The sequence below is a fragment of the Echiichthys vipera genome (genome assembly GCF_963691815.1).
Source record: "Echiichthys vipera genome assembly, chromosome: 1".
NCBI lineage: Eukaryota > Metazoa > Chordata > Actinopteri > Perciformes > Trachinidae > Echiichthys > Echiichthys vipera.
In genome coordinates this window covers 8047998-8120086 of record NC_139826.1, presented here as the reverse complement: position 1 = coordinate 8120086, position 72089 = coordinate 8047998, and the positions used below count along the sequence as shown (strand labels likewise).

General features: G+C 40.5%; 2 protein-coding genes across 3 annotated transcripts in view; both read right to left on the bottom strand.

Annotated features, from left to right (window-relative positions):
- Positions 1-13240, bottom strand: part of dpy19l3 (dpy-19 like C-mannosyltransferase 3) — a 79586-nt gene extending 66346 nt beyond the window's left edge. Inside the window, exons 1-3 of one of the 2 annotated variants that reach the window (XM_083916812.1) lie at positions 13178-13240; positions 12354-12481; positions 11186-11313 (exon numbers count right to left, since the gene is read on the bottom strand). In XM_083916812.1, the coding sequence (XP_083772938.1) occupies positions 11186-11313; positions 12354-12471 (246 nt within the window). In that variant the 5' untranslated portion in view covers positions 12472-12481; positions 13178-13240. Of the gene's footprint in view, positions 1-11185; positions 11314-12353; positions 12482-13086; positions 13155-13177 lie in introns of those variants that run through there. The other variant, XM_083916811.1, reaches the window with a different exon arrangement.
- A 26131-nt stretch (positions 13241-39371) lies between these two features.
- Positions 39372-63537, bottom strand: znf507 (zinc finger protein 507). Its single transcript, XM_083913482.1, has 7 exons — positions 63437-63537; positions 58524-60872; positions 56771-56888; positions 56470-56578; positions 47966-48070; positions 45972-46106; positions 39372-44281 (listed from the first exon to the last, which is right to left on the bottom strand). Exons 2-7 carry the CDS (start codon positions 60867-60869, stop codon positions 43786-43788), a joined length of 3309 nt encoding a protein of 1102 aa, XP_083769608.1. The 5' UTR covers positions 60870-60872; positions 63437-63537; the 3' UTR covers positions 39372-43785.
- Positions 63538-72089: the final 8552 nt, after the last annotated feature.

Below are 72089 nucleotides of genomic sequence, written 5' to 3'. Positions count from 1 at the left end.
TTCCCTCTACAACACAACGGATGAGGAAGCCACATGTTAGATTATTAAAACCAGGCCCTGTTCAACAAAGGCTTCTCCACAGACTGCCAAACACTCTTATACCATTAGTCATGTAGGGCCAGGTCAGACAGCAACAACCTCAAAGTACACACACCAAGCAGGCAGGACTCCCAAACTCACAAATTACTTTCCAGCATGTTTCACGCTCCTTTCCATTCTACTTGACCCTAACTTTCTTAAAGCCCGGGCCAGACTCCCTGCATGAGCAGTGTGTGACGAACTCGCTAAAAGTGCTGCAGCTCGCACGCCTGTGGTGTCCAGACAGACAGCGGTTCTGCTTTCTCCACTGACTTTGCCAATGATAATGACAATAAATAATCAAATGTTTCCTTTAATTTCATTATAAATGTCATTTACATTTGTTTTGGACAGAAAAAGTTAAGATTCTGAACAAAGAAACACTAGAGGGGTTTTAATCTGAAACTGAAAGTGTTGAGTTAAATATAAATATCTTCATTTTGTTTATGACTATGACATATTTTACACTGTTGTGATGTCAATATGATTGTAAAAGATAATTTACTGTCTGTTCCGTGCTTGTCGTGATGCTGTGAAAATAGGCGAGACTAGAGGGGCGATAATTTAATCATAATTGATAGAAATTAAGCTTCATGAACCGTTAGTTGTATTTGTTGAGCCCACTAGAAGGCACTCTTGGTTTAAAGAAAAAGGTCCAAGAAATGGCATCTGTATTCTTTCAACCAGGGCTGTAAACTAGCGGGCGCACTCGCCAAATGCGACTAAAATATTCCCCATGCGACTTAATTTTGAAGGGCTATATGCCACAGGGCGGGTAAATCTTTGTCCCGATGGTCGTGCTCGTGCAATAAATTATGTATGATATAGCAAAACAGTGTAGCAGCTATAAAATGATCAATTATGACGGTAACAAACATCGCTAAACCAGTGATTTGTTGTGTGCACACAACAAAACCGCTGATTTGTTGTGAGCCACGTCACCACTGTAGAAAATAGTTCCCCTCAGAAGCAACGTAGCGTACGTGTCACCGCTCTTTAAAAGTCTGCCACAGTGACTGTGATTCGAGCTAAGCAATGTGGCGGCACATTCCCAGTGTGGCTGAATCAAAGAGGAATAACACAGAGGAGATAGGTGGCTATGATGCTGTGGCACAAGAGCTCAGTCATGGTGGTGCAGAGAGGGTGTCTGAGAGGGGGTCTGCTGAAGACCGTGATGAGGATTTCTGATCAGAGATGCAGACTGGATCAGATCGGTCCCATCTGTAGTTCTGATAAGTCATTAATGAGTGTTTCCTTTGTCAAAGTTTTGCACAGATTTCAATTTACAATGTTTTGAAATTCAATTAATAATATTAAAATGTATTTCTAAATAACACTTCGGCCTCTTTTCTAAGCATGTCTTTCTATATAATACTGTTATCTCAATGAAACAAATGCATATGCAACAAAAAGATGCAATTTATTATTTGGCTATTTGTAAAAGATGAACCTGGCCAGTAGATTCTTTCAACCTTAGGTCATCTTGGCAGGTTAGCCAAGAAGTTAGTTTACAGCCCTGCTTTCAACCCTTTCTTGAATAGAGAGCGCCATCTAGTGGGCTCAGAAAATTAAGAAAGTGCTTCATGAAGCCTTTTTTGAACATCACTACAGATCAAGTATTAAGTACTGGTAATTAATGTTGATATGAATGTGTTACAACACATAATTATTCATTCATTCATCTTCAACCGCTTATCCCTGTCGGGATCACGGGGTGGCTGGAACCGATCCCAGCTGAGACGAACAAAGACAGACAACCATTCACACCTAAGGGCAATTTTTAGAGTCATCAATTAACCTAACACGTGCATGTCTTTGGATTGTGGGAGGAAACCGGAGAACCCGGAGAAAACCCACGCTGACACGGGGACAACATGCAAACTCCACACAGAAAGGCCCCCCAAGGCCGGGATGCGAACCTGGAACCTTCTTGCTGTGAGGCAACAGTGCTACTGCTACACTGCTACAATGTATTATTACTATTATTATACCAGGTCAACCGTGTGGATATGTTTGCAAGGACCACAGATGGCTGAAAGGGTTAAACCAATTCCAAAATTAATGTGTGTACAGATACACCATAACCTTAATATATCCCTTACACCAACCCTAAACCAGCCTAAAATGATCAGGTTAAATGCCGTTAAACCTGATTATCTGTTTAAAGAAAAAGAGGATTTGCTCTCATTTAATTATGTCTGTTTACCGTCCATCAGAAATAGTTTCTAAAGTCTGCATGGACCATTTAATGTAATGTCATGCAATACTTTTAATCATCAATCTTGTATATCAGTTAACATTTACTAAACTCTACTCCTTCGATGTGTATTATGTGTGGAATGAGAACTATTCACTTTTTAATCACAATATAAATTGCTCCTGCAGATTTATCCCTTAATGTAAGGTTGTTTTTTTCAAACTTTTCTTCTTTAGCTACCCGATTCATGTATTAAAAACAAAATAATTTCTTATTTTATCAACAATAACTCACAAAATTGACTATTTTCATTGATAGACTTTTTACACACATTTAGATGTCTGATTTATTTATTTGTCACACATTGTCTACTGTGACTTGACACCTACCGACTTATTCAGTTATTATAGTCACCTGCTTGTGCTCATTGCAACATTGTTTGCACTGCGCAAACAGCTCCATTGTTATGTTGTCGTTCATGCAATAGAGCGTCATACAGCTTTTGGAAGTCGTGGAACTTCTTTCATTTTCTCCAGCCAGGGCAACAAAAGCCAAGCCCTTTCCAGAAAAGTGCAAGGCTTGTGACATCTTCATTCATCTTCAAGTTGGAAATTGGCAAGGAAAACTACTTGTGTGTTTATAGCAGCAAAGTAGAGATAACCATATGAAGTTCCATAATCATTCCTAACTTCTGTTGGGACTGCTACTTGGAGGTGTCTTTACCGTTTTCACTCTCAGCGTTAATGTTGCAGAGCTAGCTACGTCGTTCTCTTGCTCAGGTTCTGTTTTATGAACTGATCAATAAATAGTACAAAAAGGAATTCCTCATTATCACAAGCCCCAGGTACATCTTCATTTTCAGTGCTGCTGTCATCATGTCAGAGTGAAATCATTCTCTCAGTATGGCTTTCAGTTTATCAGTGTATGTCAGAGATATTTGGACTTTGAAACATGATGGAATCAGGTAAGTATCCTGAGATAACTTTTGTTTTGAATTGGCACTGTAAATAAAATTGAATTGAATTGAATCAACATCGAGATATTGTGATATACAATTACATCACTCTGAATTGATAATAACAGGCAAATGCTTTATTTGAAAAAAAAGTTTAATTTCTCAGAAAATATTTTCTTAAATATTTTGAGCGAATATCATTTGAGGATAGCGGTTTTGTTTTTACATCACACTATTTGTGTGCATGCATGTAAACAAAATCGGTGTGTAGCTGGAATGTTTTTTCTTTCTTTCTGTAATTTCACTTGAAACTGTTCATTTCGCACCTAAGTTCTTGATAAAATAAGAAAATATAAATTTTCTTTTGTCAAGTTTTTAATTCACATAGGAGTATACAAAAATAGGCTTAACATATAAAAGTGTATTTATGAAATCACCAGAAAACATGCTGTATTGTGATATATGTTGAAATTGAGACATGACATGAACTATATCGAGATAGAAGATTTTGTCCCTAAGCCAGACTTTGCCTCTCTAGATGTTCTGTAGCCGACTCACAGCTCAGCCGCACTGCTCAAGCAGGCTGTGTGGCTGCTTCAACCCATCAACACGGGCGCTGAAAAAAAGAGATCTGGTGAGGCACACATGGCGGTCTGGCCCTGCTGTTGAGACAGCATGTGTGGAAGAGTGAAAGTGAGATCGAGTGAGAGTGGATCTTTGAGGAACTAGCTGAGGAAGCAACAGCATGAAGTTCAAGGTAAGGTCAGACCGCAGTGTCAAATGGCATAGCCACAACCGTCTGAACAATGCGTTAGCTGGACACTACATCTTTTCACATGTAAACAGCATTATCAGACTCAGCCGGCTCCGTGTAAACGTCTTAAGACAGAGGCGTTGATAGCATTAACAGAAGCACACAGACACACACACACACACACTTACACCTACATGTGCATGCAATGTGCGATGATGTCAGCCAGGAGCCGACTAATATGAGAACATTTCAGGGAAATGTTCCCCAGGCCTGTAAAGTGACTTGTATTTATTATGAACGAAATCATCTGTCTGCCTCTCCCCTTCACACACACACACGCACACACACACACCCACACACAAAGAGAAAACAGCATACGTCTACAAACCACAAACTCCATACGGAATCCTCTCAATTAACCAGATTTGCTGCTTTGTCTTTCTGTGACAGAAACTCACTAATGATCTTGTGCCTCTATGTGGGTCAAGATGCACTGAGCCTTGCATGAGAAACAGAGTCGTAGACTATGAAGGCTGTTTTGTTTTATTCCACGCTCTCCCTTCTTTCCTTCAAAAAAAGTAAAGACTATTCCGTTGTAACACTTCCACAAAATCGTAACCAATTTGTGCATATGAAACTCTGCTACGGACACTAGTTTGACTCACCACTTCTTGTAGACACAGAAAAGTTTCCACTAAACTGTGAAATTCAGACTTTGTGAGCAGATTCAGAGAAATCCAAAATCACCAGTTTTACATCTTTAGCCTGTCGATTAGGGTTGCATGATTTTTTTATTAATCTAATGATTTTTTTTATTACCTGATTAATATAACAATTTATTATTATTATTATTAGTAATATTTTATTCAATCATCTTTTCAAACACTTTTAAGACATCCCAACCCTTTCTTAGAACTGTAGAAACTGTATTCTTACTGGAGTAATATGCATAAGATAATCACTGGAAAATGTGATTTTGCATCAGTGTAGGACAGAGAAAATAATTGCAATAATTTGCAGAGTGCAATGTTAAACTGTTTTTGCACCCACCCTAAAGTAAACCGTAAATATAAAAACGGTTGAATAACAACGTTGGATGACTTATGATGTAACCTTACGTAATCATAACAACAGCAGTGCATGAATAACTTTTAGCATGGGGGCGATGAGGTAACATTTGGAAAATAAATGTTAAGTGATTACTAAAAAAAACTCTTAAAGTGTAATTCCAGCACAAAATCACCCCATGGTCTTTTGCGGCACTTATATACATCAAATAAGCCATTGAGACAGTTTTTCTTGTGTATGAACTATTAACGCAGAAATCCAGTAGAGTCACTAACAGCTGGACGTGGCTAACACTGATTAGCTCGGGGCAGTACGGTGAAGGCATTAACCACTAATACTGCTTAAAATAACACCAAACCTCTGCAGCATGAGAAGAGTCCTTACACATAAAACAAAGCACCAATGGGCTCCTTTCTTTTGGATTGACTTTGGTAATCGACCTGAATGGACTTTACTATGAGAGGAGCTGGTACCAGGGCCAGCTAGTAAGTCTATCAAAACTCTCTTTTAATAAACTCTGGGTTCACTAACTACGTTGTTGTTTGATTACTGTGTAGGGACTCTTATCATGCTACTGCAGAGGTTTGGTTTTATCATGAGCAGTATTAGTGGTTAAAAAAGCCGTTTTGTCCCGAACTGTCCCGAGCTAATCAGTGTTAGCCACATCCGGCTGTTAGGGACTCTACCGGATTTCTCTGTTAATAGTTGTTACAGGAAGAAAAACTGTCTTGATGGCTTATAATGTATATACGTGCCGAAAAAGACCATGGATGATTTTGCACTGGAATTACACTTTAAGCTTGTGTTGATGATCTCAGAGCTCATTAATGAGGAGGCTGTAGAGCTCTGGATAATCTTAATATAACATGCTTGCGTGTGGACAAATACTTCTCAGGTGCTGTCTTACTGTTGTCTTGGGGAAGTGCTTTGGAAGTGTTCCTTCATAGCAGCCATAGACTGTTGTGACAAGGCATTTCCAATTTGCAGACTTAACAAAGCACCACATTGTTGTGTCACCGTCTAAAATACTCCCACACTTAAAGCATGTAACTTTCTATAATAAAATATTTTTTTCTCATATTTGCTGAAACTGTCACTATATCCTGACAGCACAATGAGACAGTCGATCAGTGAAAAATTCATGTTAGATTCCGATTCACTGCTTCCAACAACCACTCACAGCCGAGCAGGCTCTGACACAGTGTCAGTGACTGCTGTGAACTAACAAACTGTGATCAAATATGAATAAAGATTCTGTTCCTCTATTGTCTAATTCTCACATATTGCCTACTGGCTCCACTTGGTCACAAATCTTCCTCCACCGTCACCCTGAGCATCAGCTTCTCCCCTCAGGCAGACGCTTCCAAGTTCCACGGTGGAGGCTTAACAGCTTTAAGAACGTCTTTGTCCTCCATCCATCAAAGCCCTAAATGGCAAACCGGACAGAGCCTAATCCCCGGAAGTCTACTTTTACCTAAAAGGGAGAGTTCAGCTTTTTTGATGTGTGGTTGTATGAGGTACTTCTCCATAGCCAGTGTATTACCAACAATAGATGATGGTCAGCATGCTGCCAGTTTGGAGAAGCAGACAGATTACTGTACCAACACAGAAGCAGCAACTGCAGCAAAACATACCTTAGTCAATTTAAAAAAAAAGGCCAAACTAAAAACATCAATATCAGCTTAAGTGCACGGTATATTTACAATGACACTACATTCTACTTGATTAACGTATTTCTATGCATAAGCAGTGTGTGCACTATATTACTCCACAGATCAGCTGTTTGAGTCTGACTTTCTAAAGTTCATGGAATAAACTGTAAACTATAATATGATGAAATGCTGTTCACAACGGAGTCAAGAGGATCCCTCTATGAGCTGGACTATACAGAAGAAGAACTTCTGCAGAGGGAGACTGAACAGCCGAAAGAGAGAGAAAGGAACAGGCTGTCAAGGTAAAGCTACCAAAAATATTCTAAATACACTAAAACTGAAATGGATTCTTTTTTTATAGGTGCCTTTTTTTGGGTGCCAAAATATGTTTAGCTGCTGCTACTTAAACAAGACCACAGATGTGATACCAGCTAAATTATATTTTAACACAACGGTAAAAGTACTAACTTCACAGAAAGTGAGTACTTCTCAAGGGAGGGAACTAGCTGATGTGAGCGTCTGTGCTCTTTCGGTACCTGAACAACTTCCATAAAGCCCACTTCGGTTAGCCGTCTGACCGGCCTTTTGTTGGCCCTGAGTCAGGAGCCTGGTAAATCCATTTAAGAGTACGTGCTAAGAAACTTTCAAAGTGGCTGCATTTTAAATTGAAACACAACTTATACTGCACATTGGGAGGCAGAGGGATTCCTCACCTGCACTTTCTTATGACAAATCCAACAAAAAAAAAAAAACAGCTCATACCAATAAACAGTAGTGATTTTGACCAGTCCATACATATAACAGAGGATTCATGTATGTGGCAAAAGGGCGAAAATGGTTTAGTCCATCCACCACGACTCAGCATGAGAATATGTCAGCTAATCCACTGGCCAGTGACTTGGTAATGTCTGCTTTCAAGAAAGTAAAGTATTTTACTACCTGAATACAGTAGGAGTTAGCTAGCTATTACTATATGTAAAACTAATATTTCTTAGCTTTAAGATTTTTTTGCGTTGTCTAATACCTCAGGGATACTTTAACAAACATACTCTAAGCAACCTTCATTTAACCATGGTAAAGTACAAATTCCATCCGGGACAATAAACTCTATCTTATCTTAACATTATATGAGACTTAACCAGGCCATACCAACTGACCTGCATTCCTTTTCTTAGTTGACTAAATCATCTACCACAACAAATGACTATTACTGCCCCGCTAAATTAGGCAAAAACAACAGATGCTAGATACACGTTGCCCCAGTTATGACTGCCAGAGCGATCTGTTCTGCCATGTCCACCAGATGGAAGTCTTTTATGCATATCTCAGTCTGAACCAGAGTGTTGGTGAATCTTTGGAAGGGGGATTTAAAAATGACATCATACCTGGCAGGGCACAGTGTTCTGTTGCTGTACAACACTGAACAGACTCTAAAAAAGGTCTGTGTTACCACCGGTAACACAGGACTTGATGTGGTTCATTTAATGGGCTTGAAAATCAATCCGCTGCAGCACACTGAAAAACAATCATCCCATTTCAGGATGACGTGTTCATGACATGTTTTTTACTGAGAACACTGGATGAGGGATGTGTCTGACTTATGTTGAAGCTACATTTCTTCTTGAGATAAGCAAAATGTACCTGCTTTTAAAATGTTAAAACCAGGAGACATTCTCCATTTGTAAATATCCACAGCTGTGATGTGGCTGATGAATCTCACACACGGATGTCACATCCTTAGATAACCTCCATATAAAAGTGTCAGATACATCAATCCAGAACTCTCTGGTGCTTCTTAACAAGTGCCTCATAAAAGACATAAAAGGGTCCATGTGTTTTCAACATTCCAAGATCTTCTTCCTGAGCTGGCACCAAGTATCCGTGCCAATAGTTGGTGTTAAATTGTTAGTGTGACATAGAGCCTGGATGTTTACAGTTCCTACTGTGGGGATTTTTAAACATGGAGTGTTTATTTTTGTCACAATATAATACGTTTTGTTATTACTCACTGTGTATGTTTAGAATTTACATAAAAATGATTTAGCATGCTTTCACATTATTATCAATTTAACACAGATATCATAACTAAAGGATGTTGCAGATAAGCTCCAGGTTCAAAGTGGGTGAAGTAAGATGAGAGGGGACCAGCCACAGAGTAGGGAAGGTTCTTTCTACAGGAACTGGCTGTTCATTGGAGGAAACGTGTGACCAGGGGGCGTTGAATTTAACTTGTGAACGAAGAAGAGCCAGTCTGGAAGTGATTGACATTCTAAAGCCTGAACCAGGGACTGCCACAGCAACATTTTGAACCAATCACAACAACCCAATGAACTTTATTGCTGTATAAATACTTTGTGAAGGGAGGGCTCTCTGTGCTCTTTCTGGCTCATTGGTTGCAGCAACAGCTTGGCTGAAAGCCAGGATGAATGCGATTTTTAACCCCAGAGAGACCCCTCGGCCAGGCAGAAAATTCTTTATCGTTTTTATAATACATTTTTAACTTCAAGAAGCAGTATGGCTTTCCTTGAGTAAGAACACAACACTTCTTAAACAGTGAGACATGGACATCAGTGGACAAAGGGTTTGGCACACAAGTCATCACATAATGATTCACCATAAAAATGTGTTAAGTGTTAACAGCAGCGCTAATTGTATTCCTTTCTGGTTCTGGTTCTCATATAAAGGGCAGATGAGGTTGTTTGGCACCAGAAACCATTTAAAAAGGATGTTGAAGAAGCAGGTTGATAAGCAGGAGTAGTCCAAAAAAAGTGACATTTATTAACAAACTGTTTACAGAAACAAAGGCTGGAAAAGGAATTTCAATAAAATTAAATTAAGCAAAAGAGTACCAAACAAAGGAAAATTGCAGCCTCACAGCAGGCCGCCAACACCCTACACCCCCCATCTTCTCAGCCTTCTCACCATCAACATCACAATCAGGGGTTCAGCATTTGTGTTTTTTATTATCATAAAGCTACTTGCCCCTATACAATTACTTGAGAGTTCCCCATCAGTACTGCACATTCTCGAGAGAAGAAAGTGAGCAGGAAGTGAGGTGGCTGACTCTTTAGCTACTTTGGGGCTCTTTTTTCATGGTACTACTAGAATGTCACAAAATACAATCGATGCAGTCCTGACATAAATTTGGACCGTCCAGAATTTATAAACATTGACAATGACAAAATTGATAAGATGATCAATCACAAAACTTTTTATTCAAATTCATCTGAAAATATAGATTAAAATAAAGAAAACATAGGGCCCCCAATAATCTAGAAACGACCCTGTTGGCTGGTGTGTCTAACGTTATCCTCAGCTCACTCACTGTAAATGAAAACGGCTGCTGACTTGTTAGCTCGAGTTAACTGTAACGTTAACTAGCAAGCTTACTGGCTGTGGTTGTCAGAGGCTCCAGGTTCAGGGTCTGGTCAACCATAGGACACCACTGCCATTCTACATCACTCAACACCAGCGGTGATAGGCGTCTGATTTTGCAGGTCTAGCTATGTGCTGTTGTCATTGGTTTAAGAAATGTGTGTGCCGTCCGAGCCCTCATCATCAGCTCTGGAAAAGCCAATGTGTTTGGTTCTTTTTTCTAACCACTCGCCCAATCAGAGGACTTCTGTGTAGTACAGCTGTGGTTGCTGCAATGGGCTTTTTTTTGCAGCAGACATTTGAGTTGTTTTAGTAGGAAAAGCTCAGGTATTACTAATGGCATTAATGTTGACAAAGAGGCACGGCAACTGTAGAACTTTCAAGCAGGTGTGATCATTGTTTATTTTAAAAGTTATTATTAAGAGTGATAAGGTGTTATGATTATGTTCTGGGGCTATTTGCGAAAATCAGTCTGTACATTCACCACCTTATTCCAAATGCAGGCATATTTTATGTTATATTTCATATATGCTATAATCATGCCAGGTCACGGGTTTGTTTTATTTTCCTTTCCTGGTCTCCAGACTGCGTGTCTGTGTATGCTTAATCAGTGTGCATACGGCTCGCCTTTAGGTTTCATTTTCATTGAATTGATGGTCAGGACAGGTACGCCTTGCCAGTGACTGACTATAAACTAGCATTGCTAGTAATTTAGATCAAGAATTAATATCCCAATTGTATAATCTCATTGGTTAATTCTGGGTTTTGTGCCTGTGTTTTTGTTGCAGGTTTACAACCTAACTAACCTACTTCCTATCTAACTCATTAATGTCACCAACCTGATAGGCTAGCGTAGCGGTAGCATTCAGGCTATCTAGTGTGTGGATGCTTATTGCGATGTGTGCGCAATAAAAGTTTGTAAAGTGACACGAGTTGTATCCGCCGTACTTGTCCTGAAACCCTTCCAGTGGGGACTTTGAGCTATAGCAGGTAGCTGAGTAAAGGACTGGACAGCAACCCGTATCCCCACTGGCTCTTCACTAGGAGCATCTACAAAATACGAAGGGGGACTTGAACTAGAGATTGTAACAGCGAAGGGCCTTTACCTTTATGTTGGAGAACCACAGATCGTTCTCATGTAGTGTGGCCATGTAGATACAGCACAGCAGGCCAAGACCAACAGACACAGACCAACCAACTGATGTCCAGATTATTGCTCCCCATGACCAATCACCTGCAGGTGACAATAATCATTGTTGTTGCTGTAAAGGCAGCCACCATTATATCATTAATATTTCCCATACAGTACTTAAACAGAGACACATAAACAAAACACAGGTGTAAATAATAAAATGAATAATGGCTCAATTCCATGCAGCAGCTTCAGTTTCAGGGTCCTGGTATTACAGGTGCCGGCTGAGGGTTATGCTTGAGCAGAACTATGTACTACTATGTTATTCACCAAGTCAGTGATTTAAATTGTTTATACCTGTCCTGAACGGTCACACTGGAGCGAAAAGACGGTGGTCATTAGAGGGGTGGAGACACAGTATTATTCAAATATGGGGCTAATAGCGTGCATTTTGTGACAGTCTCTCCTGGAGGAAAGTTGCACTTGGTAGTGACTGTGGTAAAGCATATTCATGATCGCTGCACTCAGCCCTGCCGCTGAATCGACATGACAACACCAGATGTTTTTTTTGTTGATACAAAGCACAAAGTGCCTCATATAATAAAAACAAAACAAAGAAACACCATGAAAACCCTCCTCAACCTCCCACCCCTACAAATATACACACAGAGATACCCAAATACATACACACTCATGCACATACACACCAACACACACAAAGAAACACACCCACTCACTAGCTGTCGCTGATGAGACATGGCTGGGCACCGAGATACAATCAAAATGGCATTCATTTTGAGAATTTACAAAAAAAAGCCTCAGTTTATTATTGATCAGTGACTACGTATAATCGTGTACAAATATGTAGGAGTGCAGGCTTTAACCAGCAGAGTTAAAAAAAATGTGAGATTTTATTAAAACCCAGCAGAGAGCTTCCCTTCCCATCTGCACCCACGGCAGGTCAGAGGTCACGGTCAGATAGACAGAACACTGGCCCTGGAGCTGGCTCAAGGACACTTTAGCAGAGCGGATGGGGCCAACGAAGCTCACCCCTCGGCCAAAGGGATCATAGGCTGTGCTGCTGATGCTGCACATAACCCCTGTGTATGTAAATCAGCTGGGTGGGAGGACGGCTCACTCACCGTGCAAGATCTTCTCTGGATGATTATCGGTGCAACAGTGGGACTGTTGGGACTGAAACTCGGCACCAAGGGGGGGCTCCTTCCCCTTACTGCCCTTCCTCTGACGTAGGGCCGTCATGTTGAAAACACTGCAAACAGACAGGGGAATTGTGTCTGATTACACACACACACACACACACACAAACGTGATAGATACCAAGTGAAGACACACACAAGCACGTATCCTCAACACACAAACAGCTCGTGCACTTGTGCAATCTGAGCCAAAGCAAACAACGAGCTGCACCACTGTTTGTTTCCCTTCACTGTCTGGAGCCTTTTATTCAGTCTGATAGATGGGGTGAACAGGCCTGCTTACGCATCGCGGCCACAATAACGTTAAATCGTCACATCGACACTGACAGCATCCAGCATCACCGGCAAACTACATTCATCCTACCGCATTTACGTCAGATGTAAACATAACAGTACATGTTCAAGTCCCTTATGAAACATCGGGAGGGATATTTGCAGTAATTCGGATAGTGAGGCACAGGATAACGTTAGCAGAAAGTACGAAAATGTAGATTTAAACTCCTCATGTGTAGCACACTTCTACATCGTTATTATAACGGCAATGAATGTGCACGTTGCACGGAGGCGCGCTCCCGTTATGGACGCCAGGTTTTCTTTCTGTCTTGACAGCAACAAAGAAGAATGCGATTTGCGCCAACGGTCCATGAACAAGCCTCACCCTCCTCTACGGTAGCGGCGGGTAGGATGGTCCGACAGCTCTCCTCCACCTCCCCCTCTCTCCCCCTCTTTCTCTCTGTCTCTCTATCTACCTCGTTCTTTCATTTTCCTCTCCTCTTTTTTTCCCTCCCGTTAGAATTCATCGGTCAGCTTCGTACCGCACTGGGTCTCTTTGAACCACGGGACAGTACCGGAACACAACAGAGCCCGCCTTCAAAATAAAAGCGTGAGACAATCGCTTGTTAAAAAAATAAATAAAAGGCGTGAGGTTTTTACATAGGGTTCTTTAAGCACACATCTGATGGAGGAGACAGAATAATACTGTATATCTGAATGTGTTAACCATGGATGTAGGTGTGAACCTCTATATGAGCAGGGACTAGAAGACATGGGAAAGGAGTGGAGTCTTATCTATGGCTTTGACATTACACGCGGTTCTGCTTGTGCCCTACATAGGAGTATATCTGGTAATGTGGTAGAAAAAGAAGGATAAGAGAACAATTAAAAAACGGAGGACAATCTAATAATCTAATATCTAATGGGATCACACAAGCTGTGATGCCAAACTGAGCCAGGGCATAAAGTTGTGAGGCCCTTTCAACTTTCTACCCCCCTACTTCCTGCCCCCTGGCTTGGATTACACCCATTTTCTAACTTGGCCTTTATTTTGATCTCAACTACACACCTGTAATGTTTCCTGACTGTATCTTGCATGGTTGCAGTGCTTTCACAGACAAATCTGTCTGCAGCCAAACAGACATGACACCTGGCAAAATACACAAAACCACCTCAGTGTTAGCTCCCTCTGTGCCATTATGACACTCATGCAGTCTCACAAGATGAAAACAATAGTAGCCTATTCATGTCGCCGCCGCTAGAGGCGATTCTAGAGTCTGTTGGGGCCTTAGGCAAAAATTCACAGTGGAACCCTCGAACCAGCATTCATCACCATTTTACGTTTGTTTAAACTGAATCATTAGATATTAACACAGCTAACAGCCATTTTTAGCATTCCTTAAGCAAAAGATGTGTCGGCGTCTGGTGTGTGAGCTGATCTGTACCATTAATCAACTGTTCGAAGCCAACCTGACTCACAAACTGCCTTATAATAGCACAGCTGTCAGTAGGGAGAAGAACAGACGGACTGATTTTGCAGCCAAATTTACATTTACAGAAATTACTATACCCCTCCGTTTTTAATAATAACATTGTACACACCAGATCGTTTTCAAAAAGGTTTTCCTTTACATGAACCCGCACAAAAAGGTCTACGCCATGAAGCGCCACCGGTTAATACAAGTGTGACTTTCCCCTTACAGCACCAGATTACATTAGAATATCTAGCAGTTGCACGTGGAAGTGTTTGAGGGACATGTTATGAAACAATAACTTGATTTGAAACACTTTAGTCTGGATCTCTTAGAGTCATTGATCAACTCGTCATACATATAGTCCAAATAGCAGATAGTTGTTGATAGTTTTTTTTTTTAAACGTCCTAATGCTCTCTGAAAGGACTTGTAGACCCGACAACATTTTTAAAATATTGTAATTTAAAGTGTGTTTGGTTCAAAGAAATGTTCTCTCTCTCTCTCTCTCTTAAAAGCATCCATAATGATCAGTAGCCATACAAACTGTACACACAGGAAGCCCACATGAAGCTCATTGAAGCAAATTTTCTGTCACGTAGGCCATCCACCTTGGCCGGATTTTTTAGAAGTGATCGTTTTGAGCAGTGGCAGTTCTACATGGAATTACTCCCTGAGTGAGACCCCCTCTGATGATGATTGATGATGGTGCACTTGGATGGACAAAAACAGACTGCAGCGTATCATCCGCTGTTCTGAAAAGTTGATCAGCTGCAACCTGCCGTACCTCCAGAACATGCATGCCTCCAGAACATTGAGGCGAGCAGAAAGGATGATGGCAGACCCCTCCCACCCTGGACAAAGACTCTTTGAAACACTCCCATTGGTATGCAAATGTTTTGCATACCAAAAAATGTATGTGGGCATAATTTTAGACCCTACAAAAATCGAGTTAAGGGCAGGAGAAGGAGGGTGCACGGCTAAAAAGAGCCATAGTGAAACACATCCAGCAAAGTAGGTCCCGTCTCCGTAGGGCCCAGCGCAAGGCTCTAGCAGCAACACAACTCTTCTGCTCAAATTTATTGTGCATTGTGTCCAATGGTTTTTCTATTATTTTTTGTTGTTTTTCATGTTGGGTCGAACCTGCAGCTGCTGTGTTGAGGACCTTCAGCCTACCAGCCAAGTCTAGGTGTGGAGGACGCCATCATCTTCCTGTTCAACCGTGCCTGCGCCCACCTGGACAGAGCGGGGACCACAGTGAGAATCTTGTTCATGGACTTCTCCAGTGCGTTCAACACCAATCCGGCCTGCTCTGCTGGGACGTAAGCTGACGGTGATGCAGGTGGACCCTCCCCTGGTTTCCTGGATTACGGATTACTTGACGGGTCGACCACAGTATGTCAGACTGCAGGACGGAGTGTCTGACACTGTGGTCAGCAGCACTGGAGCTCCACAGGGAACTGTTCTTTCCCCATTTCTGTTCACCCTGTACACCTCAGACTTTCAGCTCCACTCTGAGTCCTGCCACCTGCAGAAGTTTGCTGACGATTCTGCAATTGTTGGCTGTGTCAGTGAGGGGAAGGAGGAGGAGTGCAGGGGCGTTGTGGACTCCTTTGTCGACTGGTGTGCAGCTAATCACCTGATTCTAAACGCCACCAAGACTAAGGAGCTAGTGGTGGATTTCCACAGGAGTAAATCTGCCCCCACACCCATCTCCATCAACGGCGTGACTGTGGATGTTGTCCAGGATTACAAATATCTTGGAGTATACCTGGACAACAAACTGGACTTTTCCAAGAACACTGAGGCTGTTTACAAGAAGGGCCAGAGTCGTCTCTATTTCCTGAGGAGGCTCCGGTCATTCAATGTATGTAACACAATGCTGAGGATGTTCTACCAGTCAGTGGTAGCCAGTGCCATCTTCTTTGCTGTTGTGTGCTGGGGCAGCAGACGGAGGGCAGCAGACGCAAAGAGGATCAGTAAGATCATCAGGAAGGCTGGCTCTGTCCTGGGGGTCAAACTGGACTCTTTGGTGGCGGTGTCTGAGAGGCGGATGCTGTCTAAACTGCACAGCATCCTGGACAATAACTCTCACCCTCTCCACCAGCTGCTGACCTCCAGCAGAAGCACATTCAGCCATAGACTCATTCTCCCACGGTGTAATACTGAACGCCGGAGGAAGTCTTTTCTTCCGGCGGCCATCAAACTTTATAATTCATCTCCCCCAGTCAGGTAAGGAACAGTGGAGACACTGTATCCTGAAAATGTCACTTTGTCACTTTATTCAGTTGTACTGTCACTTAGTTTAGTAAGTAATGCTGCTATACCAGACTGTCACTTTATACCACCACTACATCACTTATTTGTGATACTGTAACTTACTGCTGCGACACTTTACACTGTCTCTTTATATCACCACTACATCACTATATTTATTTATTAATGGTACTGTAACTATCTGCTGATACACTTACTGTACTTTAGGACATGCTGCTTCATTTCACTATGGTTTACTGTAACTGACTTAAGTACGAAATGCTGCTACACTCCACTGTTCCATACTGTCACTTAGTTCTGTACGACATGCTGCTACATTTTTAACATTTTTAACACTTACAGTATAACTTATCGCTCCTTCTCACTTATCTAGTTTGTACTTATTTTATTCAATCTGCTGCTAAACTGCACAGCGCGTATTGTTGTATATTGTATATACCTACGCTTAACCACGACGTCTGTTGCACTCTGTCACACTTGGTTCATTGCTTGATTTATCTGACGTTAGCTTTATTTTGATTTGATTTATGTTTATGCTTATGGTTACTCTGATCCTTTTCCGCCTTTGTATCGAAACTGTTGCACAATAATTTATCTCGGGATAAATAAAGCTTCTTGAATCTTGAATCTTGAATCTTGAATTACATTAGGGGGTGCCTGTTCTAACCACTGAGCCACCGACCACCCCAGGAACTCAAAGATTTCTACATCCGATAAGTCCTCCCACATTCACGAGAACCAAAAAAAGGCGACGGCCTTTAGGGAGCAGCTTTTCATAGGAATGAATGGGCGCGATTTTTTCGTCCGTTTTCCATTCTTTTTTCAATGTCCATGATCAGAACGGGGATACGCTTCACTCTGTAGTGATGGCTTTCTTCTTCTTCTTCTTCTTCTGGATTTCAGGCAGACTAATGCCCTTAGAGATAGGGTGAGAAGTTCAGCCATCCGTGAGGAACTCGGAGTAGAGCCGCTGCTCCTTTGCGTTGAAAGAAGCCAGTTGAGGTGGTTCGGGCATCTAGTAAGGATGCCCCCTGGGCACCTTCCTAGGGAGGTGTTCCAGGCACGTCCAGCTGGGAGGAGGCCTCGGGGAAGACCAAGGACTAGGTGGAGAGATTATATCTCCACACTGGCCTGGGAACGCTTCGGGATCCCCCAGTTAGAGCTGGTTAATGTGGCCCGGGAAATGGAAGTTTTGGGTCCCCTGCTAAAGCTGCTGCCCCCACGACCCGACCTCGGATAAGTAGTTGAAGATGAGATGAGATGATGAGATAATGCCTACAGGCACATTGCTGCAATCTACAGGTTATAGTTATATCAAATTATTATATTATATCCATAGAAACAGTCCTGTTTCCTTCTTGACTACGACAGTTGACACAATGGCTGTTTTTCCAGTAAGTATTTTTTTCCTGTGGCCGACATTGACATTGACAGAAATGCAAAATTGCTTGTTTAAAATTCTAGGACGACCTCCTGGTCTAAGATTCAAGATATCTTTTTTTTTTTTTGGAAAAATAGTTTACTTATCCAAAAGATACTGAAAGATACTTTAGAAGGTAGAACCATTAACATGAAAATTTGGTGCGGTGTCTGCGATGCACCTGCAAAAGATCTTGTAAAAGACAACAAGCTGTATATGGGTTATCACAGCTGTGACAGCTGTGAGCAGAGCGGTGTATGGGAAGAAAGAATTAGATACCCTGAGGTGTATACAGCAAGAGGGATGAATGAAAACATTCCACCACAACCACTAATGAGGCTCCCACTGGGCATGGTACCCCATTTTACAATTGATTACATGCTCCAAGCCTGCTATGGAGTAAAAAAAAAAAAGCAAGTGTATTGTGTGGATAGAGGAAGACCGGAAGACACGCATGTTGGTTTGTTGGTTGGTCGGTCAAGTAAGATGAAGCATCAGGAAGTTGTCCGTAAGCGAGTCCTGCCTGCTTTGCTAGAAAACCCAGGAAGCTCAAGGATATTCATAGTAAAAGGCCACAGAACTACGCCAAGTTGCTGTGTACACAGGTAAGCCTTTGCTGAGGGAATACTGGAGGATGATCTATATATGCAGTTGAGTCTCTTCCACAGTCCACAACAACGGGAGCATAACATTTATGCTTAGGAGCTGATGGCCTACTTCATGTGTAGAATCAAGGAACTTTATGGCATTAAGTTCATAATATACATCATCCACTCACTGGTGCACTTGACATCTGAGGCCAGGAAATTTGAGAGCCTGGAAGCATGCAGTGTTTTTGTCTTCGAAAACTACATGCTGAAACACCTTGTGAGATCAGGGAAGCAGCCACTGTTTGCAGGTTGCAAAGGAGCCAAAGGAGATGAACCTCCACCAAAACCACAATAGGTGACAGTAGCACATGAGGCCACGCCCCCATACCGGTGAAAACAAACTGCCGGCTTTGACTGGCAGTAAATACAAATCCCGCCTAATCTGTCCTGATTTTGCCTATTTTATGTTAATTATGGAAAAAATCAAAGAGTTAGAGAATGTTTGTCCATACGGCTTACCGGAGGAGAAGTGGGTAAATGAGCCCACTCAGTGGCCAGAGGTGATTTATTCCTACCTCCTTGAATCACCAGGTAATGCAGATCTATGACAACGATCCCTTTCTCTATCGTTAATGTAATGGTTGTTTAGTTTATCTCTGTGAAACAAAACAAACAGCCAAGGCTTTGTCCACCTAAGGTGAAATGAGGGTGGAAATGTCTTTCTCTCTCTGACACACACACACACACTCACTGCATCTTTTTGACATCATTCTGTCAATGTTTTTCGAAATATTACTTGTATTTCCTCAAATGTAATCAAATTTATGAAACTGAGTACTCACTCCTGTTTTTCGTATTAGCGCCTATAGAACATTGAGGTCTTCTCCTTTATTTTCACCGGCCAGCGGGCGTGGCCTTGTACGTGACGCAGGGTTGCGGTCTTCTATAAAGTGCCAGGTAAAACAAACCCCAACCAATCCCAACCACACAACAGCTTCCTTGTCGATAGCAAATGCTGTGAGGTGATTGAGGAGACAAACATCAAAGAAGATTCAGTTCAGTTCAGTTCAGACTTTATTAGTCCCGGGAGAGCAATTCAGTTCAAGCAGTTCTGGCGTAGAGGAAAAAACACACAAACAACAACCATGACATAACAACCAGCAGCAGACAACAACAGGAGTACAATATGCAAAATCAGTACACATCCCCAGGGGGTTAAGACACTTAAATCACTGTCTCATATTTGTGTGGAGTGGCACAATTTAATAACAGAGACAAAGAATAAGAATAAATAGTAATTTACCATATAAATAAGTGGCATATTAAAAGAAAACACATGTCACAAAATTAAAAAGGGTGGCTGCCATTGTCCATGTTCAAGAGCCTAAATGCAGATGGGATAAAAAATTTGGCGTACCTATTTGTCCTCCTGATAGGTGCTATAAAACGACGGCCCGAAGGCATCGTCGTGAACTCAGAGGACAGGATGTGGCCATACTGGGGAATTATTCCCTTAGCTTCCTGGACCTCCTGCCTCTCCCACAAGGAACCCAAGTCCCTCTGCTGGACGCCAATTATTTTAGAACAGACCTTTGTGATGCTGTAGAGGCTGTTTTTGTCTCTTACAGACAGGCCTCCAAATCACCAGATAAAGGAAAGGTTAAAATGCTTTCGATAAAAGAATGATAAAACAAAATGGTGTTACAGACTTTAAAAGAGTTCAGCCTTCTTAGTAAGTGGATTCTCTGCTGGCTACGTTTGGCAATGGATTCAACATTTTTGTCATCCTTTCAACTGTGAATCAAGAACAGTGCCTAAAGAAGATTCCGGTTGTCCTCTGCTGCTTGCCAGGTATTTGAATCACCCATCTTTACAAGCCCTTGTGACTCCTGTGTTGCCGGATTCTTCAAGGCTCAATTAAACCAGCTGTGCTATTGATAGGGCCCACAGGTAGTCATTAGAGTGGGCCTCAGGGAAATTGAGTGCAGGGCTCAACTTATTTTACCATCCTTCCGGAAATGTCCAAAATCTAAGCCATCCTTATATAAATGTGGATGGTCCCAGATTTTAAATCTTTGTTTCTCTACCTTTGACAGGGGTAGATCCTTACAAAACATATCATGGTCAACGGGTAAATCTCAGGGGACAAAAGAGACTCTCCGATAAGGCCATTTTCTACCTGGTCAAACGGCCTCTTGAGCAACTCACTTGCAAATTAGGGGCGTTTTTGGCGAGATAGACCTGCCTCATTCAGCGTAGTCGACCATAGTGGAAGCTTTTCAGTTATGTCAGTCAGGCAATTTACAAACAGTCTGTTTATCATCTGGCCATTCAATTATAAGATTAAATGAAAAAAAATGAGAGAATGGATTATGATGAGGTTTATATGGTAGCTTCATCTAACAAACACTTATCTAATTATCTTCTCTGTGATAAAGATAGTGCAGCAAAGGGCCAGGGAATCCAGATGTTCAAGTTGAAGTTTACATTCTTAAATTGTTAAGTTGCACTAAAATCCATAGTCCAATGTCTTGCCAGTTTTTGATGTGAGCATGTGGGTCTGTGCTTGGTCAATAATGCCATCAGTCAATACACTTTCAGTGTTCCTCCGCAAGTCCAGTGACGTTAGCTTGGTGAGTTTTACAACAACTTAAATCTGAAGAAACTTTAGGTTTATATTTTACACTGTTTAGCGTTTTGGAAGGTCTATTTACACAGCTGGTTTGAATATTTTAAGAGTTAGTGAAGAAGGACAGTATTTGGCTGTGTTCTATTAATAAAAGAAAAGTAGTGCTAGTGGTTGTTGTGCAGGTTATGAATTGCTGCCACTGAAACAGCATTGAGAGGAAAAATCCCTTAGTTTTATGACGTTAAATGTAATTTCACATACTCGGTGGATTAAGAATTTATTTGGATTAACAAGAGTTGATGATTAATGGAACAGTAGAAAGACTAACTACTAACTTTGGTGAGCTTTAGTTAGTTTTCTGTCCAGCTAACAACCATTAGGATTAAGATTCCTTGTTAAAGATGATTTTACCATGAACCGAATTATCCAGAGGTATCCTCTAAAGTGAATTAAAATAAATAAGAAAGCAGTTTTACGTTAAGATAATGTTTAGCCTATGCTCTGTGGTTGGCCCTACAGGAGGCTTCTTGTTTTTAGGTCTAAAATCCTTCAGTGTTCATAGTTAATGTTTCTACCGTGAGCTGAATTATTCAAAGAGGTCTCCTCTCCAAAACAAATGGTAATTGAAATTGGTAAACACTAAATAAAGCAGTTTTACCTTAAAAATATGTGTTCTTTCCGGTGCGCTCTTCGGCGTGCACAGGACACCTGCAGTCCATCTGGACATGTTTTAATGTCAGTCGGGGCTTATGGAAACTGGTAGGGCCGAATTAGAAGCTGTTGTTCCACAGCTCTTTTAGTCAACTGCCAGTATTTCCAACGGGGTCATCCCTTTTCCCCAAAAGGGTCCAATGTTTCCCAGTCACATAAGCCTCTGCCTTCGCAGATTTAATTCAGCATTTTGTTAGGGCTAGGGGTTACAGTTAAAACAGGAACCTTTCTGTGAAAAGGGTCACATACAAAGTAGGGAACAAAGGACCTGGGGAACAAAGGTACGCTCCCGTTTCCAACAGCTCGATCTTGCTCATTTTTTTCCCCCCTCTTGCAGGCTGCATCTCCCAGAACCAGGACTGTCCAGACAAGTCAACCAGGGGTGAAAGTAAGCCGGTACTGGCTGGTACGGTGTACCACTAAAAGATATGGAGGGGGTGCGCCATACTGGAAATAAAAATATACTGTCTCTGAAAAAAAAGCACTTTCAACATGACAACACACATTGATTGATCTAAATGACAAAGTTCACCTATGTATACAGCACTGTTTAGAATCCATTTGGCCCACTTATGAGGATTTTTGGGTGTTTTCCTCTTTATCGGTAAAGTTGAATCTAACCACGGGGGCCGCCATCTTGCCATTCTGTTGACAAAAAGCAGCTACTTTATTGGTGTAGCACAATCACGTGTCAAGCTGTGCCACCACCTGTGGCCAAAATATTACATTCTGAAGAAATTAGTTCTGCATAAAACATAAAAGCATAATTGACTGGAATATCAGCGAGAAACTTTATTTTGGTAGCTTTGCGTGACTCGTTCTTTTTTATGAACTAGAGATTGTGTAGATATCAGACTGCGGGGCAGAAATGCTTATCTAAAAGACTTTTCGTGGTTCACGTTGCAGCCTAAGAGAGATATTCAAATAATCATTCAAATAGATCTATTTGATAATTCAATTCAATTCAATTTTATTTATAGTGTCAAATCATAACAAAAGTTATCTCAGGACACTTTACAGAGTAGGTAAAGACCACACTCAATGACTTATTTATGATTTACATAGACCCAACAATTCCTCTGTAGAGTACAGTGGCAACGAAAACCTTCCCTATAACAGGCAGGAACGTCAGACAGACCCAGCTCTGTGGAGGACGGCCATCTGTCTTGACCGGTTGGGGAGGAAGAAAAGGAGAGAGAAAAAGAGAAAAGACACACAGATGGACAGAGAGAGACAGACAGACACACTTCCAGAGATGCAAGCAAAGCCTAACAGTAACTATAATATTTATAGTAATGTGAATATAACGTATATGTTAAGGCAGTTAATACAACAGAATAGTAGAAACAAGCACAGCTAAGGTGACAGAATATGAAAATGATAATAATTATGGTGGCAAACATGATCAATGATGAGTAGTGGCAATAGCAGCTACGATACAGCTACAAATTTTATAGTTTATTAAACTACTGATAGTATATATAAGTAACAGTGACAATAGCAGCAGGAAGCGTCATGTAGGACCACGGCAGCAAGCACCACCACAATCAGCAGAGACCTGCGAGACGACAAAGCACAAACAGCTCCGGGGAAGAAGCCGAATCAGTAACATGCATTGATGGGACATGAATGATTCAGACAGAGAGGAGAGAAGCTCAGAGTATCAGGAAAAGTATTATCCCCCGGCAGACTAGGCCTATAGCAGCATAATTAAGCAGGATAAAGTCTCATCGTAAGCCCTAGCTGTAAGCTTTATCAAAAAGGAAAGTTTTAAGTTTACTTTTAAATAAGGGGACAGTGTCTGCCTCCCGAATAACATTTGGGAGTTTGTTCCACAGGAGAGGAGCTTGGTAGCTGAAGGCTCTGCCTCCCATTCTACTTTTGGAGACTCTAGGAACGACTAGTTGCCCTGCATTCTCAGAGCGCAGAGATCTAGTTGGGTGATACGGTACTATGAGCTCTTTAAGATACGAAGGAGCCTGACCAATAAGAGCTTTGTACGTAAGGAGAAGGATTTTAAATTCTATTCTAGATTTTACAGGTAGCCAGTGCAGAGAAGCTAATACAGGAGAAATATGTTCTCTTCTATTTGTTTTAGTTAGTACACGAGCTGCAGCATTTTGGACCAACTGGAGACTCTTAACAGACTTATTGGAGCAGCCTGATAATAAGGAATTGCAATAGTCCAGCCTAGAAGTAACAAATGCATGAACAAGTTTCTCTGCATCTTTCTGAGACACAATGTTCCTAATTTTTGCAATATTACGCAGGTGAAAATATGCAGTCATGCAGGACATATCCTGATCAAAAATAACACCCAGATTCCTTACTGTGGTGCTGGAGGACAACACAACATCATCCAGAGTAACAATGTCTTTAGCTATTGAATTTCGGAGGCCTTTGGGGCCAAGTACAATAATTTCAGTTTTGTCTGAGTTTAACATCAGGAAATTGCAGGTCATCCAGCTTTTTATTTCCTTAATGCACATTTGAAGTTTATCTAACTGATGGGTTTCTTCTGGTTTGATCGACAAATATAATTGTGTATCATCAGCATAACAATGAAAATTTATGGAGTGCTTCCTTATAATATTTCCTAAGGGAAGCATATATAAGGTGAAAAGAATCGGTCCAAGGACAGAACCCTGTGGGACTCCGTGACTAACTTAAGTGTGTATGGAGGATTTGTCATTAACATGTACAAACTGAGATCTATCTGATAAATATGACTTAAACCAGCTCAGTGCGGTTCCTTTAATGCCGATCAGATGCTCTAGTCTGTGTAGCAGGATGTGATGGTCAATAGTGTCGAAGGCAGCACTAAGATCTAGTAAGACAAGTACAGAGACAAGTCCTTTGTCTGAAGCTATTAGAAGGTCGTTAGTAATTTTCACCAGTGCTGTCTCAGTGCTATGATTTGCTCTAAATCCTGACTGGAAATCCTCAAATAACTCATTATTATGTAAAAAGTCACACAACTGATTGGCAACTAATTTCTCGAGGATCTTAGAGAGAAAAGGAAGGTTAGATATAGGTCTATAGTTGGCTAGTACCTCAGGATCAAGACTGGGCTTTTTAAGAAGAGGTTTAATTACAGCTACTTTAAAAGACATTGGTACATAACCTGCTGATAAAGACATGTTAATCATATCTAATACAGGAGTGCTAATTAAAGGTAACACTTCTTTAAGTAACCTAGTTGGAATAGAGTCTAGAAGACAAGTAGAAGGTTTTGATGCTGAAATAGTAGAGTTTAATTTGTTAAGGTCGACTGTAGAAAAGCAGTCCAAGAATATATCAGGTCGTACAGTTTGTAAGGTTCCTGGGTTTGATGAAAAAATAGTGCCAAGCGAGTTGATTTTGTCTCTAATAGTTATAATTTTGTCATTAAAGAAGGTCATGAAGTCGTTACTACTGAGGGTTATAGGAATACATGGCTCAATAGAGCTGTGGCTCTCTGTCAGCCTGGCTACAGTGCTAAAAAGTAATCTAGGATTGTTCTTATTCTCCTCTATTAAAGATGAGTAATAGGCTGCTCTGGCATTACAGAGGTCCTTCCTATAGGTTTTAAGACTTTCTTGCCAAACTAAGTGAGATTCCTCCAGTTTAGTGGAGCGCCATTTACTTTCCAACTTTCGCGATATTTGTTTTAATTCACGGGTTTGTGAGTTATACCACGGAGCTAACTTCCTCTGTTTTATTATCTTCTTTTTTAAAGGAGCAACAGAGTCAAGTGTTGTTCTTAGAGAGCCTGCAACACTTTCAACAAGGTGATCAATTTCAGAGAAACTAACGTTAGTGCAGGAGTCTTGAATATTAGGATGAGGCATTAAAGTAAATGCAGATGGAATCGCTTCCTTAAATTTAGTTATAGCACTATCAGATAAACATCTGGTGTAGACACTTTTACCCAGTGGTGAGTAGTCCTGTAATATGAATTCAAAAGTTATTAAATAATGGTCTGATAAAATAGGATTCTGTGGAAAGACTATTAAGTCATCAATTTCCACACCATAAACCAAAACAAGGTCGAGGGTGTGATTAAAACAGTGAGTAAGTTTATGTATACTCTGACTAAAACCAATCGAATCTAATAGAGAGATAAACGCGATACTGAGACTATTATTATCGCTGTCCACATGAATATTAAAATCACCTACAATTATTACTTTGTCGGATTTAAGGACTAAATTTGACAGAAACTCTGAGAATTCAGACAGAAATTCAGAGTACGGACCAGGAGCACGGTACACTATAACAAATATAATTGGCTGCACAGTTTTCCAGGTTGAATGTGAAAGACTAAGAACAAGACTTTCAAATGAATTATAATTTAGTTTAGGTTTAGGGTTTATTAATAGGCCTGAATTATAAATAGCTGCAACGCCTCCTCCTCGACCACTGCCTCGAGAAATATGAGTATTAATATGACTGGGAGGAGTGGATTCATTTAGGCTAACATATTCTTCGGGACGCAGCCAGGTTTCGGTCAGACAGAGTAAATCAATATGGTTGTCTGATATCAGATCGTTTACTAATACAGCTTTAGATGAGAGAGATCTAATCTATGATCGAATCTAATCTAAGTCCACATTTTATTTTCTGATATTGTTGCATTGTCGCAGATTTTGCGTTGATTTGTATCAAGTTTTTCTTTATAGCTCCTCTTCTGTTCATTTTTGATCTGTTTAATTTAAATGATCGTGGGGCAGACAGTGTTTGTATACTAAACTGAGCTGGAAAATGCTCCACAGGGAGCGCAGAGAGGTGTGTAAGACTGCCACTCTGCTTCCTGGGCACCTGCGATAAGGGCAGCGCAGAGAGGTGTATTAAACTGCGACTCTGCTTCCTGATCCCAACACTGGGTTGTCATGGTTTTAGACCGCTAACAACTGCGTCCAGGTTCTTAGATATGAGAGCAGCACCCTCCAAAGTAGGATGAATACCATCTCTCCTAATAAGACCAGGTTTTCCCCAGAAAGACTGCCAATTATCTACGAAGCCCACATTATTTACCGGGCACCATCCAGACAGCCAGCGACGGAATGATGACATGCGGCTATACATGTCATCGCAAGTCAAGTTGGGCAGGGGACCAGAGAAAATTACGGAGTCCGACATAGTTTTTGCATAAGAACACACCGACTCCACATTAATTTTAGTGACCTCCGATTGACGTAATCGGGTGTCATTACCGCCGACGTGAATAACAATCCTACCATATTTACGTTTATCCCTAGCCAGAAGTTTCAAATAGGATTCAATGTCGCCCGCTCTGGCCCCTGGGATGCATTTTACTATTGTCCCTGGTGTCACTAAGTTCACGTTTCTCAAAATGGAGCTGCCAATAACCAGTGTTGTTTCCTCAGCAGGCGTTTCACTGAGTGGAGAAAACTTGTTTGAAACGTGAACGTGCGGATGGTTAACCATGGGCTTCGATTTAGAACTATGCTTTCCTCTCACAGTCACCCAGGAGGACCCTGGCTGCTCAGGGATTGCCGGGGGAGGGCTAGCAGGAGCTAACGCTACACTATGTGGCTTCGCACCGGCTAAAGTTGTAGGTGGCTGGCTAGCTACTGTAGCGTAAGACTGAGCTTCCATGGTGCGGAGCCGTGCCTCTAACTCACTGAGCCTCGCCTCCAGCGCTACAAATACACTACACCTATTACACTTACCATTATCACTAAAGGAGGCAGAGGAGTAGCTAAACATACGACACTCCGAGCAAGAGAGAGCAGGAGAGAGAGCGGGGGAAGCCATCACCAGCCGTGAAGCTAACTGCTAAGCTAAAGTGGCTAACAGCGTATACGATTAATTAGACAGAAAGCGGCTGAAAGAAGGAGAGCTGTGAGTGCTTGAGTAGAACTAGTGGATAAGATAAGATAATGAAGAGAGGACAAAAGGCAAATATAAAAGGTAAGGAGAAAAATGAATGATGTTTAAGAGAAAAGACTGCAGCAATGACGAAACAGAAAACGTAGTAGGTAAATACCCATGGAAGATAAAAAGTCAAGATAGCTTTCAACTGTTCATTTAGAAAAAATGTTATTAAAATGATTGTGTTTTCGAAATGATGTGTTAGCAATTTATTTGTAATCAAAAACTGAAACAGGGGGATGAAAGAGTGGTACTAGTATGATAAAATAAGTACTAGAGTGATAAGTGGTTAAGTGAATGCTTGATAACTAGACTATAATAAATAATTTAGTATATTTTTCTGCGCACTGCGTGTGAACTATGGGTCAATATGATAATACAGGCAAGAAATAAAAACTACTTTCACCCCTGCTGTCAACTGTAGGCTATATTTCTCTTACTCTGTTCTTCCCTGCTGGAGCCCTTTGAAGACGGAAACATATCCGTTGGAATATTAAATCTATTCACTTATTTGAATTGTGTCTCTAGTGATCAAGCATATCGTCTCATTATATTCACACTAAATCCGATGTTTATACATGTTTATTTTGGTCACTGATAGTAAAATTACTGTACAAAATGCCCAACCTAAATCAGTAAAGGTTGTAGAGCAGCGAGGCAGTGTATCTTTGGTCCATTGTTCAAACGTCGGGGAGATCATTTTTGACCTTAGCAAACACTCTCCATGTGATGGCAGGCGACATTACTGTGATGTCTGCCCAACATATTTGTGCTATCTGGGCAGCATCTGTGATGGTATAGGGATGCACATGGTATGGGTAACCTACACATTTGTGAAGGCACCATTAATGCTGAACCACACAGATTGACTGACAACATATAATGCCAAGCAGACATTTTTTTCAGGGAAGGCCTTTTTTATTTAAGCAAGACAACACCAAACCACATTCTGCACATATTACAACAGCATGGCTCCGTAGTAAAAGAGTCCGGGTGCTCAACTGACCTATCATTGTGTTATTTTCATTTTACATTATGAGGTTTCAATGGCTGCAAATCATTGCATTCTGTTTATATTTTACACAGCATCCCAACTGTGTGAATGGGTGAATGCTGTTAAGCATTTTTGAGAGGTTGGAAGACTAGAGAAAGCGCTATATAAATCTAATACAAAGACCCAAAACTCTACTGCGTTAACAAAGGGATCATCTTTTCACAGCTGATAACTTGGATAATGATGAATCTCCAATGCACCTGAACTCGACAGCAGTCAGTCAATGAATGGACTAGATGTGAAGTTCTGAGTATTTCAAATCTTTATTATTCTAGCTCAAGTCTTTTATTTTCGATATTTTTACCTATAAGTTTGAATGCTTGATTATTTCATTTTTATATCCATTATTCAGTATTTCTAAGTTTGAAAAGTATAGAAACAAGACAAGGTCAAAACCTGGTATGCGTCTGTCAAGCCAAAAAGAATGACACGGAAGAATTGGATGCAATACAATGTAAAATGTTTGAGTCTGAATTAAATTATTTACCATGAGGGCCACAATTGATGTTGGAATTTTTTTGATCTTACATGTCAATGAGTTCATGGACACAGAAAGACGTGCACACAAGAATAAGATGAATCAAGAAAACTTTCTTCACTATTTCAACTCGGCATCTCAAAAATGCGTAAAAGGTTAAGCAGAGTTATCTCTATTAAAATCAACATTTGATATGGCTGTGAGGGGTATCCATCCATCTGTCTTGGATGCTGGAGCCGATCCCAGCTGACATCGGGCATGAGGCGACAGGATGCCAGTCTATCGCAGGGCACATAGAGACAAACAGACAACAGACAACCATTCACACTCACATTCACACCTACGGGCATTTTAGAGTCATCAATTAACTTAATACATACATGTCTTCAGACTGTGGGAGGAAGCCGGTGAACCCAGAGAGAACCCAGGCAGACACGGGGAGAACATGCAAACTCCACACAGAAGGGCCCCAGCCGGGATTCGAACCAGAGACCCTCTGGCTGTGAGTGTTTTGATTTTGTTTTGATTTTTCTGGTTGCTGTTTTCTTCTGTGCTTTTATCCAGCTGTAAGTCCTGCCCTTTCCCACCTGGTCGCCGAGGCTGACATCAATTCCAGCATATCAGCTTGGCCTTAAAAGGAGGAGGGGATCCGTGGTGACTCTCTCCCTGACTGTCTCAATCTCGCTCCCATTCAGCATTTGGTGACGGCTGCGTGTAGCTGTGTTTTTCTTGAAGGTGAAGGCTGAAGGTTAATAACCTGATTTACTTTGTCCTCGACTCCTTCCCCCAAGGTTAATATAATATAAATTTGATGTGTTCGTCCCTATTCCCCTAGACATAATATGGGTCGTAACACCTTTGGAGAAAACAATTCAGTCCATGCTGTGAGACGCTTAGTTGCCTTTTGGCACATCACTTTGCAGTGTCATTAAGCACAAATTCAGGTCAAACCAATACATACTGTATTGACAGCAGCACTTAGTGTTTCGTTGTCCAATGTGTAATGATTCATTTAATTAATTTATTCAGTTGACCATAAATTGTGTTGTTTGATGGGAATGTTTGTTTTTGTTGCATGTGTTAAATGTTTTGTCAGTGTTAAAACATTTTCCAAACAAAATATGTCATTTTAACCAGAAACTTTCCGTTTAGGTCTGTGTAAACTTTGAAAGAAAGAATGCAGTTCCACAATCAATTTCTGAATTTATCTATTTATCTATGTGCTTACTGTAGGTCATGGGCACGCAAGGACCTGCACACAAGAAAAAAAATGAATGAAAAAGAATTTCTTAGAAAAGGTTTCTTTTTTAATTACAGTACAGGGCATTATAACTATGATAAGCATCAACAAATGGCAGGAACGGGGCTTCTGAATGGATATATCTGTTCAAGCAAATGAGAAAATGTAATATAATAATTCAATTAATTATATTATTTAACTAAGAATTTTAATGCTCTGCATTTTATGAGACTAATCTGATGATGACACAACACCATTCTGTAAAACTGCTGTGATGTCACTGGGTAACAACAGCATTCTGTGACTAACAGAAAACTATTCCACCTCAGAACAGTAAGATAGACTCAGAAAAATAGTGTTAGTGTTAACTACTTTTATGCTTTTCTCAAATAAATTTGAACATCATTTGTTCATCGTGACCTGTAAATCTATGCAGGATTTTAAGACTCTTCACTCTCTGGCCTCTGGTAAAGATAAAGGTGAGTGTGACATCCTGGGAGAGCGCTAACTCATACAAATAACACCAATGTAGTGCCTGTGAGTTGATAGAGAACATTTCATACTGATTAGACTCCACTGAATGCACTCAACAAATATGTGTCCCAATGTGTTTTCTGTTTTAGATTATGACTCCAACACCAGCAAACCGACTATCACTATAGTCACTGTTACTTTTGTGGTTGCTTGCATCTCTGGAAGTGTGTCTGTCTGTCTTTATGTCTGTCTCTGTCTCTCTCTGTCCATCTGTCCGTCTTTTCTCTCTTTCTCTCTCCTTTTCTTCCTCCCCAACTGGTCGGGACAGATGTCCGTCCTCCACAGAGCTGGGTCTGTCCGACGTTCCTGCCTGTTAAAGGGAAGGTTTTCTTTGCCACTGTACTCTACGGGGGAATTGTTGGATCTATGTAAATCACAAATAAGTCATAGATTGTGGTCTATACCTACTCTCTAAAGTGTCCTGAGATAACTTTTGTTATGATTTGGCACTATAAATAAAATTGAATTGAATTGAATTGAATAGATACAACATGGTACAGAATGTCAAAGGGTGGAGGAGCAAAAGAAAGGTCGGCCCCAATGAAGGATCTTCCAAGAAAAAACTGAGGTGTTATGGTGTTTCAGTTCCTCCCACAGTGTTATATTGAAAGGTGCTAGTGTGAGGAAGAGTAAGTGAAAGACTGACTGACACCGATGAAGAGAGCCACAATAAAAAGATAAGGAGTAGCAATGATACCAAATCACAGAGCCCAGCAGTGTGTTTTTTGAGGGTGTCAATATGATTCATCCTCAGATGAGGATAAGATGTATGGCTTGTCCTTCTCAGTAAAAAACAGCCGTGGTAAGCTGATTTTGTGAAAGAAAGTTAAGTAAGGGTGCACTCACACTGTCCATTTGTACCATGTCCTGTGCTTCAGTGTGATTGCCCCCCCTCTTCCCCCGCAGTCCAGGCCTACTTGTACTCACATTACATTTCAAGGACCAATGTCCTGTTATCTGTTATGGTGCCAGCATAATAAAACAACCCCTCGTACACACATTAGACAGGAGACAGACGTCTTTCCACTAACACATGCAAACCCCCATATATAAGATATCATAGCATATTCTACGTTTCTAAGCAAGGATTCTTCCAGATTGGTGGAACGTCACTTACTTTCCAATTTTCGCGTTTTAATTTACAGGTTTGTGAGTTATACCATGGAGCTAACTTCCTCTGTTTCAAGAGCAACAAAGTCGAGTGTTGTTTGTAGTAAGCCTGCAACACAGTCAACAAGGTGATCAATTTCAGAGAAACTAACGTTAGTACAGGAATCTTGAATATTAGGATAAGGCATTAAATGCCGATGGAATGGCTTCCTTAAATTTAGTTACAGCACTATCAGATAAACATCTAGCGTAGAAATGTCCGGTGGTATTGGTCTGTTTTGTCTGGAGTACTCCGAAATCGAAAGCACTCCGGATTCGTAAACTCTCTGGCGACTGACCTACTGACGGACGAAACAACCTCCGGGACCAGATGAAAGGGTTCGTATCCGTATTTACTCTAGCTTGGGAATGGGCCTTTGGGCTATCATGAACAAAACTCAAAATGGCTCAAAATCCAAAAGTTGTATTAAAGTTGTATTGAAGATATGTAGTGAGTTAATAGTTCTAATGTTAGCTGGGAGATTGTTCCAGTCAAAAGGTGCTTTGAATTTAAAGGAAACGTCTGCCAATGTCTTTTGGTTCTAGGAATCAGGGTTGCTGAATATGTCTGAGGGTAAATGGATAAATATGTGGTTTGATATTGTTTTAAATAGGATGGATAGAATTGATACATTTAAAGATACATAGGAGCCAGTGGCAATGTCTTTGAGTAATTCATAATGGAACAGTGATGAGTTTGATACAGACACTTTTGGATGAATCTGCAGAGACTGTTGTAAATAATACGGAGAGGTTGAAAATGTGAATCAAATATGTTTTGGCAAACAATGTCAGCATAGTGCAATATAACAATATAACTGTGAAACTATTATTTTCCTCAACTGAAAAGAGAAACAAGTTATGGAACAAAGAAGTTCCCCAGATTATGGCTTATTGTTTTGACAGCACTCTATGTTTTTTGATAAAAAAGCAGTGGATCAACCCAAAGACCTATTTAGTAGTTTAAAGGATGTCACATACTAAATGGGGTAAACTGTCATTAAAAGAAATAATCAAACATGCAGATTCACCAAGCGCTTGTCTGGTACCGAATAACATACTGCATGATTTATTTTTGTTTAAACATATTAAATTTAACTAAGTTTAAGGAAAAAGACCATACCCCCCTCCCTACACTAATTATACCACCCGAGGCTCACAAATTAAACAGACTGTGTGCCATAAACACAACACCTGTGTCTCATTAACGCAACCACCTGTGCAACCATATATATATATATATATATATATATATATATATATATATATATATATATATATATATATATATATATATATATATATATCTTGTTGGTCTCAGTTTTTACAACCCTCAGCCCCGGAAACCCAGTTCTTCTCCTTTTTAATAGGACAGCAGCTCAATAGTCCACACTACAATAAGAGGCTTCTGGACACTCTGAGCCATGCTCTTCATCCCTGACGATGCACTTTGTTCTTCATCCCCGACGATGCACTTTGTTCTTCATCACTGACGATTGACCCCTCTCTTCATCCCAACTAAACTCAACCCTCACATGTAGATGTACTTGACAATTACAACAGATTTTTGGGAAGGTCATTAATAAAGATCGAAAAAAGGAGTGGGCCTAGAGATGAGCCTTGCAGTACTCCCTTCTCCACAATTTAGTATTCAGATTAGTTTTGCCATTGAGACTGACACACTGGCGTCTGTTATGGAGATAAGAGTTAAGCAAAAGTAGAGAGTTCTAGGAGAGACCAATGGAATATAGTTAATCGAGAAGGAAGTAGTGGTCAACAATATAAAAGGCCTTAGTTAAAATGAGAAAAACTGCTCCAGTAAGTTTACCATTCTCTGAATCAATAAACAAATAATTTGTAAATTCGCAGTGGAGGTTCAAAAGTTGGGTCTCAAACCAGACTGGCTTGCACTTATTCTGAGTGCTTATATTCTTATTTGATTATTAAGATTCTCCAGAACTATCTGTCAATGAGACTTCTCACTGTCAATACAATATAGGTGAATGGAATTACCCATAGAAATGTACTATCAAAAGAAATGGTCTCCATGGAAACTGCAGAGATTGTGGTCTGTGAATTATCCTATAAATGCGCCTATTCTCTCTTACGTCTACATGTCCATTTACAGTAAGTTGCGCAACCCTTATCACTACACAAAGAAATCAGTCACCTTCATCTTGACGAGCACCCTTGAGAGAGCAACCAGGCCTGGAAGGAGAATGCTCAGGGCATTGAAATGAAAAGGAGAATGTGTATGTGAAAGGGCTGCCATGAAAGACCCGAAGATTATGAAAGAGATTTAAGAAAATAAATTGGCTTGACTTGCTGGAAAGAAGGATTATTAAAGATGAAAACAGATTGTTGAATGGCCATACTCAACTCTGCCCCTCCTCCCTTCTTCCATTTCTGTAAGTCCCAAGCAAGGGAGGGAGACTGCAGGAAGATGACCCATTAAAGATAACCCTCGTCTCTCCCAGTGTGCCCAATCGACCTCCCTTTAGCCAGCATGGGATCAGAAATCCTTTTTCCCTCACTATAACAAAACAAGGTTCATAGAGCAAGGGAATTTTGGAATTAACCATTAAACAAGTAAAAAAGAAGACCCTTCTCCCTTGAGCTGATTCTAGTGAATCTCCGACTACTCACCCATGGTTCTTTCTTTGCCTCATTTTATGTTTTTTTTTTTTTTTTTGCCTTGATCTCCACTTTCATGGTGAACCCTTAAATGGTTTAGGTAGAAAACTTGATCCTGTAAAGGAATGAATAGACTAGCATATGTGTGAAGCAATGGGAGGTGCTAGCTTGGCTTGTCACTGTCATACCTTGAGTTATTGTATTTCATAGTAAATTATACCAAATTGCAGGAATATAGAGATGTGACCTTGCTTTGAATACAGACAGGGATTTATTCCTCAATTGATTTCTAACTAGTTTCCAAGAAGGCTTATAAAAGTTCTGCTGATATTCCTCGTCTGGATTCACTTTCTGTGATTTTATTTTGAGTGTTTTCTTTAAGCTTTGACTATATTGTATATATTACACCATATACAGTAAGTGTGCTTATTCCTTTTTCAGCAAGAATACCCACATTTGTGTGGTGCCCTTGCTCTGTCCATCCTCTTGTATTACTTGCCATTACCCCATTTTGGGTTGGGTTTTATCTGAAGCACTAAGACCCTGGTTATACTTTGAACACGTTTTAAAAAGTATCCTACACTCCAGCCTGTTCACTAATCTCTGCTACTGCCAAACATGCTCACTACTCCCTCACTACAAGGGGGGGGCAACTACTGCTCAACAAAATCCTATGTGTTTGTCTTGGCCCCACAACAGTGGAATGAGCTCCCTACTGACACCACAAGAGCAGAAACCCTACACACCTTTGTCTCAGATTGAAAACTGCATCTTGGCCCATGGAAAAAAAACAAAAAAGAATTTAAAAAAGAACAAAAACAACTTTTTTTTCTGAAATGAAAACTTTAAAAAATATATACAGCACTTGAAGCAGTTTGGGCTTAGTTGGACTTACACTTTTTGGGTAGTATCTTTATGGTTGTATGCACTTATTGGAAGTCACTTTGGATAAAAGCATCAGCTAAATTAATGTAGTGACCACCGAGGCACATCGTGATCCGATCAATCTAACCGCTTGCTGAGGTGGTCTGGGACCAATCAATGACTGTAGTGTAAATGCCATTGTGTCCAGATATGTCCTGGGGCCCGCACGCCACTTTCTAAGCAAAAGGATTTATAAAAAGCAAAGTTGAACGGAGAATGTGCGGCCCTCAACGCACACTCTGACCCAGGCGTACGCAAAGAAACGGGAGAAACAGCTACACCGACAGCAGAAGGATGAAACGAGAGAAACAGTGTGAAACTGAGACCATTGTGCAAAACAAACAAAATACTCCCTCTCATTCACAAAAGCCAATCTTACGAAAATACAGCAATTCTTACGAAACAGCTGTTTGATCGGTTCTCTCTGCAGTGGAAAAAACAGCAACAAGATGTAGGATCGTAGATTCAAATGAAGATATATTGGACAAAAAACCCTGATGAAAATATATTCTGTAATTATTAAACAATACTTACATGTTATGGAGTTTATTCTCATAAATAACACGGCGAACAGGACAAATACAGTTTACACAGTGTTGCTGTTATCGATGCCTCCTTCTGGCAGACGTTTTATTATGGTGATCATACAGTATATCACAGTGTTTAATACAGTCAGTTTTAATGGCTTTAGTACATCTAATTTTATGTTTTCAATGCGTTTGTTTTTAAAATTAGATTATTTTTGGATCAAAAAAATCAAACTGTTTGATCAAATCATGCCATCACAGTGCGTAGAGATGCATACTTGCTGATTTACTGACAAATGAGGACCAGTGGGTTATGAGCCGGTTCAGACTGCCATGTACTGTTCTCATGGTTTGTTTGAATCTCTGAGAACAGGGAAATAAAACAGCGCATGTTGCATCACTGTCCTGTTTCTCAAATGTAACCGGTGCTGTTGACTGCACTTGTGTTGCTATAGGAGCACCGAGTGAGGATGAAAATGCTTTCATTCATCTCTTTTTAATTTTTTGCAACGGTCCAACCTTCTGACGCTGCATTAACTGTGTTCGCAACATGCTGCCACTCTACGTCTTTGTCTTTAGTGATGTCCAAACTGTGACTCTAAACAACATGTTTTTTTCTTTTTTCCACCTCTCCAACAAGAATGTCAACTTTACATTGATTGTTGAGACTTTTTTTGTTTTCCTCACTGTCGGTATGAATTAATATTCAATTGGGGCGTTTCATTGACTATTTATATTTATTATACTAATCTTGGGTTACCATAAAGACATGTGTACCCATCTTCCTTTGGCTACTTCCAGCAGATTAACACCATAGACTGTTGAAAGAATGGATGTAGCATCTATGTCGAGGTCCGTTCTCTCAACTTGATCCAATAGTACTCGCCTATGGGAGTCGGCATCTTGTCAGACTTTGACTCCGCCTCATTTCCTCTTACCAAAAAAGGGCATGTATGTGACGTTGTGGGGAGGGAGATACGTCCATCTGGCTGACGTTTACCTCCGAGGAGAAGTGAGGGCCAGACGCTAACTGTCACTCAAGAGGCCGTGCTACTAATTATTCATAAACTTTAACCTCCAATAAAATAAAAATTCACCCCCCTCAGTGTTGTGATGGAGATTTGACCTAAACATACAGACTAGAATGTTTTTTTGTACCAGGCCTTAAATTAGGGTGACCAGCTTTCCCCGGAAATGTAACCGAGTTTCACTGTAAATGTTGACCAAACAACACGTATAGTTGCGCAACCTACTACTCACAGTCCAAAGCAGTTTGACATCTCCAGGTCAAAAGATAAGGAAGCATAATAGACTTAATTTTTGCAAAAAATTAAAAAACAAGCCTTGTCATACATGAGGAATAAAGTGGTTTGACACGATTCAATGAAATGGTTTAATGCATAATAGTTTTTTATTCTGAATATCAAATGAATGTTGAATATCAAACTGACCTAATACTGGTCGTGTTTTGGAGGTTTTTATGCCTCGGAACCAAAAATGTCCCCGGATTTTGTCTCAGAAATCTGGTCACCTTACCTGAAATAGGTTTAATTATGCTGTGAAAATGGCATTATATCTAACATGGGGCTCAATGAGAAACTGCTTTAATATGCAAACTGCCCCTAGTGGACACTCGGAGATCTGACATTTGTGGCACTTCTGTATTGGATCAGCCAGGAAATCGCTGTGGTTGCGGCTTGGTTAACACACTGTGTCCTGAAGCTCAAATAATTTCAAAGTGGTTTCTTGAACTATTACCCAGTATCTCCGCTCACTGGCCACTTCTTCAATCTCTTGTTCCACCACGCCGCCAAATGAGCTACTGTGGAGCCAATTTGAATACAGTGGACTCATTGTACTGTTTAATGTCCAGCTCTTGCCTGTTTATAATGACTATATGTTTGTGTGTGATCTGTGTAACTGTATGTCTATATCTGCGTCCTTAGATGTGTTCAGTATGTCAGTATTTTAGGTGCTGTTATGTCAAAATACCATTAATGTTTCTGATTCATATTTTAAAGATATAAATAAAAACATGTCAAATTCAAAAGTTTATACGTTACATTCACATACTGTATTTTTCCATTTATAGTCAAATATTTTGAATGCAGCTTCTAAACTTCCAAAAGCATTGTTCCATCTCACAAATATGACCAGGGACACAAAGCAGTTATTTATCATTTAGTCTTTATTACCAAAAATACAATGGCAAAGTAGTGACATAATACTGCCTATGATGTTCTAAAAAATAAATAAACATAAAGCAAGTGTCACAATAAACCTTGTTACAAAACTGAATATGAGCAAAAACATGCTGATCAGGACATACACGCTCCATCATCTCCACCTCCTTTGGTTTAAATGCACACAGCTCATTTTGCTGCGTTTACCTTAAAACCGTAAGTTCCCTCAAATAAACTGGGAGTAAAAAGGAACAGAGCAAAAAATGAAATCTAAAACTAATTATTTATTTGTCTCAAGATCATTAAAAAATAGATTCTATCTTTTGAAAAAGTCAGTTTTAAGTTTCCCAAGTATTCATCAACAATATATACATGCTTACAGTAGGGAAGGGTTTGAGCTCATTACCACAGCAGGTCAAACAGCAAATCATTTGTTGTTTTTGTGTCCCCGTTCTGTATGATGATACCGAGCGCAGTCAAAATGATCAATACCACTGGCAGGCTAGTCTGTGCCAAAATTAAAATATGTATCTTATGATAGAGCATTTAGATATGTGACTGAAGTTTTGTCAGAGCAGTAAAATTTCTAGTTTCAACAGAAATAATACCTTAAACCAAAAGGCACGATCAATTCTTAGCTTTTAAATAAGCTAATATGACACAAAGTTATAGTTCTGTAGTCATGGTGTAAATGAAAACTGAGGGAAGTGTAACTGTGGTGAATGCTCTGAAAGTGGCGAACACACACTTTCATACTTGCAGTGTATGCTGGCTACATGTGTTGACACACTTTTGCAATGTGTGACACCGAATGGAATATATATCCCTGCATGCAAAATCCCAATTGACCTATATATATATATATATATATATATATATATATATATATATATATATTTGCCACCAGGGGAATGACCAAAAATGCATTTATCAGCTGTGAGCTCAACTGTACATGAATGCCAACACAATTTGAGTTGTGCTTGTTCAGCTAAAATATCTGGAATAATTTTTTTTTTTACTTGAAATATGAATATGTTGAAATCACAACTCAACACAGGCCGACGACGCAGTGCTTCTTTTTTTCTTTAAAAACGCAAAGTGAAATGCATTCCTTGCAGTGTCAACTTATTATTGTTTTATGTCCAATGAACACAATCCGACACGCAGTCAGTACAGTACAGAGTTTAGTGAGTTTATCACTACATCGGTGCTATTTTTAAGTCCGGTGATAAGTTTCTTATCTTTAAGAAGCAAAGTCAACAAAGAGTGAATTCTACTGGTTTAAGTATTGTCTTTGCAGCCAAGGCCTGATATACGTTATTCCTCTGTGCCATAGAGCTCCGTTGTGTCTACTAAAACACATCAATGAGCCACACTGTTACTAAAACGCCTGCCTGAAGAAAGCCTTTGGACCCGAACGTCACAATTTATGGGCTTGCTCCAACAGAAAATTAGCCTAGTGACAGGTGTCTTTTTACAAGCTGTTCAGCTAGTTAGCATAGCTCCAGCATGAGACGAGGACACATGGAGGACTGGACCATGAGTTAGTTAATGGAAAAGTTACTGTGGTCTCGTCCAGCTACCGGGCGGTACCCCCTCTGCCCATACGGTCCGTACAGCTGTCGGTGCTGTGTCAAAGACTGTTTCCCCATTAAGATGCGTTTCCTTCCTGCACCTCTGTGACAAGAGCAGGACGAATGGGGAGAACTTGCGGCCTTGCCAAAATTTGTTAACTGTCAGACCTGCAATGGGCTGGCTAACCAATGTTACACCATGAAAGACAGGAAATTACAGCTGTGTTTTTTTCTGAATAAAAAGCACTATAATGTTTACATTTCTCAAATGATTGGGTTAGGATGGGTTGGGTTGGAGTTAAAAAAAAAAAAAGTGAATTGCCATCATTTTCCAAAAGAAATACAGCTCCCCTGTTCACGAAGCGACTCAATAACATGGGGGATGTAACTTAAAGGCTCTTGCAGGCCACAAGTGGCGTCTCTTGCATATGACCGCTCTTTTCAAAGTTGTGAGAAGGAAATGCGATGGCAGCTTGAAACGTGGCCACGGTGGCCATTTTGATCACGTGACTGTGATAATTTTACAATGTTACAAAAAAACAATTTTAAACATGTTGTTAATGTTTTGATAATTAACTCTGTACATTCGGGAAACACAACGACTTGGTTAGGGTTAGAAAGAGATCATGGATAGGCTTAAAACGAGTGACAAACAACTATATCATGGACAGAGGCTGGTTAATAAGGGACACGAATGTGTATTTATGCACGGCTGAAAATAGTTCCCAACAATCCCACGATTTACGCCTTGAGTAACATTAAACCTACAGTGCCAAACTTTTAAGAGAACTCTAGTCATCTTCAAAAAAAAGTATATATTTATGACAAGTTTTTATTATTGTGTGTGTTCAGTAGTACCCAATGGGATTGGGCTTGTGCCACAGACAGGGTAGTGAGGCTGGAAATGATTGCTGGATGGACTAATGTATTGTTGGTTTTGGTCTTTTCATGAGATTTGTTGTCAATAATACAAATACATTGCAAACCATTTAACCACTAAGATCGAAGAAGACAAGGACATTGCCAAACACTGCAGCACGGTGGGGAAACAACCAGACAAATTCTAAGCGTTTAGCCAGATTATCTAAACCACTTTATTTGTACCAAAGTCCAAATTAAAAAGGCTGGTTGTATGTCCAGTCTTTAATTCTCACTGCTGGTTTCCATGCATGACAGGTTAATCAGACAGTAGGAGCACTGAAGTCCCACTTTTTTAAATTTGTTTAGGCATGTCACAAACTTCCTTAATTCTGACCCGTAGAGATGTAAATTAAAAGCAAGACAATAATCCCCTGCTATGATAATGAGAAAGCCAAGCCGGGTAACAGTTCTTTGAGATAGAGATTCAATTTTGTTTTATCCACAACACTACGCACGCATGCAGACACAGTTTAAAGCAGTTATGTCAGGCAGAGAAGAGGTTGGGGTGGGGACATGAATTATGGATATTCCATTTTATGTCCTCAGCCTCCGTCTATGTGGATGCCATACTGATGACTACACCACTGGACTGCGTGATACATTAGAAGGGTTGAGAGAAGTGTTTGGTTAAAAAGAATGTTATGGTTATTATTGGATATTAATGGTTATTTTATTTTCAGGCCAGATAGGAGCAGAAACTGGAAGGTTCTCTTTTAATGTTTTCCAGAGTCCTGGCTGGCACAGTTTGAGGTGTATCAATATTAAAATGTGAGACTTTTAGAGTGCTGCAGGGAGGACATATTTTTGGAGGCCAACCCTTAAGATAGCGTCACCCTGGTTGCGCTTTTTCCATAAGATTTTGGATTATTGCAGAAAATGAGCTCTGTGGCAAAAGTTTGATAGTTACACGTTTTGTTCAGAAAGATAATCTTCTCAAATTAAAAACACTTGATGATTAAGCCTAAGTGCAATCGGCAGAAGTAAAAAGCTAACGTTAGGCTATAAATGAACGACACCGTGGACGCATGGCTATGTCACCACCAAAAGCTTCAAAATTCACAAGTGGGATATTTACTGCTGTATTTATCTGATAGAACAAAACAAATCTCTTCAACTTGTGTTAGCCACAGACCTTATTTCAGGCATCCAACCAAAAATCGATTATTATTAAAAAACAAACAAACAGTGCCTTTGAGATGAGGGAACAGCAAGTGAAAAAAAGGCTGTCTAATTTCCAGGTTTCAAGGCTCATTCCCACATCACTGTATTTTGGTTTGTCCTAACGTGCATCTGGGTGGCTACATAGTTAGATCTGTGCCAGTACACCTTTCACTTACAATCAACCAGTCAGCATCATTTGAGTTATTAGGGCTCAATTTTTCTCCTTTCAGAAAAAAAACAAAAACATTTGCTGCTTTTCATTCTGTATGAAAAACAACTTCCACAAAGCGAGACCATCCATCAAATTAACCCGAAGCCTCCATTGATCCAATTTTCTGTCTTATCGTCCTTACACTGTGCTGAGTTGAGTGTTCCCATATCAGAGCTGCAGTAATTATATAACACTCCTGCTTCCAGTCGATCTCATAAGACCACATGGGAGGACTGCGTCAATAAAGCTCAAGAAAACCAGATCGCCTTCCACACTTTATTTTCACATCCATGTCTTCCAATTTCAGGCATGTATGTTTTCTGGGACAGCAGTAATTTCAAGTTGCGTTTGACACTAGAAAGTTTGTATTTTAAAAATACTGACAAAAGGTTATTATAAAAATTGTATTATATACAACAAAAATTTCATGGGCTAAAAAATACACACTTTGATGACAACTCTTAAAGTGAGCCTAGCACCACAATCACAAGTGAAAACAGGTGTGGCTGAGTCAATGCGACACACAGTAGTCCTGCTTTCAGATATCTAGGCACCATTCATTTGAAATGACAGCCCTACCAATGCCAACTTCCCTTTTGATCATTCCTTTTGTCAACATGTCCTTAACCAATACCTCTGGCCCCAGTAGACCACAATCATCAAAGACCAATTTCTACTTCCGCTCCTCCTTTGACAACGTTCTCCTCTAAAGACGCCGCTTTTCTTTTTTTGTAATCATCCAACAAGTAAAATGACAGTCACGCATACAGAGAAAATGCAAATAATGATTAACATTTGCCTCACATTGGCATAACGGAAACATGCATAAAGATAAACTGATAAATATTAAATTGTATTCAAGATGTGAAACATGCCATTAGGCATTGGTGAGTTTGCACATGTACCTCCTTAACTAGGCTAGACCTCAACTGTGTGCGATCAAATACATTAAATATTACAGTAGCAATAACAAAAAAAAAAGCTGCCTTTTTTTTAACTAGACTGAAAAATATTTGAATATTCTTTTCCACTTCTGCTGAGGGATTGTATGGTTTTGTGAGGTATGAACTTGTCCCTGTATATTGAAATTAATCTTGGATTAGAGCTCCGACATGTCCCTTGAAATCTAAATCGCTTCCCTACAGACATCTTTAGTGTCTCTTTAATGTCAAGTTATTTGACTTAACGGCTTAAAACAGGTTGGGTTTCTTTTTACATTCCTTTCAAAGGATATGCCACTCAGAAAATATTTTATCATTTTTCTCAACACCTTTTCGAGGCGCCTGCGTTGGACAGCAGTAATTGCAGCCTCACAGTTGTAATTCTTTGACACAACAAACGAACCTAACAGAGAATTAACTACTATAGGTAGTAGGTACAGTAGAAATGACATATCCACTGCGACCACCTTGAGGTAAAGAAACATAATGAAATCCTTTTCTGGGCAGCAGGGTCAGTGTTAATAGAGAGAGAGAGAGAGAGAGAGAGAGAGAGAGAGAGAGGGAGAGGGAGGGGAGGTCTCACTCTGCTGTTTGGAGGCCTGGTTGTGCTTCCGGTTGCTGCTGCTCCTTGTTGAGGATGATGCTGATAATGTCTCCCTCGTGCTCCTTCATGTGCTCCATCAGCCGCTCTTTACTGGTGGACTCAAAGCCACAGATACAGCAGCAGAACAAGAGCACGCAGTATTCCATGCCGGGGCCTGGGACAGGGGCCTGGTCGGTGCGTGGCTGGCTGTGGGACTGAGTCTGTAGCTGTGCAGGGTCCTTCCCCTTGGGGCTTGGGGATTCGCCAGGCCAGTGTGAAGAGTCTGTGGCGGGTGTGGGTGGGCCCGCCAAGCTGTCCATAGCCAGGCCCGCTGCTGCTGCTGCTGTTTCAGTAGCTGCTGTTGTCGACTTTGTCATTGATGGAGGTGTTGGCAGTGGTTCCACTGGGCCCTTTGCTTTGTCCTGAAAGGGCTGGGCAACCGTGGGGCGCTCTGCTACCGACTCCAACACCGCGGACAACTTCTGAGGAGCTCTGAGGGAAAATCACCAAGAAGAATGCAACAACAGGGAGAAAGATAAGACGACAGAGTTGTAAATCTGAGGAAAATGTCTAACTGCCTGTATACTATGTTTGTTTTTGTTTTTTCACATCTGTTGGATAGAAGTTACTGACTGCTCATTATCTATCAGCCTTATGATGAAGTGTGTAATTGTCAGACAGCTGGCAGTTATTAGTGTCACTAGTCTATATCTTCATATCTTTCTCTAGGTGGCAGGGTCCGTGGGAACCGGAGGGTCAAGTCCCTGCATGGACCAAGTATGGGGTGTGTTAGCTGGAGTGGTGTGTTTTCCACCTAACTGCTGGTAACAAACTATAAGGTAGTCCCCTCTCTCTCTCCATACAAAATGCACATGTATAGGCCCTGTGTGTATTTGTGTGAATAATAACAGGGTGAAATGTTTTAATTTAACCTGACAATAATTAATTTACATTATTCTTCTTCCTTCTTCATAACATGAACTAATGAACTGAACACACTGAAGTTGCAATTAGCTGAATGTAATTTTTTTCTTCAGGTAACCACAAACTGGAGTATGATAGCCAGCTAATTTTTTTGCGTAATTATCAAAGAGTTCAAAGAAAAGCTCACAGTTAATAGAAAGAAAGACATTTGTGCATAAAAAAATACCAGAAATAAAGAATATAATAAACCAATGATCATGATCACCTCCCATAAAATGCGCTTAAACAGGTCTGTTCCTTAAAATAAAACCTTGTTTTTATTTTATATATTATATATTTAATATATTAAATATAGTATTCAAAACTGTTTTACAATATTTAGTCTAAAAAAGAATCCACCAACAGACTTTAAAACGTTCTTAGATAGTAGACCTAAAGTATATCACATGATGATACAACAGATATACTGAAGAACACGTGCATAATGTAATGCATTATGTAATGTATTGGATGTATATGGATTGTATTTTTATTAAGAGTGCGCGTGTACAGCATTATCTGTATCTGTTAACCATATGAATTATCCATGGAGTTGTCTTGAAATGGGCAGGGGGAGAGAGACAGTGTGTGTGTGTCGCTTAATGTGTAATATTTATAACACTAATACCTTTATTTTTTATGAAATACGGCAAGAAAGTGTCAGACACTCAGTGCGCAAAATAAAAAAACAACTGGTTAGAGCCAGCTGAACAAAAACAAACAAACAGAAAACATATCTCAGACAGGCAGAGAGTATTTGGCTCATGTCTAATTTTTTTTTATTATATTTCTATATTTATACTTTAAATATGGCATCCATTTCATGTCTGTCCTGAGAGAGGGATCACTCCTCAGTTGCTCTTCCTGAGGTTTTATTCCCCTTTTCTCACCATAACAAAAGGGGCATGTTTGGGGATTTTTTACTTCTCTGAAGTGAGGGTCAAAAAGGACAGAGGGTGTTGTATGCTCTACAGATTGTAAAACCCCCCCGAGGCAAATGTGTGATACAGAGCTATATAAATAAATTTGACTTGACTAAATGAAAATATTATATATTCCAGCTTTTTCTGTATTTAAGCTCTAAAGCCCTTGAGGTAACAAAGAACATATTGGAAAGAGTTATTCAGGACCTACAGTGTACTGCCCGTGGATATACTGTAGATATTTACCAAGGCAGAAATGAAACCTGAAGCTCTTGTGTGTGAGTTCATGTGTTTACCGGCTGCTCTGGGAGATGGCCTCGTTAATGGCTTTGTTAACTTGCTCGTAGTTGTAGTTCTGGTCTCCGGCGTGCTTCCACATGTGAGATTTGAGCGACGGGGGATGACTGCACACATAGCCGCACAGAGAGCACCTGGGACAGAGTGTTTACAGATAAAAAGGGACAAAAGGAGAGAAGATGAGCAACACAGTGAGAGCGATCAAGTCCATGTTGATTTAATATGCGTACTGATGTTCGACTAATCCTTCTCCTGCTTTCTATCAAGAGGAATCATCCCGAGTCAAGACTCCACAGGGGATACGGAGCTGGAGAGGCAGGGACAAAGGTTGGAGCGAGGAAAAAGGATTTACTGTGCACTGGTGAAGCCATTTCACAAAATGAAAAGAATTATGGATCATGTCTTTATGCACTAGTCAAATGCTTGAGGTTGCAAATATAGTTTAGGATACAGAACGTAAGCACACAGACTAGACTTTGTGATCTTTTGCAAACGGGTTGATCATACAACAATCCATGTTGGAAAAAAAGTGAGAGAAAAACCTGATTCTCTACCAGCCAGTGCTGAGGTGCAGGGGGGTAGACGATATGGCAAAACTATCATATCACAGTTTTTTTCAGAAAGCGGCACAGGTTCTGGTCCAGGCTCTCATCATCTCACGCCTAGACAACTGCATCTCCCTCCTGGCTGGTCTGCCTGCAGGTGCCGACCGACCTCTGCAGCTCCATTGTTCTACGACCTAACTTAGTTTTCTCACACTACACCGCTCCTCTGCTACCTTTACTGGCTTCCTGTAGCTACTCGCATCTGCTTCAAGATACTACTTCTTGAGGCCCAGCTTACATCCATGACACAGAAACCCTACATCCCAGCCCACCCGCTCAGCACAGCATCGGTCACTAGGAGATCAAAATTAGAAAAGAAATAATAAATACTTGATTTATTCTTGATTACCAACAACTGTGAGGTATCTGAAAGTGTTCTCTAATTTCTAAACAAAGGGTTTTGTTGAAGGACCTTGCTCATTAAAAAAAAAAAACATGCTAGTGTAGCACTGGTATAGCCAAAGCGGATATTCTATCAAATTCTGAACAATAAATAATAATGTTTCAGAATAAATCAAGTATTTATAATTTGTTCTCTAATTTTGATCTCTAGTTGGACTTACAGTACATCTTCTTATATGTAGTACTGTAGTTTGGCTTATTTGTCAGCGACATGATTTTGCTGTTCCGGGTTTGTACCCTCATAGTTGAATGCACTTATTGGAAGTTGCTTTGAAAAAAGGCATGTGCTAAATGAAATGTAATGTAATTACTTTTTCCTTGGTTTGGACACAAGGATCAGGCTACAGGTGTCAAAAGGTGCGTTTCCATTGGAGTGGAATACCCGGAATGAGGTGGACCTCCCTCGACAAAATGCTAATTTGCATGAGTGGCTCTAGCGGCCGTTTGAGCGGCCACATTTTACCCCGATGGAAATGCACCTAAAGTCTCCTTAAGCCAGGATTTGCTGCTTTCAAAATTTATCTTTAAATCAAAGTCTCTCCCAAGTCCCCCTACTTCATGAAAGTACAGCGCTGAATGACGTGCTGCACATCCACATAAAGTGGCCCCAACAGAAAAAGAACAGCATTGGGTGCGTCATCTCTGATGGTATAAGAACAAGCATTCAGAGGAGTGGAAATCAGCAATCAGTGCCTCGATAAAGGCTGAGGATATTTTACATCTCAAGTATTCATTTGTATTCGCTTTCTCCGACCACCATCCACTAACTGTGCAATCAGAAGCTCATTTCTCACCTATTCAGGCTTTTGGCACCAACTGTGCTGCCATACAAATGTGGTCGCACACAAGTTCAGACCCACAAAGACTCTAATAACCCCAGCTTCTTCTTTTGGCCAGCCACATCTCTTCATTCTCACCTTAGAGGTCCAGTAGTCGTAGTAGTTATCATTCCTCTCTGTGGTGTATTTGTGTATGAGGTTTCTCACCTGTACTGCTCCAGTAGCTGAACGGCCTGGTGCTCCTGAGGGTGCCTCCTCATGTGACTCTTTAAACTGTTCATGTTGGTGGTGGCAAAATCACAGCTACAACACCTGGCAGATGGAGCAAAGAAAGATGAAAGATGAGAACATGGAGATAGAAGGTCTAGTTTAACACGCTGCCCTTGGAGGTCATTGTTTTGCTTCTTTACACTTGTAGCCTGAGGGGAGATAAGGGATTTACAGCAAAACAGAGAGGAAATTGCCACTTTAAATCACAGTATTTTCTACTTTGCTGCACTTTGGATGTTGCGGTTGGAAGATGAAACTGGCTTTTTAGATGCTTAGAGGAAAAACCTGCACCAAGAGGCTACACTCAATTCATAACCACTAGCACCGCATTAAAGTTAAGTCAGACAAAACAAAGAGCTGCACTTAATCATGTGAATCGTACTGGGGCTAGAATATTAAAAGAAGGATTTGACCAACCAAGAAGAATTTTCAGCACATTTTTTTCTACGGAGTGATTGTTTAGATTCATTTTATTTAAACAAAATGGGCTTTAGGGCTTTTATTGTGAAAAGGTAAGAATGGAAGGAGTGGATCTGGTATGTGTTTTTTTATGTGTACGTCTTGAATTGGATTGCGGAGTTTTCATGTTGTTTTATGATCCAAAAAAAAAAAATAGAGCCTTAACTGTTAAACATTTCTTCTATATGTGGTTGATGGGAATCTCAAGATCACTTTTCCGAAAACAGTCATTGCACTAAGAGAAACTGCGACTACATATCAGAAATTTAGGGTTGTCACAATACTAGCATTTTAAAGTCGATAACGATACCCAGGAAAATATTCGATATTCAATACCATTTTCGTCACACTGGGAGAAAATGGAAAAAAAATGAAGGAAGAATTTTTTGTACATTATCTACTAAAATTGGTAGTGAAGGTCCCTTAGCAGCAGCGCTAGCTTGGTTCAGTCAGCTCAGTGTTATTAACGTGATGTGTTGTCTGCAGTGCTGCTGGGTGACCATACTTGTAAACTGGAGGAGGCGGAGGCTGCACTGTTGACCCAAAAGTATCGATACTTTTACAAATAAGTATCTGATACAAATTTTTCAAAGTATTGTTTTTTTTTTGACAACTTTACACCAAATACATTTATGTTTAGTAGAACATAATCCAGACACTCTTTCAAGCATCAGTCGAGTCTGAAGTCTGCTTTCACGTCCCAGTAATAAGCTTTATTTGAAGTGCTAACAGAAACAATCAATATAACCATAAAATGCTGCTTAATGGGACTTTTCACTCCGATGCCACTAATTGCAAATTGTAACTCCTAATAAACCCCTGCATGGGTGTTTTAGCAGGGGACTGTGTATGCCTGCATGACTCACAGCTGCTAGCGTGCAATGGAGACATAATGCACAGGGACAGTGCTAACCCCGTTGTATTTTATTAGATTGCAGCAGATTTTTGGTGAAAAGAAAGGCTGTACGTGTGGCCAAATGTTTGTATTATTTGTAAATATAGTGCAGTCTGTATGTCCTTGGGCAGTGATTTATTGTTTGTCATGTTGGCTCTGTAATGTACCTGAAACAAACAATGGCTATGAGGATGAAGTGCTTACTTTCAGCTGTTATTTGAGGGTGTTTACATCCAGATTGGGTGTAGAATAGTGGCCCTGTTATTATCCTTCTGCACTGCATGTTTCATGTCTGTTCCAATGTGCTGGAGGACAGAGCCAAAAACCCAGAAACGTGCAGTCTGGACTTTAGGACCAATTACAGGAAGTTCTATCGGGCCAGTGTCATGTTACAAGAGTAGGGAAGCTCCTATGAGCGTTCAACAGAGAAAATAAGACAGGTATCTTAGAGCGTACTCACACTGTCCTCCCGGACCGAGACCCGGACTTTAGGGTACTTGTCCCCCCTCCCTCTCCCCCCCGCGCCCCAGCCCCGTTTGTACTCACACTGCCAGGGCCGGCCAATGCTTCTTGCTGTCCATACGCCATCACGCCGTAACACGCATTGATCGCGTGTGTGTGGCTTTGTTTACAAATCTTTCCGTAGACCTGAGTTTTTGTGCGTCTTGTCGACTGTTTTTGAATATTTTCATCCGACCAAATCTGCAGTAAACACTCCACCCCCGCACCACACCAACGTGAACCTTTCACCGCCGTTGTTGTTGTTGTTGTTGTTAAATGTCCGCGCATGGTCCGTCCTTCTATTTACATGTCCGAACAGGCGGACATCACGCTACTGCCGTAGGGCTCGTGCTCGTGCTCGTACATGTGCAAACGGCTCCGCTAAAGCCCACCTCTTTCAAGCGGGCCGTGGACGGTCCGCTGGCCGCAGTTGAGCGCGGAGCGGGTCCACTCACACTGCTTAAAGGTACTAGACTTTAGCTGAAAAAACGGTTTTGGCCGCGGCCAAAAGGACAGTGTGAGCAGGCTCTTAAAATGAACAAGTTACTGATTTCCTTTAAATAAAACCCAACATTTTATTTGTTAGATTGCACATTCTGGGCTTTAACTTTGGCAATGCAAAAAAAATAAATAAATATACAATAAAATAATAAGTAATAGTAAATAATAGTAATAAGATGTTACCTATTTATAATAAATAATACATAAACATTTCCTTTAGGTTGTGCAACTTAACATATAGAACTATAAGTTCCTATAAGGCATAACATAAGCCTGTAAGTTGTGTGTGTATATTAAGGTTTTCATCTAGTTAATTGTCTGCTAAGTAACTATCAAACAAACATGGTTAGTACACCTTTTCCAAAATCAAATTAAGGTCAATTTTTAACCTTTTCCGGCACCTTAGGGCTGTGATAAATTACGTATTTCTATCACACATCACCGACTGCTTCAATTAAATTATTCTGAATTCTCTTTGACAAGCCAGAAAACACAGTGGATATCTCCAACTGTCCAGCTAACCTTTCATCTTTTTCAGCCAAAGCATTTAATAGTTCTACTTTCCACAATTAGAAGAATGTGCACCTATCATTACCACAAAATGCTAATTCCTGTTTGGCAAGGTACATGTTACATGTACAGGTTACATTCATGAGGTCCTTTTAAAACATCTTGCTGCATTCACTGCCAAAAGCAATTTGGCTTTGAATATGCGTACTTGATCCCTTGATCGTGCAGGCTGATGCTTCTTGGTAGATTTCTCAAGTCCCAAAATCCCGTATTAGTCCAGATATTGTCACACATTGAGAACAAAAGACAGGGGAAGCAGTAAAGGCGTTTTTTTAAATAGTACAGCCGCACAGCCAGTCTCTCCGGGTGTGCCAATCCTTTCACTTTCCCTCTAACTGAATGGGAAATGTGCAAATTAAGTGATTTTGATTCTAAAATTGCTTGAAATAATTAAAATTGTACAGAAATAACATTTATAGCACAGATCAGTACAAACTAATATCTATTATATTAGGTTTGTTTGTTTTTTACTTTTCATCATGATGGCATCATCCTGCCATTTGCCTCCCCTGACTGCACATCCCAGGTTTAGGACAGAAACTGCAGAATGATACGTGCTTTCATGTCAGAGTATCCAAAACAGCACAAAAGTCTCCAATAAGACCAGAAGAAGTTGCTAGATTTGTCGCTAGTTGCTTTTGAAAAAGAGATGATTTGCAAAGTCAAGAAAGTGGCCAAGTTGGCAACACCGTGTCCACCGCCTAAGTGCGTTGGTCTTTGTGCTCTCTCCGTCTTTATCTCCTTGTTTTACGGCGGTTGGACATTTTCAGCTCATTACCAACCTTATCCAATCCTGTTCTGTATATAGTTTTGGATCAAACGCAGCATCTATTTGAAGCCTTTTTGACTCGAGGATTTTTAATAATGGATTTAATTTAATGAGCAGGGGAAAGAAGGAGTGACAGTGGATGCGCTCAGAGCAGACATCTGTCAGTGATTGCAGCAGAGAAGAAATTAGTAGCCAAGTTCTTACGTGATAGTAAACGTATAGTGTAGGTTTCAGTTTGCTGCAACCATGGCAAGTGAAGTTCCCATGTCTTTTGGCCTGAGACTTGTTTATTTAGGCATCTACATTTATTTTCTTTCTTGTTTCCTATTTAAAAATACTTACTGTTGGTATATTTATATCTGGATCATCCAATATTTCTCAATTCTACTTTTGCTCTCGTACAACTGCCTAACATGATGTTTAGAAACCGCAATTAGATGCCATCTGACCTTTTCCAGAGCTGACATAAACCCTCGTCGTGTATGTATATTTTTGTGTGTACATATGAACCTAGAGCACTGGCGACAGCATACTGTTGAGAAAGCTGACGCAGACACCCGCATGTGTTCACACCTCACGGCAAGTGCTAATACAGAGTGTAAGTGAGGGTGCTGTGTGAGAAAGACACAGTGTGCATGTGCCTCCACAGTGAGATCACTGTGCTGGTCTGATTGTTACTGGATGTGTACTGCCATCTAATGGACCTTTGTAAAATCACTAGTAGAGCTCAGGCACTTCCATGGGAATCAGCACATAGAATGCTGGGCTTATTGACTGGCAACTATTTGGCTTGCTCGCTGACTGGAAGACAGGAAGAGTAAACTGAAAATGCAATATTCACTGCCCACTGACACCACTACAAAGGACACAACAGAAGCACAGAAATTATATTGAACTCTAAAGCTAATGCCAACAGTTTTCACACATTTAGTTTCAATTTTACTTCTCATATGTAGGGGAAAAATAAAAGGATAGCAAATATCTGAAACTGTAGTCTAAAGCCCTGTTAAGGCAGGATAATGTGTTCAAAGTAATTAACACTCAGTGCATTTACATGCACATCAGTAACCCGAAAATAGCCTCACCCAGGTTAAGGGAGTGATCGGATTATTGAAGTTCCCCTCATTTATAAGCAGGGGTTGAATGGGAAAAGAACGGAGTAACTCAAACTCCGGTACAGTAGGTGGTGATCCGTCAACATACAGCTGATCTGAATACGGCTTTTTTTCCCCGGTTCCCCTTTGTCAAAATCACAAATGGCCGACTTTTGGACAGAAACAGGTCTTCTTGGTAGTGATGTTGCTTGCCGTTGCGAAGTCCTTCTTCGGTTTAAAGGTAACACTCAATTATTGTTGTTTTTTTCCCCATTGTTTCCGGCGCTGTTGCTTCCTGGTTTATTCTATTTCCAGGTCAAAAGCCACTGCCGAAAATGGGAGTCGAGAAACCCGATATTCCGAGAACGCTGTTTAAATGGATGAATAATCGGGGAACTGAAGGAGTTCTCTAGGTCTGTTAAACGGGGTATGAAAACTCCTATTTTAACCGGGGATATGGTGTTTACATGGTGTTTGAGAAACTGGGGTATGCCCTTAACCCAAATATAATCAGGTTGTTAAACTGCGTTTCAACGCACTGACATACTGTACATCTGTAAAGTTGATATCCATTTTGCAACAGATAAGAGATGCAATCAGTCCCCAAAAATACAGATAGGTGTCTACTTCTCATTATAGCTAAATGTCATACGTAATTTTTGCAACTATCATTAACATATTCAATAGGGATGAGCAAGTACAGCATTATCTGTATCTGTTTACCAAATGAATTATCCGTATTCGGAGTGGGCGGGATTTAACCAGGAAGTGGGGCGAGTTGTCTTGAAATGGCCAGGGCTTTAACCAGTATGTTATCTTAAGCATGCAATGGATATGGTTTGATCAGAAATAGTTCTATTTATTGCCGATTAGAAAACTATTTCCAGGACAGCATCAGCATTGAGCTTCAGATTAAGGGTTTTGATGACGACAGCAAACTAACTATTTACACAAGTTTACAGCAATGAATACAACACATGAATGTAATGAACAAGAGTTTAAATACTCAACATAACTTTCTTTTTTTAACTTTTCATTTTTTTATGATCAGTCTGATTTTGAATTTTTTTCGTTTCTTTTTCACCAGTGTTGACAGCTGACGGTTTAAAAAAAATTCAGACGACCGGCAGGGAGAGGGAGTGTGTGTGTGCGTGTGCAGCTTAATTCATTTGTAATATTTATACCACTACTACCTTTATTTTTTTAGAAAGTGTCGGACACTCGTTAAAAAACGAAAACAAATCTCAATCAATCAATCAAATCGCAGAGACGCAACACAAGTCCCATTCTCCCAAGCACCACGTCTACGTCTCTAAGTACAAACCGAAGCTGAAGAAACTTAAAAGTTAGAGGAAAAGACCCGCGGGTCTGAGAGAGGGAGAGTCAGAGAGAGTGCGTTTCTGCATCGGAGAGAGACACAGCAGTGAAGCGGGGCTATGACAAGCATATCAAAGAACGCAGACACAGTGTGCTAATGAGTATTTTCATTCAATCCAATCACGGATATTGATGCGTATTATTCGTATATTACTCTTACTCTGTGAAATTGCTTTATCTGTATCGGATACTCGTTTTGGCCGAGTATCCGGCTCATCTCTAATATTCAAACAACAAAAACAGCATGAGTGCAAAAATAAATCCCAGACTTTTAGAGTTGGAAGAATAGGACACAACTATCAAGGATAAAGCTACAGTATGTGTCTATCCGGCTGTTCAGTCTGACGTAACACCCTTTCAAATTACGAAAGGGCAAACGTGAACAATTACGATCACCTCTTTCGTCAGTTAGACATCTTTATCATCCATAGGAAAGAGGTAAAATGACAATTACGTCATTTAAAAAAACCCTCAGATTAATTCAAACAACAGGGAACACGGCACCGCAGCGTTGTAGAAATAGGAGGCTCAGAACGGCTTGGGGCTGGAAATCATATTTTGAAAGGATGTTACACCATGTCTTAACAGCCGGATTGGAACTGCTGTCATGGCAGATTTGACTGTGACCATAAATACTGTAACAACAACAATACTACCCAATCCCGCTAAGAAAAATATACTGAGCTCTATCAACATTGCACGAAGCAAATGTTTAAGTGTACTGTTAAATAGAAATAGGAATTAACGGGAACTGCAAATTGTTGCCTGTGTCATTGAGGATGTTTTAAAACAGTTTTACATTGAGTACTATGAAGATCAATTTTATCACAGTAATACATTTCATAATGAATGACCCTGCTCTTGTTTCATATCTGAAGCAGCTGAAAGACAGAAAATCAACAACCTCCTTTTTTAACACAACTGAAAATGAATTCAGGCTTGCTCAATCAAACAAGCAGACTGAATGTGGGCAGTTTTCACAGATTAACGCAATTCTTGAAGCATGTGTGCTTAAATGATTTATGTTCATGTAGTTTTTACACGGTTACTCAATAATTGATATGGTTTGGTCTACCGCACCCAATCAGAATCTGATTACAAACAGCGGTGCAAGGATGACTCAACTTGATTTCTGATGGCTGGTTCTATTTCAAAAGCACCCATTCTCTGATTTGTGAACTTAAAAGAGAAGTTCTGATCTTTTGAAGTGGGGTTTTGCAAAGAATCGATCCATAGTCAGTGCACTGCCTACAGTAGATGATGTTTGAGTTCCGAGAAGTAGACAGGAGTATTTGTTTATTCCATAAACCGCAGAAAGTCTGACTCAAACATCTGGTCTGCGAAGTGATAGCATAGGAATGCGTTAAAAAGGAAAAAGCTGTCTGATGGCCAGGTAAAACGGTGAAAATATTCAAAATTTAATGAACACTAAAACTGTCTTTTTTAAGGTGACAAAAATATATTTTTCTGTAGCTGGTGCTCTCGTCTACTGCGGCTTCTGTGTTGGTCCCCAGTCTGCTTCCCAAAACTTTTGATGTGTTAACCGTACTGTTGGTAACACACAGACTATGGCTCACTCCATCATACAACCACACATCAAAAGATCAGAACTATCCCTTTAACAAATTCTTCACTCGATCATCTTTCTTTGATTAGAAAAGGGCAATGTACAAAAGTATTCAGGGAATCATTATCTAGCAGATAAAATTTGACCATTTGTAGCTTAGTAGGTTTTAATTATGTATGCAATCTTGCCATCAAGTCAATCTGCTTCTTTACCTTAATTTTATCCTGATTTCCTGGTTCAGATGCAGGATGTTACGCCTGTTTGGTCACAGGGGAAACAGATCTAAATACACAGCCCCACACAGGCGTCTCCTTAGATGTGTGACTGACAGACATTAGTCTAATTAGTGTTGACAGAAGGTGGACAGTGTGAACAAATCCTTTGTTCCAAATGCAAGGGTGAGGTAGGCCTAGCTTTATAAATGTAATATTTTATTTATATTGTGTAGTAATGTATAGATCTGTGTAATTTTGTGGTATTTTTTATGAATGCTTCCATAGAGCCTATCGTCCTTTGTTGTTTGTATGATTTATGTGGTGTTTGTCGTCATTGATTCATCTAAATCAAATGCATACTGGACTTGTGCTGGTTATTTATAAAGAGATAGTTATCAGTAACATCAACTACTCTACAGTGCATATCACATGAATTGCTACATACATATGATACAGTGATGCAGTTCAAGGTCTTGTCTTTTTTACAACTCACCGATAAGGCTTGTCAGAGTTATGAATCCGACGGTGGTTCCTTACTCCGACATATGTAGAGCTGGTGTAGTCGCACACATCGCACTTATACATCTTCTGCATACCACATTCTGTAACACAGGACAAATGAAACAGATCTACAACTTTCTGACAAAACACTGACAGAAAAAAATCATATGGCATCATGTGGCAACAGAACATCTGTGGAGTGCTCTGATAAGAGTCAGCTCGTCATTTCAATATCTTTTAACAATCTGCCTTCCCAAGCGTAACACGTAACGAGGCCATAAAACATGTCTTACCTTCATCTGTGACCCGCTCAGCTTCCTCCACCATGGCCATGGTTTCACTGAGTGGTGTGAGTACTTCCATGTCACCACTGAAGCTGTGGTGCTCCCTTTCATGATTTCTTAACTGGCTCTATAAGTAAGGAAAACACACATCATAAAATTACTACGCACATTAATGACAATTCAAATTGACAATTCAGTTGAAATTCAAAACAGCTTATAAAATATACTGAAGGAACTTTTTCATAATTCTAAAAACATAGTTCTTTGAATCCCTTTTTCTTGTGTCCACACTGCAAGAACTGGGACTGGTCGTAGTTATAGAACACCGTTTTGAGGGACTTTTTTTTAGCTCCTACTTCAGAGCAGGTACTCTCTGAGCACAAGAGGAACTTCCTTTGATGATCAGTCAAACACATGAGCCAATGCAGCACCGGCAACCACCACTTTTAACCACACTTACTAGCCAGCCACTAAATGTGTCATATTTCACAACTTAATGTTTTATCCACAAACCCACTCTTGTCAGAGCCTAGGAAAGCACAATGCAATCGCCAGATGAGGGGCAACTTTGTTCTGCAAATTTGTTCTGTAACCAGTGTAGCCTAAAAGTATGGAATTCACACATTAGCTAACTAGCCGGCTCTCTGTTAGTTAGCCAACTAAGTCTACCATACTTTTATGCTGTATTGGTTACAGACAATGAGCTGGGCTGTTGGTCAGCAGCCGGTCTAACAGTCCGACTCACCCCCAGCATCTGGGAGAATAGGCTACTTCACCAGGAAGAGAGTGGACGGCTCAACAACGTATCTAAACTGCAGTGTTGATTGAAATGCAGTGATCTTCAGTGAAGCACCAGACAGGTTTAATAGGCCAGCCTTCATCCATTTCACAACTAGAATCTTTCACAGCCTAAATCCCAAAGTGTTGGATGATATGAACTTGTTGAATGATGAACAATTTCTGCTGCAGATGGGCACTGGAGTCCCATGACAGCAGTGGATCAATAGATTTCTCCTTTGCCTGCATCATCAAACCGAGGCACAGACGCAGGTAATTTAACTTTGTTGGGCCTTAACTCATCTTTGATTGTGTTTGTGTTTCTGAGAAACAAAAACGGATGTTAAGAAGTCTCAGAAAAAGTAACACTGTGTTGTAGGTAGGAGTTATATATACTTTTGTGTCACACACGCTGAAATCTGCCTCCACATATAGGTAAATGATGTGTGTGATGTGGGATCCAAAATGTATAGCTACTGGATTTTCATACACACATACTACTGTATTACCGGAAGAAAAAAAATAATCTACCAATCTACTGTGAACACAGATGTTTAAAAAAATTAACTTTCGGGTCTTCTTCCAATGCCAATTTGTCACGACTTCTCTCAGACTGTGGGCTTAGCTAGCAGTGTTGTTGATTAAAGACCATAATCGCCCCTTTATGTCTTATTTTTATTACTGATTAATCTGTAGGAGTTCAGCTGTTGGTGAAGGGTGAAACACAGTGGTACGAGTGAGCCTGAGGAAACAAAGTGGTGCACAGCCAGGGTTATTTATTGGAAATACATAAAAATGTCCCTCTACAGTTATGAGGCCCAACATAGTGAACTGAACTGGCCTGACCTTTCAGTCGGGCTAGTTCAGAATAACAACAGCTACCATAACTTATTCCATAACCCAAAATATTATAATATATGATTTAAATAATCTGACTACTGGATTACAAATGAACGATAGAAAATTCATATGAGCATCTCCTCACCTTGTAGTGGAAGGCATCTGGGCACTGCTTGCATTGGTACATCCTGGTCTTACAGTGGTGGATCATATGGCTCTCCAGGTCTTTACTGTCCAAAGCGATGTGCTCACAGATGGGACACTGATAGGGCTGCCTCTGCCTGTGCACCCGTAGGTGCTGTTTAATGTAGCCCTTATTGCCGCTGCTGTAGCGACACAGACGGCACCGGTATGGTCTTTCGCTGCCAGGGATGTAGTCCACCAGACCACCATCAGGAGAGGCGACCAGCCCGTCCATTCCTTGGATGCCACACATGTAACTCCCAGCTCCGTTCCCTTCGACCACACTGGCCACGGCTCCATTATGGAACTGCGCGTTGTCCTGAAGCTCTTTTAAGATATCCTCATCTGAAGCATTCTGGTCCGAGCGCTCTCTGAGTCTTTCAATGACGGTAAGCAGCGACAGGCTGATGCCGACTTTCGCGGCAGGGCCCTCCTCATCCCCGTCCCCCAGGCACAGGGACCCCAGATCTTCCCCTCGGCTCTCGCTGTGAAGCTCCAAGTCTAATAGAGCTGCTGTTGTCTCTACATCAGAAGCCTTCTGTCCAGCTGCAATCACCTCTACGAATTTCTGGCCTGTGTGTGGGCTCTGTGTCTGGGTTGTAATGGTCTTCAGACTTACCTTGGTGCTGGAGGTGGGGAGATCGGGGGTTCTCATAGGCATAGCTACCAGGACCTCAGCCGCCAGAGAGTGCAGGCGCAGGGACTCAGAATGTGTCCTCTTGCGACCAGCTGGCGGAATGTTTTCATCTCGTGGAGAGTCGTTACCCATAGCGTCAGAGGATTTAATATCAACTCCTAAAGGCTTATTGTCAGCAGTGCTGCCCACACTACAGCAATGGACCACCTCATCCTCTGCAGCTCCTGCATGGTCCTGCTCTTCCTCCTCTGCATCCAGTAAGTTCTTGTCTCTGTCCACGTCTGGGCTGAGAAGGAGCGAGTTACTCGCCATGACTGAATCCTCAGCGGAAGGAAGGCGTTCCACGATCACGTTCATATGGCCGGCAGTGTTGGGACTGCTGTTGATAATCTTCTGCGCTGATGACAGTAAGCTGTCCGTGATGGAGGTACTTTCATGGTGACTGTCAATCTCGATCTCAGATTCTGCCTCCGTCGTCACCTGCACCTCCACCAAGGGCTCTTCAGAGGTCAGTTCTTTGATAGGGTACACACTTTCCTGCTCTTGCGTTTTTGGACTCTTGTTAAGATTGGAAGTCGGATGATTCAACGCATCCTGTTGGTTCTCAACAGCCATTGGCATGCAGAGCTGGAGCTTGAAGGCAGAGGGCAGCTTTTGCAGACTTTTCTCTTGAAGCACTGGGGAAAGAACAACTACTTCCTCTCTGGTTGCAGCAGTGTTAGCTGCAGCCTGGGCCTCTCTCTTTGTGGTAGCCCCGTCTTCATCCTCAAAGATGGGGTAAGAGCAGTCAACCAGACCAGCATGCTTCCAGGCATGGGTCTTGAGCATTCGCTGCTGGCTGCACACATAGCTGCAGATCAGGCAGCGGTACAATCCATACTCCTCGTAGCTGTACCATTTCTTCTTCTGTGGTAGCTCCTTGGGACCATCCAACGACCTGTTTCCACTCCAGTCACCTTCCTGCTTACTTAAAACCTCTTCCTTGCCCTCACTGTAGGTATCCAACAGAGTGGAATTCCTCCTCAGGTTGCCACCGTTGTCGAAGTGCAGCCGGACATGTGCCTCCAGCTGCCCTTGGTCTCTGGAGGTAAAGCGACACTCGGAGCACATGAGGATGAGGTCAGTGTGCTGCTCGTTGTGTTGCTTCAGGTGCTCTTTCAGCAGGGGCAATGTTTGGGAAAGATAGGGGCAGAGGCTGCACTGATAGCATGTCACTGTTCGTGTGTAGCTGCTGCTGTTGGAGTTGCCAGCTACCTCCATTACCGTAGGTGTGATGTTGTTGTTACTGTCACCTGACATGGCTGAAAAAATGCTGCCATCAACTCGTACCTCCTCCACGCCCTCCTGACCCTTATAGTTTCTCTTAATTTTCTTATAGGGAGAGCCTCCTCTGCTCCCCCTCATCCCCTCCTCGCCTCCTCCCCCCGCAGAAGAGGCTCTTTTCTGTCCCGCCAAGGTGCAGTGGCGCTGGGGCCGCTTCTCCACGATTTTGCTGAGCTTCTCAATGACCTGGATGAGAGAATCTGCAGCTTGTTTCTGCTGAAAATTCTGGGAGGTGTCCTCCTCTACCTCTTGCTTGATTTGTGTTTGGGATCCCAGTGGAGTGGGGGAGGAATGGGAGGCAGTGGAGGAGTGTGGGATGAGAACAGCTACATTGCTGATCTCCTCCATGACCTGGCAGACAACAGAGAAGAAAGAAATTAGTGTGTAAACTGGTTGAGGATAAATGGTACACTCGATTTAAAAAGATGTACTCCCTTACTACTTATAGATACAGATATTTTTAAACACAACATAAAAATGCAAGTTTAAATGTCAGGAGGCCACTTAAAACAAACAATTATAATTATTTGTAGGGTGTAGGTGTGTCAGAAATGATGGGGGATCAGAGTTAAAATTACCCAAGGAATCTCAACAATGCCCCTAAATTTTTTTTTAAAATGTATGAAGTTGATGAAGATTTAAAAAAAAAAAAACTGTCACACAAACATTGCTGTCACATATTAATGCACCGCAATAGTATGCTCTTTTATTTACTCATGTTGGTAATATAACTGTATGCATTTGAATATGGACTCATTTCACATTAAAGACAACTTTTATTACAAGTATCACATTTTAAAAGTCTTGCCAAAAGGTTGTAAATGCCCAGATTTTTTTAGACAGTGGGAGAAAAAGTTGCCCCCCAAAATATTGTTTTTAATATTCTACACTGGACACAGGATATCATGTTCTTGTAGCAGATTATTGTCAATATAACTATTTATCGATAGTGTTAGAAACAGTAAGAGAATGTCCAGAGACCACAATGACTTCTTCAGATTGCTTGTTTTGTCCAGTTTAAAATCAACTCAAAGTTATTATTAATACATTAATATATAATACATATAACACAGAGATATGCAGCCAGTCACCACATCTGAGGAGCAATAATCAAAGCAGTGCTTATCAGATTAGATATTATCCATTTTCACGTTTTCATCTTAAGGAGAGACAAAGAGTCGACGGTGGTCGAAAGTTTGCAATTAATTAGTATTTAAAATGATGTAAGGTAATGGTGACTTTTGAAGTTATTTTTTGAGTATGCTGTATTACTGTAAATATAAATGATATACCTCCATTACTACAATGTATTTGAAATATATGACAGCGGTGATGAAGTAATTGGAGGGTTTGTACAGCCTTGTAAGAGTAAAAGTCAAGTACCAATCTAAAAAGTTAGCCAATCAGTGTAAAAGAAACACCAGATTATGTTGAAAATCAAGTGTATTTCAAGAAGTCTATTCTAACCTGAAAACATAAAGTTCTGCATTTTCTTTGTACAAACCCTGTAATTGGTAAAAGTTGTAAAAGTTGCCATACTGCTCACCAAGGTAATAATGTGAAAATAAGGAGAAAAACTTGCAAACCCATACTGCATATTCAGTGAACAGTGGTCAGTATTCTGGTATGTGTTATTCATTTTGGGGCATTTCAACATGCAGATTGGAGGAGCCAGAGATCGAACCGCTCATCTCTTGTTACACAGTTGGTAGACCAGCTTAGCCAATGACTGAATGAATGTGTATGACTGCTGTATGTTTGCAGAGGTGGTCAGAAGAGTCGTAGGCGCTGAATATCTGCCCCAGGGAAGCTGTGACTGCTATCGTAGTTTGTCGTAGTGAATCAATGGAACCTGGACTGAGTAGTGAGAAACGCTCTATTGAAAACCAATCCATTATAAATCTAATCCATTAATATTACCTCTAAGCCACAGGCGCACCTATCTAAAACTATGTACCACTACCACAGTATTTACAAAGAGTCAAGTGAGGGGATTGGCTGGAAAAGGAAGTCAGCCTATTGATCAGCCCATTAACCATGATAGCTTAACTAATTTTATGGTAAGCCCCTTCACTGCTGGTCAACCGACCTGCCTCTGCACCACGTGCATCTGTTTACAAGCTAGGTTTGAGGGGAAATAGTCACAATTCCTGTGGTTGAATTCCTTTTATCTCTGCATATCCAAAACTTTCCTTTGACCACAAATCCCCTTCCTCTTTCTCCTACTTCTGCTTCTGCGTGACCATGTGAAAACATTAGGTTGCAAATTTGTTGAACACATGCGTGAATGAATGGCTATTATCCAACTCAATTTTCAGTTCCGTGGAGGGGAGCCACACAGGTACTGAACTAGTGTTTATTAATCCAGATCCAAGAATAGTTCGGTCAACAATAATGGACTTCCTCTATTAGAAATATCTTGACCAAGCTATGGAAAATCTGTCAAATAAACAAAAAAAGTTTGATGCTGATGAATGCGCCTGTGGTGAGTGCAGCCTCTCTGTAGACCAGCGTGCGCTTTAACCAGCCTCAGACAAGCACCTGTTATGTCAGCATCTAAAAATATGTCTTCTACTCTCACTCCCCTGTAGAGTGAAGTTGAGCCCAGCCTCCCAACTCTCCTCACTGAAACACAGACTAGCCACTTGGTCACCATTTCCTGTCTAATGTGACGTAATGTAACGGAGCTGCGACACTAAAGAGACTTTCACACGAAGAAAAAACGACCGTTTGAGTAAAAAGCTGTAGCACACACACATATATATACACTCCTAGCTTCAGTTAGCTTAAAAGCTGGCTGCCTACACACACACGAGTCTCACAGTGCTAGCAGTTGCACACATGAATGTCCAAGGATCTGTACAGTTAATGTGTGACGGAGGAGCGCGCGTGTGTTTTAATGGACGTATACTCACTGACACGGAATGGCTCGACGCTCTTTGTCCTCAACACATGAAAGTGCTTTGTTTTATTCGCTAGCCATAAAAAAAAGTGGCCTCCCTCTCTCCCACATTGCAAAATGGCGAGGATGGAATATCGGTCATGTGACTTTGAGTTTGGGTCAGGTGACCAACGCGGAGCGATGATGGACAGGTTGCTTGATGTCGCGTTCAGGTGCTGCTCGGAAAATATCGCTTCGTATTTTCGAACGGTGCTTTCAGGCATTCGAGTGAATTTTTTGTAAATACAGTGACCAAAATTTTCACTGCAAAGACACTGCAAAATGGTTTTATGTTCTAAACACCAAGATAGAGAGTTTGTTCAGCTATGTAAGCCTGTGAATGTTCTCATTTGTCCAGGTCATCATCATCCCCAAAGCAATTTCAGTTTACAGCGACTGAACTTGGTTATTTGTCTAGGAAGATGTTTCACCTCTCATCCAAGAGGCTTCATCACTGGTCCAACTAACTGGTGTGGAGATCAATGCATTTGACCTTTCACAAGGCCGAGACCACACCAGATAGTTGGACCAGTCCCAGCCTGGTCAGATGCGTACATGAACTGATGAAGCCTCTTGGATGAGAGGTGAAACGTCTTCCTAGACAAATAACCAAGTCCAGTTGCTGTAGACTGAAATTGCTTTGGGGATTCAGCTATGCAGGGTAGGCTGCTTGTCTTCTTAAAAGTGATGATGATTTATTAATTTAAAGTGGTGTACCAAATAACAGGGTCTCAGATTGATCCAGTAAAGGGCCGCTATGGCTGTTCAACCAACTGAATTGCCTTCACACAGTTGGATTTGTTGGATCAGGTGTGTTCTTGCTTGGTTGGAATGAAAACCTGCAGCCACAGCGGCCCTTTACTGGATTAGTTTGAGACACCTCCTATAGGATGATTATTTTCCCAAGATGAACAATAACCTTAGATATGTGATGCAGTTTGAAAAAAAATACAAGTAATGCAAGAGTGTTTAGCTGCCAGGGAGAGGAAAAGAAGTTAATACCTGAAAGGTCTCTTCATAATGTTGCATTTGGACTTATCATTGACCAGAGCTAATTAACAGTGCATGGATTTGCTTTTGAATAAAATACCATGTGGGGGTTATTTGTTATTATCGATTAACATCACAAAGTCTCCATATGTTATTCTGAGCTGTAGAGATGTATAAAAGCATAGACAACAAAGACAGTGTGAACACTTAAAATGCAGATATAATCAACATGAGTGTAAACTACACTAGGCTATACCTTTATTAAAAGCTCTGCTTTTCAGTTTTCCTGCTAATGGAAAACAAATAAATAAATGTTGTAGGGAAATGAGCCTACACGTATTATGGCTAGAATATATTAGTTGCTGAATGAATTATGAATTAACTCGACTCCTTAAAATTTAGGATTTAATGTACCTGGAAGTAGGGCACCACGCCAAAATAAGACAGGATGTTTATTAAACTTTGGTGAAGGTTTAATACCTGTTAGTGACTTAAAGTAATTGATTATTTAAATTTTATCAGTCTCTTCTCGAACGCATTAGTTCGTACCACAGCCTTATCAGGGACCATCAATTTCTGCACAGAACGGAAGACTCTCACAACGACGTAAAGTTGTTAACATTTATTTGGTTAACTTATAAGGATAATACAGAATAGTGCAATACTGAATAGATGAGTGACAAAGGGTTAGATGTGGATATAAAAAGTTTAAGACCAGGTTGTTTCAAACCTACGGGGCTGGTTTATAATATTACTGGCGGACTTAAACTGGCTCTAATTAGCCTGTCAACAGAACTCGGATCGGAACTTAATTACCACCAACGTTTTTAACCAGGAGTTGTAGTAAAAGGCCAACCTTACTTTGCTGATGAAACAGCGAACTTTAACTGTTTTTCCAACCTTCTAAGGAGAACTTTCACCTCGAGGTTCCTACAATGTGTAAGATGTTTTATTGTTTAAACATTGTGAGCAGCTCCATGTTATAATGTCATTCTTTGCATAACTGCTCCAGGTTTGAATTTAATTTTACAGTGATGGATAAATGATTTTAGTGTCAATAAGAAAAAGGTTCCTTATTTGTCATTAAGAGGATTTTGGTTGAATGACAAATTAAAATACAGACTGTACTGTGGATGAGCAAGCCACATGGCACTATTTAAATAAATTGTACAAAACATACAATGTGGTGATAAACATCTGCAGATTAAGCACAAATAAAGCTCCACATCAGTCACATGTTTAGCCTATATATTTCAGAGCATCATTTGTTAAAGCAATATTTTGGGCAATTTTCAAATGGAAAACAGCTAAATGAAATCAACAGTATTGTGTGTAGCCTAATTATGCATTTTCTAGTGTAGATGACTGCAGTATGTGAAGCCAGCACAAGAAGCCAAAAGGAAGCAGACTCATTTGACTGATCATTAACCATGGTCTTGGACACATTAACCATGACATGATCAATGGTCAGTGCTTCTGTAAGTTGACACATTTCCACCTGATCCAGAATGGCAGCAGCAGGAAGGACTCGACAGCATGTTGGAAATACAGAGGTTCTACCGAAAACATCTATGATGGTGTTATTTGTTGAATATTTTCAGAGGTAGGGTCGCATCCTTGAACCCCAGTGCAGTTTGTCCCAAAAATAATGTTACAGTATACTGATGCAAACAACTACTCTCTTTGAGGTGTAAAAATGTTATACTTTGTCATTTCTTATTCATCCCATGCGTAAATCAACGCTTTAAATTGTTCATTAACTTAAGGAATGTATACCGTGCATTTATTTAAACGGTTTGCTTTAACAAGTTGTGAAATTGAAAAGCACACTGGAAGAAAAAAGTAGAAGAAGTTGAAATATGAGATGAACACACCACACAAACAAGCCTAAACATTGTCAGGGTTCCCACTATTTTTCAAGAGAACATTTTCCAGGACATTTTCAGTGATCTAGGTGACATGATAGACTGGGTAAGCTAAGTTAAAAAAAGCCAGCAAAAGTATCTGACACTTGCGTTCCTGAAAAATGATAAATAAAAATCTGATATGCCTGTGATACTGCCTAAAATACTGGATTGGGTATCGCGAGTACACAAGTCTATGCATCAATCTGATATATTGTAATTTAGCCCTGACACGTTAATATGATCCTGAACAGAATTTAGTCCTTTCCAATGACAATGTTTTATTCATTTTGGGTCGATCTGATGGAGAGACTAGGGAAATTCTCATTTAAAGAAAAAGTAGAGAATGATGAAATAATTTCCAGCACCGTTTCTCTCATTTTTCCATGTGTTTTCCATGTCTGGAAAATTGGTCAACTGTTTTCTAGGTTCACAGTTTTTCCAGGGCAGGAACCCTGCATTGTGTTGAGTTGAGAAGAAATGTTGCTATACAAAAAAGAGACATAAATGCTAATATCAACTGAGAAAACTATAATAAAAACATCAAATCGGTGTGTGTGTGTGTGTGTGTGTGTGTGTGTGAGTGTGTGTGTGTGTGTGTGTGTGTGTGTGTGTGTGTGTGTGTGTGTGGGTGGGTGTTTATGTGTGTGTGTGTATGTGTGTTTGTGTGTGGCTGTGTGTGTGTGTGTGTGTGTGTGTGTGTGTGTGTGTGTGTGTGTGTGGCTGTGTGTGTGTGTGAGTGTGTGTGTGAGTGTGTGTGTGTGTGTGTGTGTGTGTGTGTGTGTGGGTGGGTGTTTATGTGTGTGTGTGTATGTGTGTTTGTGTGTGGCTGTGTGTGTGTGTGTGTGTGTGGCTGTGTGTGTGTGTGTGTGTGTGTGTGTGTGTGTGTGTGTGTGTGTGTGTGTGTGTGTGTGTGTGCGCACAGGTCTTTCACAGGACCACTTTTGGGCCCAATTTTCACAGCTTCAGTATCTAGTCAGTATCTAGTGTGTCTCTCTTGCTAAATGGTCAGCTGAGGTCACTTCATATTTGGCCATATGTTTACTAGCACAGAGCTGTAAGGATGAAGCTTAGTCACCTTTCTGGGTTCATGATGTAGAGAAATATAGAAAGAATGCCTTGAAGTACTTTAAAAAATGAGAACAGCCTCAAAAAATGAATGTTTTCTAGAGGGAAAATTAAAAAAAGGTGTTATTTTGGTAGTTGATATGATGATCAAACCAGATCACTTGAAAGAGCATGGTCACTATTTAAGTTTCTGAGGCTGTCTGTTTCTGGGTAGATTACAAGAATATAGATTAAAAGATGATACCGGAATAATTTATCACCATTTCATGAAAAAATAAACACAGATTGAATAAACAAATTCCTGATCCTTTGAAGTAGTTGATGCTAATGCTGTGGTTGTTATTGATTGGTGTTAGTTTAAGACAGATTTGTGAGGGACAATATTTGATTCAAAATGTCAAAAGTGCACGGAAGTCAGACAGAATATTAAACTTCACAGTCTCAGAAACCATCGGCTATCGTAGGCCAATATTTATGGGTCTCTGGTCAGCAAGACTTCCTCTTCCGAGCACTGGTCATTTATTACGGTCTGATTAGCAACTTAAGATGCCAAAATGGAGTTGAAGTTGAGGACTTATATCCATAAACAGATATACTCATTAATCTTCAACCGGGATCAGGTCGCGGGGACAGAAGGGGACCCCAAACTTCCCTTTCTTGGGTCACATTAACCAGCTCTGAGGGATCTCGAGGCGTTCCTAGGCCAGTGTGGAGCTATAATCTCTCCACTTAGTCCTGGGTCCTCCCTGAGGCATCCTTACCAGATGATCCTGAACCACCTCAACTGGCTCCTTTCAACGCAAAGGAGCAGCAGCGGCTCTACTCCGAGTTGCTCACGGATGGCTGAACTTTTCACCCTATCTCTCTCTCCAGCCAGCCTCCTGAGAAAACCCAATTCGGCCGCTTGTACCCGCGACTTCATTCGTTCGGTCATGACCCAGCTTTCATGACCATAGGTGAGGGTAGGAACAAAGATTAACTGGTAAATCGAGAGCTTTGCCTTTTGGCTTAGCTCTCTTTTCGTCACAATGGTGCGTTAAAGCGACTACAATACCGCGCCACTGCTCTGATTCTCCGGCCAAACTCACGCTCCATCGTCTCCTCGTGAACGAGATCCTTAAGTACTTGAACTCCTTCACTTGGGGTAAGGACTCACAATCCACCGGTTTCCTGCTGAGAGCCATGGCCTCAGATATAGAGGTGCTGATCCTCATCCCAGCTGTTTCACACTCGGCTGCAAACCGATCCAGTGAGTGCTGAAGGTCACTGACCGATGATGCCATCAGGACCGCAAAGCGTAACAAAGCGCATCCGACTTACTGCCAAGGATCCATCCGCTCCGTGGCAAACTCGGCCACCAGACGCTCGGGCATCTCGTTTCAGACAGGGGTCCTGGGCTTCCTCCGGGCAGGGTCTCTCTTCCTCCTTTTTTCATGTGGTCCTTGAAACAGATATAAATATACATCTAAGTAAATAACAACAAAGCTAAGAAAAACTGTCATGAACGTCGTGATGAAGCAGACTATTTACCTTCATGCAACCAAAACATGCTGAAGCGACCGCCTTCATTACCCAATTCGAGTTCTGTCCCATTCAGATGCAGAATGTGTTTATAGAGATTATAAGATAATTATTTGTGAATGTTAATTATAGATCATTTGCTTCTCCAGAAAACAATGCAGTAATGAAGATGTTAGAGAGAGATATAAACACAAAACCACACACACACACGCACACACATACACACACACACACACACATATACACACACACACACACACACACACACACACACACACACACACACACACACAAAATGTAATTCAGGCCTGGTTGGTGGTAAAGCAAGCCTGTGCTGAAAATGACATATTTCATTGTTGGCTGTGTCCATTCATATGTGATTTTTATGAACTGTAATCCCTTCCACCTTCTATTACCCCTGTTGCCTCTCCGTCAAAGGCACACTGAGACCGTTCTCTAATCTGAAGTGACAGCCCATATACATTCACTCACACATTACAGTGTAGCCTCGGGCAATTGAGCCTGCTCCTTTCAAAATGTTGGAACCAGGTTATTTCTATTGAAGTATTAAAGTAATACTTCAGTTTAAGCTATTATTTCAGGGTTTATTATTTTTTTCCAACTGCTGGACTGAGTAGGGATTGATTGAATGTGGATGGAAAAAGAGGACACACTGTAGAGCTTTGAGAAGGAAAGCAAAAGTGTAGTTTTACTGTATTTACATGCGTTTGCATTGAACTCTGGCTGTAAGACAATACGAGTCAAACACAAAATGTGGAAAGAAACCTTGTGACTTAAATCATTAAACTCCTTTTCTTTTGACTGTATCTCACAGTCTTAAACAACTGAAGTGAGTTCTCTCAGTTGTATATAATACTACAAGCCGTTGTATTATATATAACAAGTATATAACAAGTTCTACTTTCTTCACGTGATCGGCCCAAACTCCATCTGTTGAAGAAGATCATGAGATGTGGAGAAAAGCTAGTAAGTGCACTTTGAGTTACATTATTTTAAACTTGTTAATAATTAATTTAATAAAATGGTACACCAGAGATTTATGCACTTTGATGAAGTTAGAGATATCCCTAATATTGGTCCCTTCTGTAGCGATAAAACAACATATTCTCACTCCAACCTGTCAAATACAGTAGCTTGGTCAGGACCCCTTGGCGTAATTTTTCAACCTGCAGGGAATTATTAGGTTTAGGAAACAAACTATATTCCGTAACTTATTATGTTATTTAAGTATGTTATGTAAGTAAGTTCACAGACGTAAATGCTGACTTTTTGTTTTTTACATGGGAAAGAAACAGTGGTCTCCTAGTTTTAAATCCTGTTTCTTTTTCAACCCATCCATCCACTCCGACCACTCTACGAAGACTTTTTTCACTCTTTTTACGTCATCTCATAGTGTCGTGGTCGAAGCCCTGTGGGTCTCATACAGAAGCTAAAGGGTGCCTTGTGCGTCGGTATCAGATGCTGGGGGCCACTGCTGCTGTATGTATGAATGGGGAGTGAGAATAGCTTGAATAAAAACATAAAAACCTTTTTTGTAACGAGAGAGTTCCTGTTATGATTGTCTTGTTTCCGAGCCTACTCTGATGTCATCCTAAATCCAATCCAATCCACACAAAGCTGTATTCATCTGTAATCAGAGGCTAAATTGTAATCTCATGATACAGAAATAGTTATTCTGCTGTGCTGTATTTTACTGTATATTAAGATAAACTCAGGAGAAAAAAGAATAATTAAATACCTTAAATACCTACATGGATATTGATAACCTTTTTTTGATAACATTTTAATGACTAAATAAGCATCAGTCCAAGTGAAAGGTCAGTAAAAAAACCCATCTTCAGATACTATTTATTAAGAGTTTAACTCTCTACTTTGACCGCTCGGTGAATGTAATGTCATCAGACATTGTTAAATTCTGATTGGTACACACAAATACCCGTACGACAGAACCATGACCATTTCAGATGGCGATAAATCAATCGAAATAACCAGAAATGTCGCTATAATGAATAGTAAGGAGGAAAGGCTTTCAGGGTCCTTCCATTTAAAATTATAAGAATTTGTGCCATAATGTATAGATCCCTGCGTTGTTCGGATGCATTGATAAACATTGTGTTTCTCTTTACTTTTCACAAAACTATTTAAAAATGTCTTTCTTTTTAATCTTTCTTAAATCCCAGTGTAAATGGTCACACCAGGCTGGTGACTTAAGGAAATGCAGCTGTAATACTGTCAATAAATAATTTAATGAATCTGAAAGTTCGGATGAAACATCATCATGTCAAGACAAAGCCACAATATGTGATATCTGGTGGCACAAATATTCTCCTCTACCCAACATTTCCAGCTGCAGCAGTTTTATGCACTTATGCTATTCCGTAGATGACCACAGGGTGGCAGTAGTGAACTTCTGGTCAGTGGGAGATGTACAGCAGGGACGACACAGACGCAGGGACAGACACAGATAATTTAAATTAAACCAAATTGTTATTGAGTATTTTTATATCATTGCTGATAACACTAATATAAGTGATTTTTTCTTTAATTAATATCAATCATCTGCTTAAAACTTTCACCTTGAGTGATGTCCTGTGTTAACATGACTTAAAATAGCAGTGAAACACAATTTCACCGTGCTAAATTGAAAGAAATAAAGTGACGTCAAATTTAAAGAAGATAAACATTATAAGGAGAAATGGAAAAAAATGAAAAAGGAGATACGTTTTGGAGGGAGTGATCAGTAATATATATTGTTATTTCAAATGTAAATGTGCAGAGACGAAGAGAGAGAGTACAAAAGTGAAAAAGGAGAAAAATATTACAAAGAAAGGAGAGAAGCATAAAAAAAATGTGCAGAGTGGACGAAGAGAGTAGCCAAAGAAGAAAAAGTGAGAAAGGGGGGGATGAAGACAGAGGTCAGGCTGTGGATTTTCTTCTTCTCTTATTTTATGTGATGATGGACTAAGGGCTTAGAGAGGGTAGAGAAAGAGGGGGAAGGAAAGAAGAATATATGAAGGAGGGAGAGAGAAAGAAAGAGAGGGGCGAGGGGGGCGGGTGGGTATTGTTTTTGTGGCAAATTGATGTGATCCATCTGAGCCATGTGACTCCTGCAGCACACTCCCT

Excerpts from the sequence above, each read along its gene's own strand:
- znf507 (XM_083913482.1), bottom strand. The coding sequence starts at position 60,869 with ATGGAGGAGATCAGCAATGTAGCTGTTCTCATCCCACACTCCTCCACT. Across the intron at positions 56,889-58,523 it reads CAGATGCCTTCCACTACAAG|AGCCAGTTAAGAAATCATGA; the intron begins GTGAGGAGATGC and ends CCTTACTTATAG. Across the intron at positions 56,579-56,770 it reads TGAGCGGGTCACAGATGAAG|AATGTGGTATGCAGAAGATG; the intron begins GTAAGACATGTT and ends CCTGTGTTACAG.